This window comes from Gavia stellata, chromosome 3, assembly GCF_030936135.1.
Source record: "Gavia stellata isolate bGavSte3 chromosome 3, bGavSte3.hap2, whole genome shotgun sequence".
In the NCBI taxonomy this organism is placed as follows: Eukaryota; Metazoa; Chordata; class Aves; order Gaviiformes; family Gaviidae; genus Gavia; species Gavia stellata.
In genome coordinates, this window is record NC_082596.1 from 39,516,456 (window position 1) to 39,588,347 (window position 71,892).

At 43.5% G+C, this 71,892-nt stretch overlaps 2 protein-coding genes across 2 annotated transcripts; one reads left to right on the plus strand and one right to left on the minus strand.

Moving 5' to 3' along the window:
- Nucleotides 1-8,976: 8,976 nt before the first annotated feature.
- Nucleotides 8,977-32,351, plus strand: LOC104262962 (cytochrome P450 7B1). Its single transcript, XM_009819504.2, has 6 exons — nucleotides 8,977-9,008; nucleotides 14,122-14,258; nucleotides 20,530-21,126; nucleotides 21,574-21,780; nucleotides 27,859-28,037; nucleotides 32,055-32,351. Exons 1-6 carry the CDS (start codon nucleotides 8,995-8,997, stop codon nucleotides 32,349-32,351), a joined length of 1,431 nt encoding a protein of 476 aa, XP_009817806.2. The 5' UTR covers nucleotides 8,977-8,994.
- An 11,877-nt stretch (nucleotides 32,352-44,228) lies between these two features.
- On the minus strand, nucleotides 44,229-45,137 carry BHLHE22 (basic helix-loop-helix family member e22). The gene has a single exon (XM_059815783.1). The coding sequence runs from the start codon at nucleotides 45,135-45,137 to the stop codon at nucleotides 44,229-44,231; it is 909 nt and encodes a 302-aa protein (XP_059671766.1).
- Between the last annotated feature and the right edge of the window lie 26,755 nt (nucleotides 45,138-71,892).

Consider the following 71,892-nt stretch of genomic DNA (forward strand, 5'->3'; position numbering starts at 1 on the left):
AAAGGATATGATCCCTTGATCAGCAAATGGTAGAAGAATGGTAGTTTGTAACCACAGGTGCGGTGTGCATGTGAGGGAGCACAAATGCTGTAATCCATATTTAAATTTAATGCCGTTGAGACTGTAGCTTATAATGTCTTGTCTTTTTCCAATAATTTAGAACAGAAGTTTTTAAAGGAAAAAGGAAAGGTGTATGTGTTGGTTGGAGGTATGTCAACACTGGTTGACACAGCAGCCAAGGACTAGATCTTCAGGGTGTAGATTCATTTAGCTCAGTTGATGCCAGGAGAGCTGTGTCAGTCTGCAGTACTTTAAGCTCTGTCTTGAGGACACCCAGTACCATCAGCAGGAACCTCTTACACAGGATCAGTGGAGTTCCTTGGAAAGGATTCAGTGCTTTCCTGTCAGGAGCTTCAGCATGGACAGTGGTCCTGAAGATCTAGTCCTGCCAGAAGAGACACATAACCTCTGTCTGTTGCCTTTAATCACAACTGAGGGGAAAACTGTTTCATGTTAATCTTCAAGTCTGAAAACTGCTAACATCCCAAAATATTGGAGATCATCTGATTCTGTGGGATTTCCCTGCTGCCATCTTCTCCATGGCCTTTTTAGGTAACACAGATTGCAGCAATTAATGCTGGCATGTGGGAGATTGTTCCAGAGTCTTACCTGTGTCCATCCAAACACAAAGACCTTCCTACAATGGGGAGCATTTCATCCAGTCCATAGTACTGTCTTAAAAATACCTATCAGTTCACCAGGTTGAGCAGTGATTGCAGCTAGTTCTGGTTCACAAAACAGAGGAACATTTATGGTAGCTTGGGGGGAGTGGTGAAAACTGGATATTCACTGCGCTCCCGATTAATGCATAGGGCAATACTGGAGAATACTTCCAGATGTATTCCTTTGCATGGGAGAGCCCACTGAGCGGGTATCTTTGATTTAGCAGCAGGATGGAGCTGAAATCATGTCCTGACATGCAAGCATTTTGGATTATTTAATAGCTTAATTTTTCCTTGAGGATTGATGGCTTAGTCTGTCATTTATTTGTTTGAGATACTTTATGATCTGATGACTTCTCCTCACATATTTTAGTCAGGCATATTATGTATCATTGTTGCTTTATGTTTTCTATTGCTGGGAATTAATTTTTCACACAGTATCTTCATTTAATTATATAATACAACCACATGTGCATTTTGCATGAATAGGAAGAATCTGTTTTAATTTAGCCATTATATATTTTGCTATCTTGGGTTTTCCAGTCAAAATTCCCAAGTTTTTCGTTTTAACATAACAATAGTCATATTCGTTGCTTCTTGCGTTATAACAAAAGCACTCAGATGTCAGTTCATAGATTGACATAATCAGCTTTGTCTCTTAATTAGAAAAGAGAATAAAGCTATTTAGGGGTGTCAATAAAATGACAGATGTATCATTAACAGAAGGCTACATTGGATCAGAATGGTGCAAATGCTTGGAATTGAAATGTTAAAATTTTTTACTGATAACCTTTCATTTCTAATTTTCATTTTCTTAGGATTTTTTTCTAATTGAAAAATAATAAAGCCAAAGGTACATAATACAGCACATAAATGAAACAATTATTGGTGATGGAGAACCTAAATTCCTGCTGTAAAGACTCAAGTTTATAACCAAAGTAGAGCTATAGCTAGGAAAACCTGTTACTTAGGATTCCTGCCTACCCTCAAAACAAAATTCAGCATGGCCAGTGCACCCTTTGGCCATGCCTTTGATGCACTCCTCGTCATCCCTATGATGTCGACAATTGTTTAGGAACAATGGGACAGCGTGTAGATCAGGACACACCCCATATCTGACTTCTCGGTGCAGCACACAACATGAAATCTTTTCACAATTAGTCTGAATAGTCAGGCTAGTATTGACTTCAGTGAGTCCATATTTTGCACATTTCTCCATCAGTTTACGATGCTGTTGATATTGACCCTTTGGTATAATGGAAGTCCATTGTACTTGCAAGACACAGCGGCTTTCAGTTGGAACAGATAAAAATTGCAGAATCTGATTGAATTCCAAATATTCAGATACTGGGACAAAGGGAAGTACATGCTTCGGGATTCAGGCATACAGATGGAAATAAGATTGCAAGCTGCATCTATGATCTATCTGAGGTGGCTCATCCCAGCAGGGTTTGACGTCCAGGCCATTCACATCTTGTATCAACTTTACTGGCAACCTGGCAGCCTTCCTACAGATACAACTGTCTTCTGGCAAGCAATTATTAAGGTCCTTCTAGAAAGAAATCTGGGCTGTTTTGTCTATTCAGCATCAGTCATATGACAAAATTCAAGGTGCAAATGGGCTAGCTGCCGGGTCAACTAGGCAGCCGTATGAGACAGCACGCTTGAGTGTACTCTAAAACACCCACACCTACGGCTTTCTCTACCAGTTGAGCGGCTGTACAGCCAGTCTCGGAGGTGTTTCAGAAAGGGGAACAATGAATGGGTGAGCCACATGGCCATAGTCCCAAGTTTGCATCCATTTCTGCACAGTAATATTAACCAGAGAGCTTTGGCTGGAACTCAGGGGAAAAAGGAGAGTTTATGACCTTTGGAAGAAGGGGCAGGCAACTCAGGAGGACTACAGGGATGTTGTGAGGTTATGCAGGGAGAATATTAGAAGAGCCAAAGCCCAACTAGAACTTAACCTGGCTACTGCTGTAAAAGGCAATAAAAAATGTTTCCATAAATACATTAGCAACAAAAGGAGGGCTAGGGAGAATCTCCATCCTTTACTGGATGCGGGGGGAAATATAGTGACAAAGGATGAAGAAAAGGCTGAGGTGCTTAATGCTTTCTTTGCCTCAGTCTTTAATAGTAGAACCAGGTATCCAGCCCCCTGTGTTCAGTTTTGGGCCCCTCACTACCAGAAGGACATTGAGGTGCTGGAGCATGTCCAGAGAATGGCGACGGAGCTGGTGAGGGGTCTGGAGCACAAATCTTATAAGGAGCGGCTGAGGGCACTTAGGGACATGGTTTAGTGGTGGACTTGGCAGTGTTAGGTTAACAGTTGGACTTGATGATCATAAAGCTCTCTTCCAACCTAAACAATTCTATGATTCCATGAAATGATGCAATTGGATGATATCTGTTTTGGAAAAAAAAAAAAAAAAAAAGAAGGATAATATTTCAGTAAGTTTGGGACAGCCAAGTCTTGGCCTCTTCAGAAAGATGATCTTTTTATAACCCAAGTATTATTTTGTGCAAGAAACAACTTAGAAAAACAATGAAACAAGTATTCATTTGCAATTCTAATGTCTCTGATTACAGTCCCCAAGTTGACATTTACTCAATTTAATTTAAAAAATTGAGAATTTTATTTATATTTTCTACTCCATCTTTCACAGCAGAGGGATTTAAAACATGTTCAGACCTACAATGTCCCAGTTACTGTTCCATCTTATGATCTTCAATTAATAATATTTGACTTTCCGTGATTGCAGAATGAAAATGTTTTCTTGATTTACCCAAAACTGGAATTAGTTAGGTTACCTAAAACCAACAAGGATGTTATGCATTCCAGAGAACTCACACAATACAAGGCCAGGAGCTTCATTTAGGTTTAACCCTTATGCCCTTGAACACAGTAGAGTTTGCATAAATATTTAAGAAGGGCAGCCGCAGACCAATTAAAGGAATATATTTTCCAAGCATCAAACCATTGTTTTGAGGCAATACACTGAAGCTTTTAAATTAATACATATTAAATCTGTTATGGGCTCAGCAGAGTTTTAGGCTCAGGAGAGGGAAAAGCAGATGAGAGCACCCCAGGGGGAAGTCGGGCAGAGATTGCCTGTGAGACGCACGACCCAGCTCACAGGGTGGCTGCATGGGCTGCGGGTGGCTGCAGGCTGCTCCGCAAATCTGCTCGAGGAGAGGGCACAACCATCCCTCTCGATAGTCCTTTCAGCATCCTAGGAAAAGCTGAAGGCACACTGAGAAGGCTGCGACTGTCTTCGTTCTGATAGTTGCTAAATAAAATTGAGGAGCAGCTGTTTTTTGCTTTAAAAATGAAAATGTTTTAAGATACTTCAGAATTTGCCTCGTAATAAGAGGTCTAGTTTCAGGCTAATCCTACCCAGAAATGCTCAGTAAAAGTCTGCACTTCATACCTGCGCACTTCAGACTAAGATACTTGACGGGTTGCTGTTACATAGTGTGTAGCATGAATTACAGAAGGGTGCTGCTCACATGCATGGTAATACTACCCAGCCCTAGAAAAATAAATTTGCAGATAATGAGGTTTGTTGCTTCGTAATTTTGGCAGTGTGTTAAGGCAGGGACAGGACTTACCCAATTATGAACTATGGTAAAGTCTGGCTTGGAAAAGACCCGTATGTGCTACTGCAGGCAGGGGCAGAGCCCGAGCAGAGCACAGGGAAAGAGGTGAAGGAGGGAAAGGGTGCAAGTGAAATGGAAAACAGAGTGGTGAAGTTTTGGAAGAAAAGGAGGAAAGAGCGTAGAAGCACGTCTAGGAAGAGGGAAGAAAAGGAGAGTCTTGTTGCAACTAGCGAGGAGCAGACGAGGAAGAGTGCAGATTGCAACATGCTTTCTGCTGAAATAAATCACCTATAGTCTCTGCTGAGAGAAGTAAAATCAGTTCAAATGGAGAAACTGAGATGTTAATCTAGGCTGGTGGCAGAAAGGAGATGAAGCAGGAGAGAATGAACGTGTAGTGGAGAGTCCACTTACAAGACTGTTTCTCTTACCATGTGCAATAGATTTGCAGCACTGGAAGGAAAAGAGGGAAAACAAGGATCTGGGAAGCAAGTATGTATAATACTTTGAAAGGGGAGAAGACATACTAACACTATATTCATCTTGCAAACATTAAGGCTTTTGAAACATTCACCTGAGTACAGTATTCAGTTGCTGTTTTCCTGCAATAGATGCATTAGTGACAGGTTTAGTTACCTTCTCTCAGTATGTCATTTCAACTTTGAGTTGTATTTACAAATAAGTGAACTAAGTAAGGTACCTGGGGTTTTTTTGTATTTATTCAACTGTTCAGACTATACTTTGCAATTTTTCAATACATTTTTGAGCAAAACATGTATGTCTTGGCTGTTAATTCTGTAATACAATTCATAAAATGTCTGACATCTGAAGCTCAGGGGGGAGAGGAGGAAAATTGCTTGCAGATCACCATGCACTGCTGTGCTTCCACTTGGGGAATGCATGGCCATAACTGTGGGAGTCATGAAATCATTAATTAAAAGCTTCATAGCTGTGTTGCATCCTTTTTTAAAGATAAAATGCAAAATTTTTCATTAATCTAAGGCTATGCACATACAGATTTTAAGACAAAGTAAGTGGCCCCGTTTCTCTAGTTAATTACCTCAATAAATCAGGAGTGGGCTGCTGGTATTTGAAAATCATGTGCGTGGTAGACAGAACGAACGAGAGAACAGTTTTCTGCAGTGTTCTGTTGTTGGCCTATAATGGTATATAATGCACTCGGGTCAAAAGGGTGGTAATGATACTCACGATACTACCATGACTATAACATCAGAAGTTTACTGCAATAAAACTAAATATTGCAATAAAACTACATGTTTGCATTACCCTTAGAAAAAAATTGCAACACCACTCAATTTTTCCTATGGTGAAATTACTCTCTGTTTGCATATATGCGTATGTGTGTGCATATATAGAAATATGTATGCTTATATACACATAATCTGTGTTCATAAATACATATACACACACACATATGCATTCTGAATGAATTGTGCTGGCTTCTGAAAAATGGCTAATATTCCCTGGAAGGGGAAATAGAGAGAGGGAGTGATTTTATTGATACTAGTTGGTCTCACGAATGAAGATCAATTTTGCAATGAACAGCGTAGACATACACTGTAGAAAGGCTGTTCCTATCTCTGTCTAAGACAGGAGATAACAGATGGGTATAGGCAGACAGGAGAGCATGGTGGGGAAACTGGACACAACTCAGCAACAGCCTTACGCATTCTCCGTGCCAATGCAGTATGTATGTGGTCTGCAGTGGTGACAGTGGTGGTCAGGATTCAGGAAGGGATTTGACTGAGGATGAACGGGAAGTGAAAGCAGGTGGACAATATCTGGACTAAGAATATAGTGCAGGAGATGAGAGCAGAGGCTCCCCAGATCTGAACAGGAGCTTGGTTTGAGAAGGTTAACAGTGGGTGAGCGAAGGGGCTGAACAGTGGTGGCAGGTCCATAGGGGCACCCGGAGAGGATGGGCAGCCAGGGTGGAAGTGTGTGGAGGGATCATGGGGAGGAGAAGAAAGTTTGCAAATTAGTGGGCCAGGAAAACTGACATAAAAAAACAAATGTGGGAAGAGACATGACAGAACTAGGGAATTGCAGGGGATTCATCTTCTCTTTGCTACCTAAGTGAGTGACTCTAACCTATCTGTATTGTTAATAAAGAACAATATTTCCAAAAAACCTTTTCGCTCCTTTTCTCTCTAGTGATTATAGAGAACTTAAAAGATGCCTGGCTTAACCAAGATACCAAACTTTTGGACAGCTCAGTGACATGAAATGAAAGGTCTATTTTCAGTACCCTTTTTGTTCTAATGAACTTCCTGCATTAGTTAGCATTCATACAGTTTTATAGGAAATAATATTTGATTTGTACAAGTAATTTTCTTTTTTTACTTCTGAAATTATATATTACGTACTCAAAGAAAATACAGTTGCTGCACAGAGAAGCGGCTATATCTTTCCATCTAACATTCTCCTCTCCTTCCTTGTTACCAGGGTTTTTAAAATATGATAATGTCCCACCACTGTTTCTGAGATTTCCTGAATTTGTTTGTTTGCTCTTTATTACGTAAGGAATGATTTCTGCCTGTTTGAATATATTTCTGTGGGGAGTGCTGACATTCTTATCCACACTTCGCTTGTCATTTCTAGGCCAGACGGTTAATATGATTTCCTACTATGAGCTACTTACTGCATACAGTTTTAACATGTGTTGCAGTGAGGCAATATATTGAAGTGCAGAAGTGGCTTATGAAAGAGATGGATATTAGGCGAGAGTTGTTGGGTTCTCTTAGGTAAAGTCAGTTAGTGTGCAGCATAAATTTGTTCCTGATAGACAGTGGTAAAAGGAAATGCTGCTGGACTTCGTATTCTGATCCCATCCTTCTCACATGAACACAGGAAAAAAAGTGTTTATGTTTGCGGATAATACCAAAAGAGGAGCGGCTGCAAGCCTGCAAAGGGGGGATTAGCGTTCCAAATGGTTAACTGGAAAACACCGAGGACTAATCAACAGCATCTGGACAGGACCACGATCTTTTCTCTGGGAAAAGGCTGAGGGCTGTAATGGTTCCCAAGCTGGGTTTTTATCAACAGGGTGGTGATTTTGCACAGAAAGGCGAGGTTGTGCTGGGAGGCAAAGCCGGGTGTGTTGCTCTGGAGATGGAAGAGGTAATTGCTCTGCTGCGCCCAGTGCAGGACACTGCCATAGAGAAAGGTGTGGGTGAACTTCAGAAAATCAAGAGGGGAGTGACACAAGTACATAGAGGTCTATAAAACAGTTATGAGGAAATACTAGAAGAAATTGAGGTTGTTTTAACCTAAAGAAGACTAAGGGAGAACACGATAAGTACCTTTAAATACATTAAGTGCTTCTGCAGAAGTGAAGGGAATAATTTATTCTCTTATCTTTCACAGGCAGAATGAAAAGCAGTGGACTTGAGGTACAACATGAAGATAAAGGTTAGATGTGAGGAGAAACTTTCTGATAATAAGGACAGATTGCCTGGGGAGACTGTAGAGACTCTGTTACTGAGTATCTTCAAGAACAGCATACAAAACATGAGGGAAGGTATCGGTGCACAGAACCCTACCTGGGATACGAGGCATGGAATAAGTAACCTCTCCTTATCCCTTCCTAGCCTATTTTTCTTTGATTAAAACTGTATTAAGGAAGGAAAAGCCATGGTCTGGCCAAGTGATGTCAAATGTAAGAGGTAATAAAATAACCCTGAGCTTGGACAGGAAAAGTGTTGAGTAGTCGTGGCTGCTCTCACTGACCTCACCCAGAGCAGAAACAAAGTAGGATTTCAAGGATAGGGCTATAAGCACTGAATTTAGATTAACTTTTAATATTGCTGAATTACTGTTGCATTGGCAAGGTCTTGTCTTCACTGTGACTCCCATCCTGACTGTTACGAAACTTTACATTACATTTTGTGTAGGACCTTTCCGGGAATTTTCAGCCTCTGATAAAACCTGAGCCAAAAGGGCTTTTCAGTGGTTTTCCACTTTTAAGCTGTTCAGATAACTTTCCCACAGTGGTATTTACCCACCTTTTGGCTTTTTAGGCAATATCCCAACCAGTCAATACAAGTAGTGGTTGAATTTGTGGATGTGTCCTTCAACACACAGGTTTGAAGTGTAATAGAAGAGGTTATATGTACAATGTCAACCTACAGTTGTTGAGATAATGTAGCCTAAAAAATGGCCAAGGAATATGATTTCCTAGAGAGCGGTATTTCAGAGCTACTGAATGAGTTGTTGAGTACTGGTATTTTTTTTTACATTTGGGGATGACCCAAATGAAATTACTGGAAGAGAGGAAAGAAAAAGAGGCTCCTGTGATGAACCAATTGCAACACAAGTTAGAGTCCTTAGCAACAAAAAGCTTGTATGCTTTTACAGAAAAAAAATGTATTTTTATTAAAATCCCAGAAGTTCTTGATATGAAAATTTTTCAACAAAAGGATTGCAATTTTCTGTGGAGAAAAAAAAAAATCACTATAAATATTCACTGGTTGGTTGGTTTGTTTTCATCAGCATTTCTCCCAGTTTGTCTCGCATCACCACTAGAGTCTGTCTTTGCTGTACTGCTCTTTTTGGGAGCGCAGATAAACTCTTCTCTCTTTGGTGTGTTCAAAAGTGTATTTGCTACTTTTTCCTGAGTCTTTTTTGTTTTCTTTTACGAGTGATCTTTATACTAATGAAAAAGAGGAGGTTATCAGTACTGCAGCGTGAAATCACTTTACCTAGAAGAAAGTATGGGCGGTGGCAGCTTGAGGTTTTTTCCAGCCCAGGGCTCTTGTTTCTTCTTCTTCACTGAGTCAATCCGCATCTGCATCTCTCTGTGAAGACTTGGCCTGATGCATCTGTTTACTCTACATAAGCCTGCAAATAGTGATCAGATAGGAGCAGCGTTTGGTCCTTACCTCTGTAGGAGGTATGTAAGCTGAGAATTCAAAGGTAGAAGACTGTATATTGCTAAACCTTTCATCTGGGTTGTTCTGCAGCAAATACGTTTTCATACCTCAACCTGGAAAATTTAGAGTTCCAGGAGGTCACAGAGGCAGATTATCTAGACGGGGTATTTAAGGAATGCATAATTTTGTAAGTATCAAAAAATAGTGTTGTGGACAAATATTTGGAAGATTATTTTTTTTCTGTCCCCATAGATACAAAACACCTAATGCTATGAGCAGGTCTGAGGGGAAAACTGTAACTGCTAAATTAAAAAAAATAGGAAGATAGACTTGCTGGCTTTCTCCTGTCCTAAGTTTCTTGTGTTCTCTCTCTCATAATACAAGAAGACACTCCAGACACCACATTTCTGGGGATTACCTTTCTTGGGGTTGAAGCCTTTGGCCTCATTCTTTTCCTCACAGTTAGAGTGTTCATAAGCCCCTGGAAAGACACTGTCTGTCATGTCTTGTTGCTTAAATATTGTGATCGAGCCTGTGAATAATCTCAAACTGCCATGACATGTTCATAATAGCTTTTGTTCTACTTCTGTACCCATCCATTTCCATTCCTTAAAGTCCCCCGGCATGGTGTGTTCCAGTTTGGACGTGGTATGTGATGGTTTGACCAGAGATGCTATAGGAAAATCAGATGGATACCTTTAATTTTTGTGGATGGTGACCATGGCTTGGAAAGTGAAAATGACCCCTCAGTGGCAAATGATATTGTTAGACCTTTTTCTCCCCAGCTTGCTGGTTTTTTCACCCTTTGGTGAAAGTTGTTAAGAAGTGGTCAGCTGAACGGGCGGTAGCCTGCAGAGTGATGTGCTCATGTAGGGCTTTTTCAGCTGTGCTGTGTGCAGTGAAGGCTGCGTTAACACCAGATGCCAATCATACACCACCGGTGGATTTGCAAGATTATGGGACAGGAAAAGAGATGAAGGTTAAGCACAGGGCACAATAGAGATTACTTATGGTAATGAATTGTATAATTTTTCTAGACAGATCTGGATTAATGTTTATCCCAGGCAAGAGATTACTGTATGTCTGATTCTAGTTGTAAACAGACATTATTAAACAGAAGGTTTATGTTCATGAAATGCGACTATGGGTGTTAAAGCACTTATGATTTATTATGTGCAAAGAGAAAAATTAACCTGTTCATCTGCTATAGTACGAGATGCGCTGTGGATTTTTGCATAATTTGGAAGGCATCTGCTCCTTTGGAATACAAATAACCAGTGAAATGAGAAGGATTCTCCTCTCATTTACACAGATCCTATGCCCTATACTGCAGAGGAGCTGAAGTGGTGTAACCAGCAAAAGAATAGTCTTGCGTGCTTTTATAAAGCAACAATATTTCTATGAGAGATAACGTTGGCAAAGTCTATTTGCTTGTGAATCTTTAGGTTTTTTTCTTTACAATAAAAAAAAATATGTTAATTTTCACAGAGCTTAACAAATGACCTTGTTTGGGTTTCCCAAATAATTCCCTTCCACTATTTGAAAACAATGTTTAGAGACGTTGAATTAAAAAAAAAAAATTTAATCTATTTTTCACATAATTTATGTTGCAGCCCATTTTTCTTCTGCTTTATTGCATCACTGCTGCTTAGCATAAGTGAGACATAGGTACAACATCCACATTTTTTAATACTGCCTTACCTCAGTAGCTAAATAATCACACCTGAGTCAGTGACTTCTGTGGTTTGGGTGAGCTGAAGAACCTCCCTTAAGGAAACTGCAAACAAACTGCAAAACTTTCCTTCTTTGATTGAGTAGACATTGCAGCTTCATTACTTGTTAACAAGGAAGTATCTGTTCTCTGTGAAAGCAAAGGAAAATTACAGTTATCAAAATCTGTTAATTCTCTTTACAGGCTGTATTTGTAGCCAGCTGATTCTTGCATAATGCCATTTGAAATTATTCATTTAGCAACGATGGATGATAGAACAGCGTTGCTTTCCTCCACTTTGTAACTGATCCGTCTACTTATAGATTGCATTGGACATGTTGCTGATGCTCTATTTGCAAAATCCACTCACATATGTAAGGTCCGTTAAATCTTACTGAGTTCAGAGGCTTCTCAGATAAGTAAAGATATTCCTGTATATAAGCAAAACTAGCCCAATCTGTAAAAAACAGGAACGTCGCGTGAAAAGGCCTGGGAATATTACAAGGTGTGTTCAGTGAATTAGAATTTAAGCAGTTAAACTAGGTCTGATTAAAACGTAATCTGGTGTGATGTTCTGAATGCTTCAATTAAAATGTTGCAATCCTAAATTGCCATCAAAACACTTCATGTTGCTCTTTTATGTTTCTTAGCTATATTTTACGTTTGGTACAACAATATATATTATATCGTGAGAAAAATGTAACTTTAACATTTGTAATGGTTTGCCTAATTGTAAAATTTTACAATGGCTGTGAAGTGTGAGTCCAGAGTTAAAGTTCATAAACAAATTAATTGACTAATAAAAGTTTCTGTGGGCTTTTTTTACGGTTCAGTGTAGCATCTGAAGGCAACGGGAACTTCTGGAGGTACTTGGGATGGGGGTGAGAGTCTTCCAGGAAGCCGGCGTCAGCTGAACTGTGCTGCTTAAAAGTTTGTGCAGCGAAGCATTGTATTTTGGGAGGCACTAAAATATACGCGGCTCTCTTTTCTTTGCTGTGTGTTGGCAGACGTCTATAAGTCATGAGGTGACCTCCATCTTCCAAAGAGAAGGAAAGCTAGAAATGAAGACACATTTCTGTTATCAGTCTGCTGTGGGTCGTAAGTTGAACTGGTGTTATATTTTCCTCTGAAAGCCACGTAGCTTTGACATGGTGTTTAACAGTGTTAAGCTTATTGCTGCTGAGCTAAACATGTCTGAAGCGAACGATGACCCTCACGTCTTTGCGATAGCAAAATGTCTCCCTGATGTGATCCCGCAGACTTGGAGCATTAAGTTAATTTTCCCCTGGATTTCTGAGCTGCCTCCTTTTTACCCGGCGGAGAGCTTGTGAAGAATACAGCTTCTGACCGAATGACAGAACATGGAGGGTGAAATTAGATGCATTCAATTAGAAGATGACAAAAAGCCTATCTAAATATTTGTCAGGATGCTACTTACGGGATGTAGTGTCCAGCCCGGGAAGTGAAAGGAGGACGCTCTCAGGACTTAATAGTCTGGGGGGGGAAGAAAATGGGTAAATCATCCAGATTCTTCTGGGCTTGGAGAGGATAATTGAGGGTATCGAGTGGGCTGTTATGCTTCCAGGGCTGGTGATCCCTCTCGTGTAATCTCAGATTAGTTGTTTTCTTGCATTCACTTAATACAGAATTAACTGTTACAAAGTTTTCTGGACCACTTGAGTAAATAGTGTTGTTATTTGACCGCTAGCAGATGGATAATGCAGTGATTTATGGGAGGTATTGAAAAATGAGGCACTCCACCTTCTCCACAACAAAAAAAAAAAAACCACCACAGAACAAACAAAAGCCTAAAGCCACAAAACCCAAAGAAACAAAAAAGCCAGGGCAAATGTGTTGGCTGTGAGATTGTTGGATTTGGACAAGTAGGTTTACTGGTTTTCCAGAGGACAAAAGGATGTTCTTGAAAACTAACACTCAGAATTAGTAGTCAGTTAAACAGAAAGAGATTGTGATATGCAACTCATTTTGGCCACATCTGTTTATCTGTGAATTAAATTTATAGCAACTTTTTAAAATAAGAGCTCAAATCCCTTGTAATTTCCTGCTCAGAAAGTTTTAATTACAAAAATAAAAATTTTAAATGCAGCATATCATGTTGACATTTTTTTTTTCCATTTCTATTACAGCAGTTCAAGGGAGACTGTGACTATGATAGGGTTAATCCAGCTACATAAAAATCCATGCTGTGTATGATAGTAGTAAAGCTTGTGATCCCTTGATCTTTGATTAGATCCAAGCTAGTAAATATCTTGTGTTTAATCAGAATGAGTTGTTCTGCATGTAGTATAAGTCACCTTCACAGATGGGATGTAGCAGCAGAGTTGTTCGTGAATATTTGTTTTAATCCTTTCCAGAGCAAGCACGCTTTATGTTTCTTTGTTGTAAATCAGATTCAAGCAACTAAAGACCAGCACGAAGGAAAGACATTTACTTGCAGTCAGGAACAGGACAGTGTGGGAACCTTTTTTCCTTTTTAAAGAAAAATGTAACTTACTAGATTCTTAAAAGGTATTTTATACTATTCCAGAAACATAACTAACACACCGTGGCTGCTTTTTTAGACAGGGATGCAAATATCGTTCTCTATAATTTCATCTTAAACTGTTCATTCATGTTCCTATTTTAGGAGATTATACGGAGACTAAGATTTATTATGGTAAATGTTTGGCCTCTATTATTATTCTATATTTTAAAGATATTTAATTAGAATGGTAGCTGGTCTGTGTGCTGGTAAACTGAAATTCTTAAAACGTTATTGGTAAGGCTAGTTGTTTTGTGTGGTATGTCAGCATCCTATTTACCTAAATCTGTCATAATTGCCTTCTGATACATCCTCCTCTGACACACCAAATATTGAAAATGAGAGGACTCTTTCCTGGGAGATTTTCTACCGATTGTCATTTTTCTGTGTTCGTAACTTGCTGGTAATAACTGTAGTCCAATGCATCTCAATTTCACTCACTTATTTTTCCTAATCACCACACAGAGCCTTCTGTGCTCAGAGGTGTGATAAGATTTAACCTGCCATTATATCTGAAGAACTTTCTGTACAACTTACTACATTGCAAGAATTATATTTGTAGATGGTGGATCTAAGTGTAATAAATAAATAGAAAGATAAGTTGCTCTCATGCCAAAGTTAATTCCTGATTATTTGTTTTTTTTCTGTTTTTAACAGGAAGACTGGAGAGCCCCCGCTAATAAATGGCTGGATTCCTTACCTCGGGAAGGCTTTGATTTTTAGAAAAGATGCTTTCAAATTCTTACTGGATCAGCAAAAGAAACTTGGAGATATTTTCACTGTACATATTGCTGGTGAGAAATATTTTAGTATTTCTCTTGATATTTTCCATCAGTGAAGTTGAATACTAATTCAAATGTTTAGTTGAGAATCTTCCTGAACCAAAAACATTTTTGTGTAGCATAGGCCAATAAAGATTACTTAAATTCACATGTATCGTATGCATAAAAAGTATCCATAGGATATAATTATGAGCATGTGGATTTATATACAGCTATAGGTGTATATGCGTATTGACAGAATTTGTAGGCATGTAATGTATGAACATAGATTTTGCCAGCACATTTAATTGTGTATTTTTTTTTTTCCTAAAGAAGGGAGAACTAACATCATCTTGACACTGCACAGAAAAATATCAGATTAAATTTAGAAAACACTTAAGAAAAAAAGTGCAGAATATGTTCTCACACATTTTACAACTGGTTGACAGGAACACAAGGGAATGAATGACACATTGACTCAGTGATACAATCAGGACTGGAACACAGAAACTTGCCGTTGCCAGCCGCTTACTCTGATCATGCTTGCTGAAAATAACAATATAATAAAGTATGATATAACCTTGCTGCTTTCTGTATTTATAGCTGTATTACTACACTAACTCGAATACAAACATTTGGGTGAGTTCACGTAGACACTTAGCTGTAGAAGAAAAACATAGAATGAAACTGGAATCTTGAATGAAACTTAAATATATAAATTTACATATATACATATATATCCACAGATGTACTTTTTACTAAAGTCGATTTAAAATTCCATATTTTCCTCTGTTCAGAAAAAGGCAAACTCTTAATAGTGTAGGTGGATGTAGTGGATCTTTTGCCCCTTTACATGCTGATACCCTTGTTCAAATGATCAACTTCAGAATTAAGTCTATCTCGTTTTTAGCTATTCCTGTATTTTTAGGGAGTTTCAAATGAAAATGTAAAATATAAAGTTGGCTTTGTAATTTCATGGCAGTAGCATTAGATTATATTTCCATATAAGTAATACTTTGCAATAAAAACATTTTTTTTCTTCAAAAGTCAATTAATTAAATTGCAAGTCCTATGTTTAATTAATAAAATTTTTCTTCCTCTTACGAAATATGTTCTTTTTTTTTTCCTTTGGAAGAGCATTTCTACTGCCATTAAATGTGTGATTTTTTTATTCATTCAGGGTTTTTTCTTTGGAAACTTGTTGGGTCAGATTTTTTTCCATCTTGAAAGTTAGTTTGACGCATTAAAAGACCAACTTTTGTTGAAATACAGTCTTTTTTATTGTTAATGTACATTCATGCTATATCCAGTTGTGGCGTCTTACGAATACAGATTAAAAATTGTAATTCAGAGACTACCTTAGTACATTGATAAAACCAGATGCAGTCGTATTTCAGAATCCTTAATGTGTTTAATCAAATATTTATTTCTCTTTCACCCCTTTATTATTTTATGCAAGACTATGTTTAGAGATTTGTGTGTTTAAGCCATCTATGAGTGTAATATAGTTTCACAAATTTCTATTTGCATGGTAAACAAAATTCTGTTTCAACTTATCTCCCTGTGTTCAGGTGTTTTGAGGAAGCCTTCCTTGATAGAGACTGAGGTAAATGGAGTGAGTTGTGGATATCATTTTAGCCTTATGCAGGGAAATCTTTGATTTTGTGAATTTGTCATATCAGAGATACTACTTTTTCAGTATAAAAATACTGACCATCAGGACTTCACTAAGGAGAAACAGTTTGTCATCCACAAGTCAAGGAAGAAGCCAAAGCTAGTTAGTACCTCCTATCATGTCCTGATCCAAAGACGTGCAGGATTTCTATATGTCTTACTGATTTGACAAAGATGATGTTTGTATGTTTGGCAAACATAGTGTAGCCTGCTGTATATGGACTATCATTACTTTACCCCCCTGGTGGGTGTCTAAAGGTCCTGTCAAAAAATTCTATCAATATATATTGTTCTAATTATTGGTTCTCAAACTAGTTCATTTGGAAAATGCGGAGCGATGCTTGGAGTTTCTGGCGTTGCCCCGTACCGGTAATGCGATTTCGCTGATTGTACTTTCCCATGTGATGAGCAAGTGATTGTCATCCCCAAAAGTCGCAAGGGACATGGATGTCATTTTAATAAAGAAATTAAAAAGCACATCTTTCTATGAGAAACAATGTAAATTCCTGACCTGTCGCAGAAAATAGTTCTCTAATTGGTTTTGTGTGGTGGTGCAGCAGAATCGTTTTCCCCAAACGTCACGCCGGCGAAGCACCACTGTACATCATTGTCAGCAGTTCAGCAGAATCTCCCTAATAAGAGGACGATTACGTAAATGCGATAGTCTTCAAAAAAAAAAAAAAAAGATAAAAAAGAAAAGAATAAGGAGGGGAAGGAGAGAGAGAGTCTGTGTTGTTGAGATGATCATACTTCCCAAGCCAACCTCTCTGCTTGTTAAGGGTCAGCAGCATAGGCAGACGGCTAGGTAAGAACTTAAAGAGCTTGAAACAGTTTTGTCATTGCTTCTCGGGATTAAACTTTGTTTCCTTTTCCCGACAAGTTATTAGGAATGATACCAAACCTTACAACACTCTCTCTGAGACTAACTCAACTTTTAATAAAATAATCTTAGGGGTTTTTACCAAGCACAGTTGCCTTTTCGAAGACTGCTGTAAGTCATTCTTTTCTTTTAAATCACGATACACCTACAGTAACATATCACATTTTTCTGTCTTAGGCAAAAGGTAATTTACATTAACTCCTTATGAAGCTGAAGCCTGCTGCAAGCATTACCGAAATAACATCCATCATTAGATGCCATCTGAAATGCTTGTCTTTCATCATTAGCATTAAAAAGCTCCAGAATGCATTATTAGAGTAATTTCTTAACTATCATACAAATACTGGCTTCTGTGCTCGGATTTACCAAAGTTGACAATTTTCATATTTTCCACATCAATCTTCTATTTCTAGGAGACCGTATGAACTAAAGGGAGATAACCAGGCTAATTGTAGCATGGGTGTAATGCAGACTGAAGGACTGGATGAGGAAGTATGAATTCTCTATAGCCATATTTAAAAAAAAAATAAAGGGCTTTTTACAGAAACAAGGATACGTCTTTTGTTTTGACTTGTTTCTACGGTACTAAATAAAATAGCTCAGTGATTTAAACTATTGGGATTTGGAGTGTGACATTTCTGTATGGACATGTCTACTTAGTTTTTTGTGTTGAAAGATTTTTTTCCTGATTCGTGGAGCATGTGATATGCCTCCACTTTTGGATGATCTGGCATTTACCTTTACCGGTACTCTGATGGAAACTCATGAGCATCAAGATTTTGGATAGGTTTCAGAAAAGACTACTTTTAAGAGGTGGTTGTTGGCATTAGCTGCAGTGGAAAGGCATGGGGGGGGGTGGGGGTGGGGGGGAGAAAGCTACATTTTAAAATACCGAATAACTGGTAACTTTAGGAAAGAATTGCATTTGTTGGTCTCTGACACCACCAGGGACCATCGGTGGGAAGAGACCTCATCAGGGACAACGACAGGATTTAAAAAGCAAAATTAAGAACCATATTGACACTTATAAAATTGAAAATCATATCTTGAGGAGAGAAAGTTTGTTCCAGTTTGGATGTTTGCTGCTCAGGGTAGAGGAGATGTTGGGGCATGGTTTTATAATTAGCAATCTGTTCCTGTATGGAAGAGACTGGGGTAACCGGTGTAGCCGCGTAGTGCATCTGTGTGCGAGTATGATTGCAATTGCTGAAGGCTCCCATACCTACTCTCACAACAACTTACTAACTGCAGTTAATTAGCTCTAGATTTTAGTCTTTTTCTAATTAAGAGATCTAAGATTCTCGGGGAGGTATGTAAACACGCTGTCTTTGTTATAGAGGGATTCCACTTTTCTGACTATATAGACCTTTACTAAATACGGTAACAAAAGTATTTTGCTTTATGTGTATATATATATTGTTGACTTGCATTGATGTGGTCTGGAGCCTAAATTGATTCTACAAAATTAATTATATTTTGGTACATACTTACTTTTTGCTACCAGGAACCTGATGAGAATAATAAAAATCAGGATCCATGATATTCTGTTTCTCAGAGATTTTTTTTTTTTCAAAGTATGTGCTAGTGTTGCGTGAGTTTTGATTTTAAATTATTGCTAAAATAGTTTGTTTGTCTGAAAACTCATTTGCTGAAAATAATTTTCTTACTTGAAAATGATAAGAATTGATGTGCGTTTGCTAAGTGTCTGATTAAAGATCACAAAGAAACTCATATTTTGCATCAGAAATAAGCAGATGGTGGACAGATGGTTTAAATTAATATTAATTAAAAATCTTAACTTAAATTGTTTACCCTGTAAATGCAAAGTTAGGAAGCCAGCTTTCATCTTTAGGGTTAATAACACTCCAAATCTATTTATTAAAAATTGCTCCAATGGGCATTCTTTCTAAGCTTTGATCGCAAAGATGGTAGCCTCAATAAAGAGCATGACGGGTGGATGAAAGCTGGAAAGAGAGAGCAATTCTAGGACTTAACGAACATCCTGCAAAGGTCAAGACTAAAAATTCCTGTCAGCTTCTCTGGTCTGGGAAGGAAGAAATGGTCAGAAAAGAGGACTGGGTATTCAGGATCTCTTTTTCATGCTGGTTTCTTCAGATCTTTATTATTTTAAAATTAATTTACATCTATGATGCGTTATGTTACAGTAAAGCAAACTCTAAGAGTACCTTAAAAACCTTCACATGCTGTTGACATAGAAGGGGGTCAAATTCTGTCTTGATTTATCCCTTGTGTTTCCTTACTGGTTTGCTGGGATTGCAGTGGATGGAATTGGGGGGAAATTCTGGCAGCTGGTAATTGCAGAGGAAGTCCAGAGCGCACCCAGATTTACCATAGAGCACTGTGTGTATATACAAGTCAGAATACGGAATAACTATGATAATTCAAATATCACTATATGGTAACCATGGATACTTGTTGACATTTTTAGTGGTAGTGACTGCTTTATCTCAGGACATCTGTCACAGAGCCAAATTTGGTCCTCTGTTAAGCATGTAGTGTTCCCATTAAAATCAAAGGAGATTTGTCCCTTTAGTGAGACAGAATTAGACTGTAAGTGCTGGGAGCTTTGCTGTTTTCCTGAGTTCATAACTGGGATATTTCACAGAGGATGTGTACATTTTAATGGGTACCCTTTTTCCCTAATGCACCTCTCCATTCGAGTTAAGAATCAAGAACTCTAAATTTAGACTTAACATGGGAATCATCTATAAAGAGTTAAGATTTAACTGAGCTTTGGGAGCGTTAGCATTCTGATTCATGATAGTTCACCAAAATGCTCTTCTTCAGTCGTTGACTTAAAGTTTAGGGAGAAATTGCAGGACTTTTCTGGCATGGGCAATTTGAAAAAGCATCAAACTCAATGCAATCCTGTTCCCCTGTACAGGCAGCTGAAGGTACGGCTGTGTCACCTCACTGAGTACCTTGGGAAGGGTAGGAAGTTGTCGGTGCACTCTGGCACAATGGATGATAGCAGTAGGACAGAGTCTACCCCAAAATGGCACCCATGTTAAAAATGGTATCTTATTCCATTGTAACCTATGGCTTCAAAATCACATCTTGAGGTAGTCATTTTAGAAATACTAAGCACATTCTTAACAACAAGTTGGTAAAACTTCAAGAAAAAAACAGATGTGAGAGGGGCTTTAAATGTTGGGGGTTTGCAGCGTGCAGTTAACACTGTAACCGGCAGATTCTGAGTTTCTGTGTCATCTGCCTGAAGAAAAGCTGCCTAGGTGGCATGTTTTCCACCCCAGCCCCCGCTTTCACTTCCCTCCATGCAGGTGAAATGTGTGTGTTTCTCCCTTTCTGCTGGTAAAAACCTACAATTTTCAAATGCTGCTACGACTCCACGATGTATTTTCGTGAATTATACTAGAGTAGTAAATGATTTATTTCCGTGCCTCCATTGCAGAGATCACACCCTACTACTGGAAAAAACAGTAGATCAGTCTACATGGAAATGGTTTCACACTGATTTTAGAAGAGCCATAAAAGTGTACACAGGTGGAATCTGCATCCTGACAAGGAGAATCTAAATAAAACTTGTCACATCTTCCTTTTTTCTTTTTTTTTTTTGCCTTTTTTTTTTTTGCTTTGCAGATTTTTGCTTTGGGGATTTTCTGCATGCTTTTGTTCCAGATATTGGCTTATTTTCAGTTGTTACTTCTGAAAGTGTCACCAGATTATGAAAGTGCACGTGTGTCTATTTTTTTCTTTTCTTCTATTCAGGTAGATATATTACCTTTATCATGGACCCATTTCAGTATGTCTATGTCATCCGAAATAGCAAGCAACTTGAATTTCATGAATTCGCTGATAAAATGGCTTCCAAAACTTTTGACTACCCATCCTTGTCGAAAGGAAAGTTCCCCGATCTCAAGGAAAACCTGCACAGAATCTACCAGTATCTACAAGGCAAGCCTTTGGATATCATTTCTGACCACATGATGAAAAATCTCCAGGATATATTTGAATGGAAATGCTCACAAGCAACAGATTGGGAAACAGAAAAAATGTACAAATTCTGCTGCTCTGTAATGTTTGAAGCCAGTTTTGTAACACTGTATGGAAGAGTTCCTGCTGCAGATGGCCACAAAGTTATTAGTGAAATCAGAGACAAATTTATCAAGTTTGATGCCAGCTTTCCCTATTTAGCTGCAAACATACCAATTGAGTTGCTAGGAGCTACCAAGAAGGTTCGGAAGGAGCTTATACATCATTTTTTACTTCAGAACATGACAAAATGGCTGGGAGGGTCAAAAGTGGTCCAAGCCAGACAAGATATATTTGAGAAATATGAGCTGCTTGGAGATTATGACAAAGCAGGTAGGAAACTTATGAATGATTGCTTGTCTAAAATAAAATAATTTACTATAGACCTTTGAAATAAAAAGGCAAAATGGCGACCTTGAAATTTTTTTATGTTCTTTCTAATTGGCTAATGATAAAATGTTTTACTCTGAAACAACCCTCTATGATAATTGATTTTTTTTTTTTTTGTGCTGAGGTGGTAAAACAAGATACTTAATGGTGATAATGAGAAAGATTATAACTGAGCTGCATTTCCTCCCCTTATTCCCCCCACCCCCCCGACATTACATTTCAAACTATTCTCATTAAGCAGAAAATTAGACTTCAGAAGCCTATTGGTCCTCATTAGCATTCACTGATCCTTGGCTGGGTCTGTGTCCTAACATCTTTTAATTAGCACACTGCAAATCTAATCAGTGTAATAAACGCTATTAATCTTCCTTTTCACTTATTTTCTCTCAGCACATCATTTTGCCTTCCTGTGGGCCTCTGTGGGAAACACGATTCCAGCTACATTCTGGGCCATGTATTATCTTCTGCGGCACCCAGAAGCTCTTGCAGCGGTGCGTGACGAGATTGACCATTTGCTGCAGTCAACAGGTCAAAAGAGAGGGCCCACGTATAACATCCACCTCACCAGAGAACAATTGGACAACCTGGTCTACCTAGGTAATTTATTTTTATCTGTTAGGAAGAAAAGAGGGGCTCTCCCGGCAAACTCAGTTTATCACTCATTTCTGTTTACTGAGAAGGTGGAGGACACAGCTGCCTAATTGACATAATAACACCCATTTACATCAATTATAAATTATGTAGTTTATAGCTGTAGATACTCTCATTGCATGTAAACATTAAAGCCTAGGTAATTAACTATGCAAGGTATGCAAAAGGCTAAATCGAAGCTTTGCAATTATTTGAAAAAAAGTTGATGCCTATTAAGTTGTTTGATTCTGAGCATCTGCCGAAGTGTTAATGCATTTCAAATACTTCTGTATGGTACTGCCAAGAAAGACCCTTTTCTGAAATTAAAGTGGGATAATGCATTTAAACTGCAACTGTATTTTTTTTCACAAGCAGTTTCTTTTTCTCTTTAACAAAACAAAAGGCTTCTAAAGCGGGCTTCAGTTGAGCAATGCCTCTGAATAAAATATAAAAAGGTAAAATTTTATAGAATAGAAATGGTGTTTCCAGTATTGAAAAAAGTACCTTGATTCAAAATAAAGGAGCTTTAAGTGAGATACAGATCTTCCAATTCTAGATCAGTGTTTCAGAAAGAGAACTGTGCCACTTGCCTTTAGAAGCAGTTTGATCCAGGAGCTGGATAGGCCTTCAGAGCATCAGCCGAGGGTTTCGCTTTGTTTGCTACTGCACAGGCGCTGGCAAGATAAATGCTAAAATTAGCCCAAGGAAGGAGAGAGGGTGTAGAGGCTAGGAACCTAACCTTTAAGCATCTGAAAGTCTCCATAGGTAGCATTAGCAGGATAGACAACAGCTGAATAAAAGCACAAAGGCTCAATATTCCTTTTATTTTTAAATATTGAAACCAGTCCCCTGTTAAAACTGAGCTCATGTCTATATGTTTTGGTAGCTCATGGTCTGAACTGATTTTCCACTCTTAAAAGAAGCTGTGTCAAGACAGGGTGGTGGAGCAGTACAGTCTCTAAGCTTGATTTGGATATAATGGCTGCCATTCTCCAGGACCATCCAACGTGGCATGTATCAAGAACCTGTGTTCAGACTTGAATTGTTTCTCATAGTACAACTACAAAATCGAGATTGATCCGGTTGCTTTTTGTTAGAGCGTTGATGTTTATCTTCTGTAGCATGAGTCTAGTAAGCTGGTTTCATCTGGAGTCACGGCTGTTTTGGTGCAGATTTATCGCTAACTGATGGAGATGCTTTTGAAGTAGGGGAGATATCTGATGACAAGAACACTTCTGAAGAATAACATGACATTCTAAGCATTTGATGTACTTTTAAGGAACACAAGTAAAATTGCTTTGCATCAGTTAGCATCCACCAAAAAATAATAGGAAAGGAAAGTTACTGAGCATCAAAAGGATCAAGAGATAATTTATTTTGTATTTGGAGACCAAGATGGGAATGGAAAGGGAAAAAAAAAAAGAAAAAGCCCACAAAGCACCCCAGAAGTGTAGGAATAAGGAAAATAAAAGCATGTACTTCACTAAAACCATCTGGTGCAAAAATGGTATGAACAGTTTAAAACATTAACTGTGTCATTCCTCCGCTGCTCCTTGAAATCTTGAAGTACCTTGGTAACATTTGATTTATGTGTTGAGAGAAAAGTGCCACATCCTACTTTGTAGTATTCTTGTAACACTTTTGTTAAATTTTATAATCGCATTAAATGTAATGTGGTATGAACAGAAGCTAGATTTCAATTCTTCCGGCACTTAAGTCATAAAGGGCTGGATACTGTCCCATAAAATAATAATATAGAAAAAAAATCTGTACCATAAGAGAATTAAATTCATGCTTCAGTGGAAAGGGGAAAGGGATGTTTTGTTAATAAATGTGTAGGAGGTACAGAGGTCCCAATTTGCATTGCTTGCGCACCAAAAATCCCCACGTCACAGGAAGATTGTGGGCCAGCACCGCCTTTGCCCTTGCAGCTCACTGACCCCAGCCTCCGAGACTGAGCTTTGCCTCTTCCCTCTCACCCCTCCGTGCCAGCCCAGAGCACAGAAAACCGGTATTTGTGTCCCTGCTCTCGAGTAAGGCAGACCAGGTGGGATTCTTGTACCTTCATCACCTTGTCATCTCATTCTCCTGTTTTAAATGCTCTGATTCTCCGTCCTCTTTTTGGCCTACTATAACAAGAGCCTTTTTTTTGATTCTTCATGCTATGAAGAACAAGCAAGTATGGCTAAAAAGCGTTTCTCAGGAAGCAATGTTGTTGTTATGGGTCTTTGGGTCTAGAGAACAACGTGGCCTGATTTACTTCTAAATTCAAAGCACAGGTATGTGATTTTTTTTAATAATAATAAAAAAAAGCTTTCAACCCACAGCAAAACTAGCACATTTTGGCCCTGATTATTTTTTTTCCAATGGCATTTCTGGGACAGCACACTTTGTTTTGTCTACATAACACTTTTTTCCGAAACCCAAACGCGCATATTTGTGTGCGCAGAGTAACATACATTATTAGTCATTATGGCTCACAACGGAGCTCTAATATGGTAAACGACACATGAGAATGGTCTGTCGGTTTTTATGGTTATAATGGAAATGCAAAGGGTAAAGCAGAGATATACTTAGTGCATGTTTAATGCTAGGCATGTTTAGTCAGTTCGTTTGTTTAATATTAGTCCATTCATTTATACGGTGAAGTATTCTTGCCCCAGGTCATTGCTGAATCCCAGATATTTCCTGCAAAAAGAGCACAGCTTGAAAAATTGTTTCGTACACATGAAAGAGTAGGAACCAAAGAACAGCTAATACAGGGTGCGTAGTCATAACACAAATGCTAAGCATTGAAATTGTTGGTTGGATTGAGAGAAATGAATACATTTTCCTGGAATGGGCTGGGCAGCACCATTCAGTTCTTAGAAAGGTGCAAATGTATTTGTTTCAGATCATCGTTTGTGTTGGCACACCGTGATGCCTGTGGGTAGATGACCCCCCCAAAATATTTGCATACTCGATAGCTATTTTCCTACAATACACTCTAATAATTATAGTACCCTATTACCTGCTATGTGTTAGTGTAAAATTAACAATCCATTATGCACAATAAGTTTTATAAAACATTTACAGACAGAGATCATGTTTAATTAAAATTAACTTGCCTACGAAAGCCAAATGCACTTATGATTCGCAATGACCTTTTATTACCTGCAGTCCCTTGTTTTGGCTGGATGATTGACAGCTTGCTGTTTGGCTACCATGTTGTATTTCAGCTGACAAGACTTTTCATTTTAACTCAATTTGCCTGCCTATCACAAGCTGGTGGCAGGCCAGGCTCAAGTCACCCAGCTTTGCCTCAGCAGCTTGCTCTATTTCTCATTAGTACGCATTTATTCAGTGGAAATTGGAAGACAAATGCTTGAAGGCATGTGAACTAAGTATAGCAAATTAGGGTTTAAAGACTGAATATTTATAAGTATATTGAAACAGTTTTTTAAAAAAAAATCTAGAATGAATTGGAAGCTGAGTCCTAGCTTTAGTATAAGAGAAACGAAGAGAGAAGTGGGAGGATTCTAAGAATAACAATACTATGAGAGAGATATCTCTCTTTTTTTTTCCTCTCTCTCTCTAGAAAATATGTAAAATCTCTCTGACAACACCTTATCAAACAACAGCCTGGCTTCTTTATGTAGCGCTCGCACAGTGAAGTTTAGCATCTCATGTGTGTAAGAAGGGGGGGGAAAATGAGGGTCATGTTCATTTGCTGCTTGGTTATCCCTTGGTATGCTTTAAATTGCCTTGTTTGTTCGGCACAAGCACAGAAACAGATGTTGCTCTACCGTGCTGGATAATTTACTGTACCTCACGGTGCAGAATGGAAGGCCTCCCAAGCTACCCAGCTGGTCTGTCAGCGGCGATGGCTGGTGTCTGCTGAACTATGACAACTGCAAGTAAAGGCTGCAGTTTTATTGTGCAGTTGTCATTCCTCTCAATGTATAGCTCTGGCATTTGTGGAAAGCTGACTGTCTATTTTTTTAATGTGAGCCTGCAAAGCCATATAAGCTCCATTCTCTTTTGTTGATCATAATGTGACTCATTACTTTTGTCATCTAATGATTATCGGCATGATCGCTCAGAGCAAGAGCCAAGCTCGCCTTCCACACGTAACTGGTACTGGAAGGTAAAACAGATTTGTCATTTACGATCTGACCGCTAAGCCACACTTTGTGCTCCATTATTGTGATTAACTTCTGCATAAGAGATGCTGCCCAATTGTCATTTGGGATCCGGCAGCGGGCAGGGACTGCCGCGCTTTCTGGCAGGATGTCCGCCGATAGGATGTGACCGCATCGCTTGGGCGGTTAAACATAAACCTGCTATTTCGCAGCAGTGCTTTAATAATTATTTTTCTTTTGTTTTTTTTCCCCTCCTTCCCCCTTCCTCACTTGATTTCTGGTGTCGCTACTTATGTCGCCACCATTTCCAAGTGGTGGACCAGCGCGGGGTTACCAGCTTCATTTTCTGCAGGTTGAAGACAGTCTGGGAGCGGAGGCTGGACCCTTTCTTTGTACTGCGTAAAGTTTTGTAGCCAGAGCACTGCCAGTTGAAATCTATCGTGTCAGGTGCCTTGTGGCTATCCGCAGTAGAGGCCATCTTCTGGAACCAGGGTTCTTTTCTGGCTTCGTCACCAACAAGCCGATTTGACTCTGCCTGATTATAGTAACGAAGGCAGTCCAAAAGAATATGCACAGACTCACTGTACGTCACATTGAATCACGGCGCTGGCCACACAAAGCTGACCGCAGCCTCATTTCTTTAGACAAATGCATGCTTAAGGAAAAACCTCCTGCAAGAAAGCATCCAGGGCCACTTTATTTGCTATGCATGCTGCACCAGATTTAATTTTTAGTGAAAGAACATTTGTTATTATTTTTTTTCAGAGGCATCTACACTGGATAGCTACCGTCTCTAATAAACTAACCTTTTGGGTGCAGTGGTTACAGTGCCTTGGTGAACACTTAGAGAAGGCTTATTTGATATCACAGAACATAAATGTAGACACAAATGGATTATTATGTGCAAATGAAACCCTATTTTAGGCTATTTTTCACACTGATGATTAGAACGAATCAAGTCACATATAACAGCGCCCATACACGCTGGTGGAAAAATAGTCAGTTTTGATTACAAAGTGAGAGATGCAGACCTAGACAGGAGCTACATGCTGATATACATGCTATCAGAATGATTTATGCAAATTATGCATATTATTCCCAAAGGAATTCTTCCTCAAACTGCCAGGATAAATTGCCGGAAATTAGCCATAAAATCTGTCGTGCTAGGAGCAAAAGGTGAAGGCCACTGGGAAAGCAAGGACATTCAGCTTCTGGAGCCTTCCAGGATGTGATGGTGGAGATGGAAATCTTGCTTTCCCTAAGCCTGAAAGGACTATGTTTTGTTTTCTCTTGGACAATTAAAAGTGTCTTTCTCTCTTAAAATTACCAGGCAAATAATGAATTGCTTTCATTCACTCTGACCATAACAGACATTATCATTTGGCAGTGTAGCGCACTGAAAAGAAAATAAATAAATTTTTAAATCCTCAGAATGACTATGGACTTAAGAATTGAAATTATTTTTTCTAACATATAGTCCTGCCATTACATCCAACAGCTTTCGAAAGGCAAGCTAGATAGCTCCGTGGATGCTTTCGCTGGTATTTGCCCTCAACCTCCAAAATACATGTAAATGCATAAAGTGTTCGTGTCTTTTGATTGCGTTGTTTTCAACGTGATGCCTGAATAATGACTTTCCACCCAAAACTCGGTGCTGCCTACAGCCAACAAGATTTCTCAGCACCATCAGTGAGAATCACATCGGGAGGTTCAGTGTCGTGGCTCCCCGCCCCAGCCCTGCAGGGTTGTTTATTGCCTCCTCCTGGTCTCTGCTTTATGTTTGGTTTGTGTTTTTTTTTTCCTTTTTTTTCCTTTAGCCTGCCCTACTAAACCTGTCGAGATTCAGCAGCTGTAGCCATGTATAACTTCCAATCATCTCCCATATTTCTGACGCTTCCCCCCCTCCGGTTTTCTTTAATCGCAGAGAGTGCCTTAAACGAGAGTTTACGCATGTGCTCGTCCTCCATGAACATTCGCATCAGCCAGGAGGATTTTGTTCTCAAGCTTGAAGGGAATCAAGAAGTCGGTTTGAGGAAAGGAGACTGGATAGCTCTTTACCCGCAGATTTTGCACATGGACCCTGAGGTCTATGAAGATCCTAAGGTAAACAATCAGCTGGTGCTACTCTTCCTACTCCAGGCACATCGCAGCAGCCAAGCCTTTTGTGATCTGTGGGTTTGGGGTTTTTTTACTGCTGTTCCTTCTTGTGGAACAAATCTTCCTACTTTCAGATGTATTTTCTAGGGCCTTATAGGTCAAAGGATTCATGGCCTGAAGAGAGAAATATGGTGATGAGACTGACTGCGACTGTTTTCAAAGGAATTGACAATCGCACACTGACTACCATAAACTTTAGGCTAAATGTGGGTTTTGTTTGTCAGTGGATCATTTGATACCCAAAGAGGGCTGGATAATAGAAGGTGGTTTAAATACCAAATAATGTGGGCCATTTAGCTAAGTGCCCCCAAAGCATCATTGACTCTCTGAAGCCTTATAATAGCAGTGTTTTACTTGAGCCTTATGCTTTTTCGCCTCCCTTCATAGGGGTTCACCCCTTCTTGATCAATTAGTAGAGTGTTGTGAACTTGAGACTGTAAAGCTGTTGCTCTGCAGCGAAGCTCGGAGGGTAATTGTGTCATCTCCTTGTATTTTTCTCTGACGCTTGAGTTAATGAGTATCAAAGACTCGAAATTAATCCACCCTGCCTCAGCCTTAAGACGCCTTTAGAAGTTCACCACCTGCATGCAAATTGAATAGTCCTTGTCTCGGCTAGGTTGCTCCCCTGGATTGCTGTCCCCAGCCCACGGCACCATGGAGGAAGAGTGAGGGTGCACCCTGAGGCTGTTAAATGCCTTCTCTGCCTGAGAGGCAAGAGCCCATACCTGATCCATTCCCTGTTTTCCTAAGCGAACGGCTGTCTCCCAGCCATGCTGATTTCCATCCTTGGCATTTGAGCCGAAGAAGAAGGGAGCTGGAATTTTTTACACGTTTATAGAAAACCCACGTTAGAGGCATTGCTTCTGAGGCTCTCCCTTTCAGGAATTTAAGGATAAAGATATTCATATGGGGTTGCAGAGGGAAGATGAGATTCAAGTGCCTTGTTGGTGCAGGACAGCATGTCACTGTGCAGGAACTCCAACAGAGTCAGTGAGAGGAGGTGTGGAGCGTGTTGGAATTAGCAGGAGTAAGGTATGGTCACAGGGATGAACACTGGAGCCAAGGAAATGGAAGTGATGTCCAGGAGGGCCCTGCTGGCTGTCCACACCCAAAAATGAAGACAAAGCCCACTGACAAAAATGAGGGTTTTAAAAAATAATCTGTATATTGGCAAATAGTTGATTAATATTTCTATCCTTAAAAAGTAACAACTAACAAATAAGCTTTTTCTCATTTTATTCTTAGCACTTTATTTTGGAGAACGTTATTGATTTGTCAAAAGTCCATCTGTTTGTTTAGGTCCTAGACCAAAAGCATGAGTGTGGAAACTGATCCCCTCCCTTATCCAATAATTGCCAGAATATATTACCATATTTCCATTTCTTGAATATATCTGCTTAGTATCAGCTCTGCTCAGCTTTCACAGTACAGCTTTAGTTCATATATTTTATCTTTTTGATAGTGAATGAGCAATCCACACATTGCAGTACATTGATTTCAGCACATGGGCCTTCTCGAAAAGTGGGGAAATCACTGCTCTGTTTGGTTCTTAAAATATGCAGTGTGCTTTCAACAATAACTACTGAGGATCAGATAGAGATGGAGAATGAATTTTCTGAAAGGTGCAGTCTTGAGCTTGTCATGTATTTAGGGAAAACTTTCCTGGGAAAACAGGCAGCTTGATGAGATAATTTTGTAGCAATGCTTTTCTCCTGGATACATAAATTTAAGTTCAAGCTCTCTTCTGCTTTGGCACCATGTTGTGTAAGTGTAAGCATATATTGCTGACCTCTTTCTCCACTCACCAGAGACTAAATAAATGAGTCAGTTTTTTACAAAGTGGGTAACTGAACCCCTAAATCCTAACTCAGCTGAGTCATAGAGCTCAGTAAATGAACTCTGCGAATCCCATAGAGTGAAATATCAGGAAACCCTGCAGGAAACTCTGCATGGTGGCTTCCCAAGCAAAGCTAAATACGAGATGTGACAGAGAGATACTTATATCAATCGTAGGAGATTGCTCAGTTTTCATAATACTCTTAGCAGGCTGTCCACACAGAACTTCGTCTCCTGTTCTTGCTCAGTGTCTTCACCTTTTTCTTGCCATCATCCACCCTGTCACTTCCAAAGAGGCCTCATGCATGGCTAAAAGTTCCTTCATGATCAAAAATCAGTCTTTATTTAGCTAGCAAACTAGCTTTAAAAAAAAAGCTATCCAATCCTAGGGGCTTCAACAACACAAGCATGAGTTTGATGTCACTGTCATTGCCTGCATTCCTGTCTCACACTTGTTTTCTGCTTTTCCAATTCCTTAGACAGCAATTTATTTTTTGTTAAAAGCAATTACAACTCTCAGATGGCTCTTAAGATGACAAAGAAGGCATAAGGTTTGGCCCAGTATGTCTATATGTATTCAATACCACAGCTCTTAATTGCTCCAGACGCCAGGAATACACCTTGTGGAAATGTTCCAACAAAGTGAAGAGCTCTGGTTGGGTTGGGTTGGGTTGGTTTTTTAAGCTAGTGCAGTTCATATTTAGCAGTGCTTTTTTAGACCAGCAGGATTTACATTTCAGGAAGTGAATCTTTTTTAAGGAAGAAGTGGTATTCTGGGCTTTCATTTGTTACTGTGCTTCTTTAAACAAAGCAATAGCTTAGCAGGAAAAAAAATAATGGCATGCTTCCTTTTGGCTGGGGTGTTCAAAGAGACTGAAAAGAATTACTTCTCCGTGGAAACACACAAATAATCACCCTTAACTTTGAGGAAAATCCAGGCCTCTGCCATTTAGAGAAACAAGCTCCTGTTCTTCAACACCCGAAGTTACATCCCCTCCAGTGCACCTTGTACTTGTTCCCTTTCTCATAGACCACCTCCCCTGCCACTGTTTGTTCTCGACCTGCAGTGCATGGTTTTCAGAGCCTTTAATCTAATGGGTAGATCAATATCAGTGTCTTTTTCATTGTGGTGTATTTTTTTTAATCAGTTGTGGTTGGTTTCTGTGTGACTGACTTGTTCCCAGCCAGCTCCAAATGGCTGCTGCTATAGCAGATGTATGCAAAGCAGGACAAATGCTAATGAGTGACCATAAGCAAGAAGTGTCTGTCATTTTTATTCAAAGCATGCAGGAGAATGTTGTAAGTGGTTAATTTGCCGTTGACTGAGTGAGGATGCCAGATCTCCTTCATTCAAAACCATGAATTGTCTCTAAACAGGGATACTGCTACTGGAAAACAGTCAGAAATATGTTCAGTTTATGGAATATAGGTTACAAGCACAACCTCAAGCCTTACTTGAAAGCACTGTCGTTATAATGGTCAGTCACTGGCGGTTGTCCTGCTTTGCACGCAGCTTCCGGAGGAAACCGTTTGAAGGTCAGATGTGGCAAATTAAGCAGCAACCATCTCCAACTGAAGGGAAAATTGACTGCAAAGCATCGGGTCTGGTTTTCGAATAATCTGCACCACTGGGTGCAAAAGAAGGATGGATTTTGCTCTTGCTTGCAAGAACAAGATCAGTGCAATGCATTAATTTATTCATAGGCATTTGCAGAATTTGGCAGATTATCCGTATTCATGATGTATGTACCATACTGAGCGCGTATGATGCTTTACGAGAAAATTGTCCTTCCACTAAGGTTCATTGTCCCTGCTACAAAGCGGTCAAAATCTAATTACAATCAATATAGGCCAGACACTCAGTGGATGAGACGTGGAAGTTGAAGGAGCTTGATGTAAAAGGGCTAAGCTAAGTAAGTGGATTTAAGGAATGTTCTTTGCAGGGAAGATAATGTGAGTTAATGAAACTTGAGGGAACCAGCTTAAAAGGAGAAGCTGTCAGCTCCTTGTCTTCCTCTTTATCTTATTTTCTGGGTTTCAGAAGCGTTACCGTTGTGCAAACAAAGCAACTCATGTAACTGCCTTGTTAGATATTGCACTTTCTCTCTCTTTCTCTTTTATTTTCAGGAGTATAAGTTCGATCGATACATAGAGAATGGCAAGAAGAAAACCACGTTCTACAAGGCAGGAAGAAAACTAAAGTATTTCCTAATGCCCTTTGGCTCTGGGATCAGCATGTGTCCAGGGAGGTTCCTTGCAATGAATGAGATGAAGATGTTTCTTTTCTTACTATTGGCTCATTTCGATGTAGAACTAGTGGAAAACAAAGCTGTCAGACTTGATAACAGTCGTATGGGCCTTGGTATCCTCCTGCCAGACGTTGATATTGACTTTCGTTACAAGCTAAGGTCCTTAAGAAAGTGAGCAGCTGCCTATATGCCTTCTACTCATCTCCATGTTTGCTCTGTTTCCTCGCTCAGCTTTGTATTTTTGGAAATGTTTGCTTTTCCCTCTCTGCTTTTACCTCCTTTCTATTTGTTTCTAAGGAGAAAAGCCCTTGGGCTGGAGGTAGATGTCAGATGCAGGGACATACAACCTCAATTTGTCCTGCCTGAGTGGTGAGTAGTGAGGTGAGGTGACAAGAGTTTGGCCAAGTAAATAGCCCAACGTCCCTACAAGACAGACCCCCATAGTATTGGCCGTGAGTTAAGTAGGATTTACAGGGAGTATGACATCAAGCTGGATCCAGGCCATTTATATGGGAAACGGGCTCGGCACAGGGGTTCCTCCTTGTTAGATTGGGATGTCCCATACACCTACCATCTGGGGGCATCTCTGTATCTGCTTATAGAAGCATAATAGCAAGAAAGGGAGAAATTAATTCTAGGGGGTGAAAGAATTTTTAGTGATTATTATTCTAACTTCTTATTTACTCTGCTGCCTTCATGGCCTTGAGTGTCTTAGCCCTTATTTGGGAGATGTGATGGAAGCTGTGTGGGGTGGTAGGGGATGATTTGCAAGAATGTCTTAGGGGCAACACATTTCTGACTTCAGTTTTATGTACTGAGGGTGAATGCTTTGCTTCTCTTTTTTTTTGGGGGGGGGTGCAATGCAAAGAAATTAAAACCCATGATTTTTTCTTTCAGTCATTTAAAGTCAGAAGGGAGGTTCTGTTGATTTTAATAGGCTCAGGATCAAGCCTAAATTATCTATTTTGCCTTTTGAGCCAAAAAAGCATATTCTTCAGGGAGAAAATACATGAGTCTGTTTGAAACGATTCTATCATCTCAAAAATTACCTTCTGTTTGTCTGACCGTTTTCCTAGTAACACATCCGTGTGTTTATTTTGGCCATTTCTTGTATTTGTTCATTTCTCCAAAAAGGCAAAAGAAGAAGAAGGCTTCAAGGGCAAGTGTGGTATCTAAAACTACTTTTTAACAGTGTTTTACTGTACCTAAGTTATGCATAGGCAGAGCAGTGTGACCTGTGTTTGGAAACAGACTTGTCCATTTACAAATTGGAAAATAGGCTCTTCCCTGGGGCCAAAATTTGAGCAAGTGAAAACCATGGGCAGCCACAGAAGTTATCTGTATACTGGCTGCCCAACCTGCTTCACTGCGTGACCAGCTCTTGTTTCAAAACTGGATTTCCTAGTGCACGGGATCTGAGATTTTTAGACCCTGTCTCTCTTCCCAGCCATCACTTCAGAGACTGGTGAGGATTCTCATGGCTGTCCAGGCTCAATTTGCCAAGATGATAATTGTGATGGGACAGTAGCCATGTCTGTGGGCCTTGCCTTGTGTTCCCAAACAACATCTCTCTCTGGACTGTGCCAGCAGAAGTCTTTTAAAATCAAAAATTTTACTCATCTCTAAAGCACTGGATGGCCTATGGACGGGAACTGCTACTACGTACATACTAAGGATGAGAATTATTTATTGTTTTTTGTGTAGAAACCTGTTTAGTTATTCATGTAAAGCACATACCCTAAATAAGCATCAGCATCAGTAGAAAGGCTTTCAGAGATTGGCACAGCCACATTCCCAATCCTTCAAGGAGAAAATTGTGGTTTTGTGAGATATATTGGATAAACATTTTCTCTTCATATATAATATCAATAATGTCTACAGTGTTGGAGTACGCTTACATTAAATGGGCTTTGCAGTTGATTAAATGCTTTAACTTTGCTTCAACAGTTAATCAACAGCAAAAGCTGATTATTGCTTTGTGCCACAGAATAAAATTTGTTTTTATGGAGAGATTCTTGTACCCAAGTTACTTACTGCTGTAGTTACTCTGTAGGAGCTATTCTGTACTCAGCCATAGCTCACAATCCAGTTTGGACATTAAAACCTGGTTTATTGAGAGAGGAAATGTTGATATCATTACACTGTTGACTGTATTCCATTATTGCTTAAATGTAAGCTGTAAAATGTCTCATGCCACAGTTATGATAAATCTTTCTTTGGCATCCAGCTTTGAAACAAACCTGAAGCAACTGTGAAAATAACAGTAGGTATTTGTTTTAAACAGAAGACTTTTTTTTATAATTGTATTCTATTTTTAGGATTTTGAATTAGAATATCACAGGCTGCTGCGTAATTTTGTAGGACATAATAGGACTGTGCCAGAAGTACATGCAAATCATTAGTAATTTCAGATTAATTGCTGATCAGTTTGTATAGTATCTATTTTGAAATTAAAAGAAGAGCTAGATTGTCTCCAAAATAGCAAATTAAATCTGTAGGGCATGCTGCCATTTAAAAAAGAAACAAAGGGTCAGAATCTTTCCCAGGAGTTGCAGGAAACCTCCATGAAAGCACTTGGAGGCCTTGTGTCGGGGTTGGAGAGCGCTCTTTGCACCACACAAGAGCCCAGTGTTGTGCTGGGGTAAGAGTTAGTTGCTCTTTTTGCTCAGGGACCAAAATAATCAAGCGTAAAGCAAGGCCTGCCCACCTTGTCCTGGAACTGTGACCCTGGTAACTCATGCTCCGGGTAGGTTAGTTTTGCCAGTAAGCAATGCATCGCTACCTTAGCATACCGCAGCTGCAGAGGAGGTAAGCCTTACCCCCCTGTAAAATCACGAGTGCTGGAGCAGGACGGAGGAAATGTTAAGCCCTTCTGGTCCGTGTACGCAGCAGCTGAGGAGATGACTTACTGCGAGCCAGCAGCTGGTCTGACCAGGAATGACTTAGTCTCCATGGAGCAGGGAGTGAAAGGCCCACGGCGTTGGTGTTCCTGGTCAATAAGCCGTAGCAGCACGATGGGATGAGCGTGCACCATCCCTGGAGGTCCCAGCTGGAACCAAGCTGGCCGCAACGTGCTGTGCCGAGGAGAGCATGTTTCGTAACATAAGGCACAATACGGTTTTGATGACCTCCTCTGCCGCAGAACCCAGGAGCGACCGGCTCTCAGTGTCTGTCACTGGGGCACTAAGATGGCACAATCATCTAAGCAGAAACAACAGTGGTGTTTGCAAGCCTTCAGGTGCCGGTGGTGCTGCAGGGATGAGTGGTGGGAGGCAGTCAGACCTTGTGCTTCCTTGTCCCTCCTCTCCACTTCAGCGGGGGGGTCTGCCCTGCAAGCCCAGCAATGCCTGCTTGTCTCATCTGCTGACCCAGCAGGCGCAGGGTCAGCCAGGAGGAGTGTGCAGGTGCCCCTGAAATTTCTCTGCTGTTCTTCTAGTGAAATGGTGCACTCACTGATCAGTTTGAGATGTGACTCGGCTGGTCAGTACCGGCCTCTGACTTTATGTTGTTGCTGCCTATGGCTATACTGATAATATTTTCTGCTATTAAAAAAAAAAATCACCTTTCTTTCCTCATATAAAATAGGTTTACTAAGGCAGTGTGGCCCTTTATAGCACCAGAGAAGAAAAGTGAATTCGTCATCAACTAATGTGAATACTAAAATGTGATTCTTTTATTATTATTCTTATTTTAATTTACTGATTGTATGTTCTCCATTTTTATGTTGGCACTCAGTACTGCTATAAGCTATTGTAAACTTTTTAAACTACTACATTACTTAAAAGACCATGCTAGTCTATGTGTACCTGTTTGCAAATTAGACTTTCACATCTCTACCAATATATCCTAATGTGCTAATATAAAACCATGTAAGAGTTGTTCCTTAGTTTATGCTTTTAAGCCAGTTGCATGTCACTATTTTTGGCGTTGCTATTTTTATGAATAATTACTGATCTGTGAATTTCTCCTGTAGAATTATAAATTATCTTCTGTTTCATTACTATTGAACTTTCTGACATTCAAAAGATTGTGAATTGCCCTCAATTGTGCAAACTGACGTTTTGTATATAGACGAACAACGGTTAGGTTCTACTTTAATAGTTAATATCCATCATTAAGGCTCTTAGATCGAATAAGGTATATTGTGAATTTCTGAGCAAGAAATTTGAAACTTCATTATTTTAGTAATCTAACATCTTAAGTGAATTTTGTATTTCAAGGACACAATAAAAATGAATATATCTATTTTAATATTGAATGACTGTCCATGGTATTTTTTTCCAGCTTATATTTACACTTTTCTCACAGATTCACAACTATTGCTTTCATTTTTTGAATCATTTCTTCATCATAACGCATTTTTCTGTTACTTGATCTTGAAAGGTATTTCTTTAAGGGAAAAAAAGCCTTTAATTCAGCGCTGGCATGGAGCAACTCCTTTGACTTTAGGAAATTACCAAGTCTGTTTTACCCCCATCAAACTTAAGCCAGTTCTTATCAGATGAGAAAAAAGTAAGTGGTACTTCTGACATTCTTAGGACATTATTCAAAATTAGTATAAAGATCTGCGCTAGTGATTCCCAAGTACAGCTCCTAGGCTTTTCCTTTTGCAAACCTCTGTGTAGTACAAGATGTACTACCTAGTGTAAAATATTCTGTCCTCTTTGATCATTCATTTTAAAAGGGGAAATGAATGAAAATCGTTACAATATACAGCACTGCGCCAGCAAAGCACAACTTGGCTTTTCTAGGTATCACTGTAGCTACTGAGTTCTACAAGTAGCTCTTTAATATGAAGGTTGTACCCTAAAGACATCTGCGTTTCTTCATTTCTTCATGCAGAAATGCTTGTCAGGTATGTCTGTGAGGGTTGTTGAAGATATATCGTAGAGAAGATAGACTCGCAGCGTTTTTCTGGGTTTGTTAAATGTGTTTGTAACTGTGCAATTGCTTTAACTCCAGATAATATTAGAAGTTACTGAAGTTTATAAAAAAAAAGTGGCATTGTTTGAGTTTTCTTGAAGGGCACATTTCTGAGTGAGTTTTCCATGATGGTCTGAAAGATAGCTTTGAGGGAAAATTAGTAAGACCTCTTAACACTGTATTTTATCTCATATTTTTCTGACACTAGGTGTTTTCTTGATGTTACTTATATTGCACTGTATTTTAAAATTATTCGAGACATCAAATTATGCATGACATATGCTTAATTCATATGAATAGAGCTATTTTAACTGTCAGACCATACAAAGCAAAGTATTTTCCTGCCCATTGCCTAAACCAGCCTATGTACCCTGGCTAGTCATGTCCCGATGCCCACAACATAGCAGAAAAATGATCTCATTACAGAAACACCATTTAAAACTACACTTGTGAAAGTACTGTGAGCCTTAAGTTATTCTCTATGTTTATAAATAGTAATGGGTATGAAGAAGTGGTTGCTGCATACCAAGCAGCATGTAAAAGATAGAAAATGTTCCATTTTCATTTGAAAACAAAGAACTGAACTGTAGTGAGATCTTTATCCTCATGTAGACCGGTACTGTGCCTACACAGCCTTTGCTATGCATCAGGCTTCCCTGGGATCTCAAGTACTGCGGTTGTGTGAATACATCATTTGTAATAGCAGAAATGTGTTTGTCTTCAAAACTATTTACACTAAATAAATAGTCAAAAGAAGCCTAAGCTTCAGCTCTTCCTGCCAGGAGCCTTGCAGGATTCTATCTTGCAAGATTTTGTTAAACCGATTTTGACACTGATGTGTTGGTTTGGGGTTTTCTTTCCCCCAAACAGCAGCTATGAGCACAGCAAAGTTGTATAAAAGTCTGGGTTCTGGCTACAGGGAGGGTAAAAGGAGGTAAGTAAACACCCTGTGATGACTTTTGAGAGTGACTTCTTCCCTCTCAGCTCATCTTTCCAACTACCCCTTTCTTCCAAATAGTTTAGTCGCTAACCTCTTGCAGGCAGCAAGTCCTTCCCTGCCTGATTTCCGTCTTGCGAGCCAGTGAATCGGCTATCCTCTCACCGTATTTTTCAGTTGCCTTCTAAAAAAGAAGTCTTTACAGCAGCCTCTTGCGAAACCGGCATCGCAGGTAGCTGCGGCTGGGGAAGTGCCGCGTCGCTAAAGCTTTGAACCTGAAAAGTGGATGGGCATTAGTTGAGCTCGGGATTGCTGAAGGGATTGCAGCACGGGGGGATGGCTCCGCTCCGGGATGCCGCCTCGGTGTGCCTCCGGCCCGCGGCGGCGGCGGGGGGACACGCACACCCGCCCGCCCGCCGCCCGGCGCGCTCCCCGCCGCCCGCCGGGCTCCCGGCGCCGGCTTGCGCTCGCTGCTCGCCCAGCTCCCCCGACCCCCTAAAACATCAGGCGGAAAGGGACGGGGAGGGGGGGTGAGGAGAGACTCCTGCCGCCCCTTCCTGAGAGCAACCCGTGCTTCCCGGGATGCTGGAGGGGGAGAAGGGGACAGGACCCCCGAGGAGGTTCCTAGGGAACCGGTCTGGGTGATAGGTGAGTTCGGAGGGCTTCGGCTGGTGGAGAGGGGGTTTACTCTGGAGCGGCGATTGTTTGCCCCTAATCCTCAATTATGAGGATTTAAAAACAGTATTAGAGGGGCAATCTGTTCTGCAACTTCTCGGAAGAAATAATTGTTGATTTAGATAAGCACTGATCCCTTCAGAGTTTGATGAAGACGTTAATTTATGGCTGTCTAGCAGTTTATGGCTGTCATTAGATTTTCAGCTTTGTCTCTGTTCGAAATGTATCTTTCTTTTTATTTTAACCCGAGACAATTATGTAAGAAAACGGTTATGTTTGATCTAAAATGCATCATTTTCCTATAGCATTTCAAATTATTCACAGATCATAGTTCTTATATGCGCATATATGAATTTAAAAATACAGCAGTAAAGTGCTTGAAACAGACCATAAATTTGCTTCGTATTTTATTACACGTCTCTGAATCAGGTTGAGAGGACAAGGGCAACTAGGGGCTTGGGGAAGGATTTAACCCTTCCCGAGGCTGGAGCACCAGCCAAACCAGAGCAAATCCCCCTTCCGTGCGCTTCGGGGCGGGGGGGAAGGCTGGGTGACACCGAGCTGATGAGTGACCACGGGGAAATGGGGCTGGCTGCAGCTCCTTGCTCATTTAGCAGATGTCCCTTCTGCGGCGTGGCCGGCTGCTGGGAGCCCCCGAGTCAGGCTCGGGGCCGGGGCCGGGGCCGGGGCCGGGGCCGGGGCAGCCACGCTGGCTCCCGCTCCCGCCAGCGGCTCCTGCCCTCGCTCTGCCCGGGCCGGGATGGCACCGGGGCGGCGGGCAGGGGGGTCTTAACCCCTGCGGCGCCTGCCTAAGCCAAGCGCAGTGCTTCACAGGGAGCCAGCATCGAGCCTCCGATGGGCTCCGCAAGCGCCAGAGCCCCCGGGGGGGGGCCCTGCCCCGCCGAGCGGTAGCGGCGGGCGGGCGGCGGGGGCCGGGGCCGGCGCGGAGCCCAGCGCGACTTCCCCAAAGTTTTGTCCCGCTGCGGCAAGGAGCTGTTCCGCCATCTGATTAAAGCCTCAGGATCCCTCCGGCCTGTTGGCAGCGGGTGCAATCAAAGTTACAAACGATCCTGGCGAGAGTCGCGGGGTCCTGGCTCGTTTATTTTACCCCCCAACAACCCCCCTCCGCCACCACCACCAAAAAAAAAAAAAAAAAGTGTTAATTGCTGTAAAGTTTCCGAGCACGTGGATAATTTACTTTGACTGCTGCGTTTTAATTAAAAGCAAACTTATTTATGCTTCTGATGTTTATATTACACGATTTAATTACGTTTAGAGGCAGCGACGCACTTTTTTTTCCCCTTCCACCCTAAATCACATTTTCATTAAAGGTTTTAATAAGAAAACTCACTTGACCACTATTCATTATCTAGTCCCCTCCATGCACACAAGTTCACTTACCCATTCATTTATTCACTTACTCATTCCAGCAGATCCGCTGCAACTGCTGCTAGCAGGGATGTGAACACTCATAATTATTTGTCAAAGTCTGGAAAGTGTATTATCCCTTCTTCTAGTGGTAATTAGTTACCATAGCATCTAATACGTAAATGTGCCCAGAGCACACCATTAACAGTTAAGCGGAGGATTCAATTTAACACATGATTATATCTTTCATAAGTCATTACATTAGGAAAGCCAATGTCACTCATGCTGGGACAATTTCAGGCTCAGGGCCGGGGTAAGGGGCCGGGGGAAGGGAGCCGGGCTGAGCGGCGGGGGGGGCAGAGGGAGCCTTCGGAGGAGGCTGGGGGAGATCCCGGTTCGGTGGGGCGGTTGGAAACGGGGAAGAAGCTCTTTTGGAGGGGGACATGTTCATTTCTGGTGAAGTGATCTATCAAGCGTTAAGCGGGGCGGGGGAGCCTCTCTCCTCCCCCCGCCCCCGACACACACGGCGAGAGGCGCGTACACATACACACACGCGTCGGCACGACCTGCCCAGGGACCGGCCCCGCGGCTTCGTGTCGCTTCCCTGCGAGACGGCTCGGTGCAGCGGGACAGGGGTGAGGGGCCGGGAGTGGCAGCACCCCTACCCGGCAGAGACCCCGCCAAAGCGAGCAAGGAGGGAGCAAGCGAGCCCGAAGTCGGGCGGCAGCGGTGGCCGGGAAAGGAAAGCGTTTCCCGTCCACCTTCCCTTCGCTCCGAAGCGGAGGCAAACGAGAGGCGAACGGAGAAACCGCCCCCTGTGCCGCAGACGGCAGCGGCCGCCCTCGCGCCCCGGAGTCGGCGGGGAGCAGCCCCGGCCGGGCCCGCACACGCCGCCCGCGCCTGGGCCCCTTCCCACGGGAGCCGGGAGGCAGAGCGTGGGCCTCCCACAGCCCTCGGCCTTCCCCCCAGCCCAGCTCCCAGCCGCTCGAGGAGTTTGCTGGGACCTCGCCGGCCTCCCCCGTCCCCCGTCCCACGCCCGGGCCCAGCCGAGCAGCGCCCGCGCCTTCCAGGAGCCGCTCTCCGGGAAGCCTGCTCGGTAGCCAGAGATATTAAGCGGTAAATCTTGCAGCAAATGCGTCCCGCGTTGTTATATGCACGAACACACGCTCACACACACACAGACACAGGCACGCACAACGCCAAGCTGGTGGCGGTGGTTAATTCCTAATCAGAATGATGGACAGCAGAGACAGAACAATACAAACTAATGGCTGTGTTGCTGATCACTTTACCCCTTGATTAAAGACACCCAATTATGGCGCAGAACAGTGTCGTAATTATGTTCCTTAATCACATCCAGGAGGTTTAATTGCCTTAACGATGTGTTTCATTAAATGAATTTAGGTATTATAGTCGACAGTTTTCATACACAGTTGTTTTCAAATTAACATAATATTAGACATCGTCATGGAAATTGTTTTAATAATCATAATTAGACGCACCCAGCCTTTGTCTAGTAAATGCTGAGAGACGCTTCTCCTTGCGCCTGGGGGCTGATCTGCCCACCCTCTCCGGGCTGCCTTCCCACAGCTCCGTGGCACTTTACAGTTATGTTTCCTGAAAAGTTACAGGTTCTGATTAATCTTCTTTGATGGGAAGTGGAGCAGAAAATATTTATCCCCTTCCCCCGCGCGTGCTGCTGCCGTTCGGAGAGGCGGCTCCGCGGACACCCGACGCCGGCCCGGGCTGTCCGGGGCTGGGGGGGGGACCCGACGGGGCCCCGGCTCTCGGCTCTGCCGGGACCCCCGGCCCGGGCCCAGCGCAGGGCGGGCACCTTTGGGGAGCTGCCTGCTCCCTCTGCCCTCGGGTTTGGGGCAGGGCGGAGGGGCCACGAGGGGAGGGGCGGCTCCAAAACTTGGGGGGGTAGGGGGGAGGACGAGGGGGGCGGTCCTGCAGCTCACCCCGGGGCGCACCCAGCCCCACGGGTCGGGCGACGAGGGGCGTGCGTGGAGCCGCGGGACGGGCGGGCAGGGCCCGGCGCTGCCCGACGGCTGCCCCCCACCGCCGGGGTCCGCCCGCCACGGGCGCGGGAGAAACGCTGGGAGGGGAAGAACTTCTCGCCCCCCATCACTGGGACAGCCTGAGCCGGGAGTGGGGTGCCGGGGGGGTGCTGAGGAGCATTCAGAGCAAGGCAAAGGAAAGGAAACTACCCGCCCCCCTCCTCCTTAAATCTGGAGATACATGCTTAACAAAGCACAGCATAATACAAGCGTTTGTTCAAAATATTTTAATAAAGATTCTTTCCGACATAGATACACATACAAACGATCGTACATTGCTGTCATAATCTGATTGACCTATTTAATATATATCACTCTTTACACATCCGTGACCTGCCAACAGATCCATCATGGCTCCTATTTTGCCATCCAACCTGACAGTCCGAATTTGTATTATCTGCAAGTAGTGGAAAATAGCAGGACTCGTTTTTGAAAAGAAAAAAAAAAAAGAAAGAAAGAGAAAAAAAAAATCTTGATTTACAAATGGCAGAGAGACAGCCACCCAGCCATGCAAACTCAAACTGAAGGCTCACTTTGGGTAAATAGCTACTTCTTGCTTTTCATCTCTCATTTTTCTTCCAAAAAAACCCACCCTCCCACCCACCCCCACCAGAAAAAAAGAGAAGAATTCCACATATTCTGTAAATCAGCCTAAAGTATTTTAAAGTATTTCAACTTAAATAATCGTCCACAGTCAGAATAATTTACATACACATTAAAAGCGGCTTAAATTATACCTTTGAAAACACAGCGCCTGGGAAAACATTGGCTTGGCAAGTGTTCTTGTAGCAGCTATTGCTCTGATGCCTTGCAAAAGTAAATAGCTATTACCTGTTATAATGCAAAGAATACCCTTTCAAAAATCAGTTGGTTGAGCAATTAAGAATACACCTTTCCTGTAATTTTTGGACTGAAGCAATTTATTAAAGCTCAATTTAAATACAGGGATGATGCAACTTAAAATCCAGATGACCTTTCATAAACCTAAGCAGCTCGGATACATCAACATTTCTGGTTATACGTTGTTGGCAAATAAAACGTTTTAAACACTTGGCACACAGTTTAAGTTAATCCATAAACAGAATTTTAGAAGCATTTAAAGTAACTGCACATAAGACCCGTGACCTTAACACATGATAAATACTGTTGGCGTGGAAGGGTCATTTAAAGAATAACAAATAAATAGCATGTCTTGTTTATACATCATTGCAAAGTGGAAAGAAACAAGGTGCACATAAATATTTCTTTTAAAAATGCGGTACTTTCAGCCACACGGAGTAGGGGGGTTGATCGGTTATTTTTTGTCTTTTTTTTTTTAACTCTCGATTTTTTTTAAATCACTCTCACCAAACTTTGCGCATTTTCACAGGATCAAAGTTTAGAGACGATAAAAAATACAAAGTCTTCCATAGCAATGGTCCAGTCTTTGTTTCTGCGAGTCGCTTAAATAATAAGTTTACATTTCAAGTTTGTTTGTTTCCTGGCTCAGAATAATAATAATACTGCTAATAATAATTTAAAAAAAAAAAATCTATGTTCAAGTGCCCTCTCTGATTTGTCCCATCCACCTCCGCGCCCGGGTCGCTGCAGCCCCTTCCCCCTCCGTCCCCTCGCCGGGGCCGGGGCCGGGGCCCCCCGCGCGGCCGCCGGGGCCGGGAGAGCGGGGTGGGGGCCGCCCTCCGTCCCTCTCCCCGGCGCTAGCCCCCGCTCCCAGCCCGGCCTGCTACTGCTCGGCCTCTCCTTTGTCCGGAGGCGCAGCGGGCGCCCGGCGAGAGCGAGCCCCCCCAGCACTCCCCGGGCCGGGGCTTCCTCCCCATGGCACCCCCGGCGCCGCGCCCCCTCCCCGGCGCCGCAGGGGCGCTGGCTCCCGTCGCGGTCCCGCCTCGGCAAAACCCGAGGAGCGAAGGGCGGCGAGCCGGGGCCGGGCGGAGGGAGGCGGGGGCCGGGCAGCGGTCAGTCCCTCCGCCGCCCCCGCACCCCCCGGCCCGGGACCGGCACCGGGTCCGGGTCCGGGTCCGGCACCGGGTCCGGGCCGCCGGCGGGCGCCGCTCCCCGGGGCCGCGGCGGGGGGCGGCAGCGGCGGTGGCGCTTAAGGCTTCTCCGTGCACTGTTTGCAGAGGCTGGACGAGACGCTGTTGAAAATGGCACATTTCTCCGGGCAGGAGGTGGCGGGGGGCAGCCCGGCGCTGAAGGGGTAGCCGGCCGCCTGCTCGTAGGCGCCGAGGGCGGGGTGCAGCGCCGCCGCCGCCGCCGCCGCCGCCGCGGCGGAGCTGGGCAGGGAGGCGGCCGAGATGGCCTGGCCCTGGTTGAGATAAGCCACCAGGCGCCGCATCTCCTCCAGGGCCTGCGCCTGCATCAGGATGTAGTTCTTGGCCAGGAGGAGCGTGGCGATCTTGGAGAGCTTCCGCACCGAGGGGCTGTGCGCGTAGGGGATGACCGCCCGCAGCTCGTCCAGCGCGTCGTTCAGGTCGTGCATCCGCCGCCGCTCCCGCGCGTTGATGTTGAGGCGCAGCGCCTTCTGCTCCTTGGACTTCTTGCTGCCGCCGTGCCCGTGGCTGTTGGAGCAGCCGCCCTCGGCCGCCTTCAGCCCCCCGCCCCCCCCGCCGCCGCCGCCGCCGCCGCCCGCCGCCGGCGAGGCGACGCGCGGGTCCCCCCCGGCGCCGCGCAGCACCAGCTCGCAGCGGCCGTCGCTGTCGTCGTCGGGGCTCTGCTCGCCGCCGCTGCTCTCGGCCACCGAGCTGCGGCTGGCGCTCTCGCCGTACTTGACGCAGACGGAGCCCGGCGGCAGCGCCAGCGGGTCGCCGCCGACGCCGGGCTGCAGCAGCGCCTCGGGCTCCGCCGCCTCGTAGCAGGCGAGCGGCGAGGGCTGGCGGTCGCGGGGGTGGGAGAGGTCGAGCCCCGGGGGCGAGCGGAAGGCGGACTCCATGCGCTTGGCCGAGGCGGCGAGGCTCTTGTGGAAGAGGTCCTCTTCTGCGGGCAGCCCCAGCGCCCGCTCCATCGGCGCCCCGCTCGCCTCCGCCTCCGCCTCCTCCGCCCCCCTCAGCTCCCGGCCCGCTCCTCCAAGGCTCCGCGCCGCGGCGGGCGGCTCCCCGGCGTCCCGCTGGCAGAAATCGCCTCCCGGCTCCCGCCGGGGCTGCGCCGTGCCCGGCGCCGCGGCTGCCCCTGCTCCGGCTCCGGCTGCGGCTCCGGCGGCGGCTCCGGCGGCGGCTTGGGCTGCGGCTCCGGCGGCGGCGGCTCCGGCTGGGGCTGCGGCTCCGGTTGTGGCTGTGGCTCGGGCTGTGGCTCCGGCGGCGGCTGCGGCTCCGGCTCCGGCTCGCCCTCAGCAGGCGCCGCGCTGGGGCATTGTGCGCTGCCAGCGGAGCCGCTTCCACCGTTTATCTTGCTTGGATTCACCTTCAAGAGATTTCCGGACCCATCAACCAGCAGCCGCCGCAGACGGGGGAGTCTTTTACATCATTATCTCTGAGAGTAGGTTATTATGAAGAAGACTCGCCTGTTGGGACAGAGCTTTCTACCCAATCAGGTTAACGTTTTAATTAATAGGATTAAAACGGTAACAAACAATCCCAGGCGCTATCTGGCCCTGAGTCTGAATAGTTTCATTTCCCAGGTCTGAAGACAGGCAGCAGCTAGAGCTTTATAAGAGGCGCCTGCTCCATTATTCTCCCTGCCATCTGTATACACAGCTTAACGCATATGTTTGCAAGACGTTGTGTCCTGTTAGTAACCCAACAACTGCCTTTAGCTTGACATGTGTGGCGACTTTCACTCATCAATGAGCACACTAAAAGCCCTACTTAGATCGAAGGATGTTCTTTGCCTCCTTCAGCAAATTACAGCCCTGCACTGCAGAAAAGCCCGCTTCAACACTTCCCCTTCCGAGTGCTGCCAGCAGACTTCTGCTAACTTAGCCGTGGAGTCAGGAGTGACACCCTCTCCCCCCACCCCAGCCCACCCACCCCCTGCATTTACATTAACTTATAGCCCCCTCCCACCCCCACCCGTCTTCGCCTGGGAAAGAAAAAAAAAAAAAAAAGTATTAAAAAGCCCGGACCAACCCGAACCGCCGTGCCCGCTCCTGCCCACCGCCAAAGTCCACCTTGCTTCCCTGGGAGGCGGATGGTCCCCAGCCCCCTCTCCCCCCCTCCAGCAAACGGAGACCAAACTAGCGGGAGGTTCCCCTCCTCCCCCCCTTAGCCGTTTTCAAGTAGCAGATTGCCGCTTTCGAGTGATTATCCCCCGTGTCCCTATAAAAATATAAAGCCCCATCCGTTACCTTGAGAAAGAACCGATCTGGGGAGAAGGGAGGGCGGGGTGAGAAAGGGCAAAACCCACCAAACTTTTTTTTATTGCGAGTGACCAACTCTTTGCAGCTCCCTCCCTGCCTCCCTCCGGCGAGCCCGGCTGGCCGGCAGCACCCCGCGCCGCTCCCCAACGCCGGGATGCCGCCGCCGGGGCAAGGGCGAGAGCGGCCCCAGCGGCCCGGTTACCCCGGGCGTGCCGGCCCCCTGCTCTCCTCCCGGGGCTTCTCCTCGGAGCCGGGTACACGCTCTTCTGCGCTCTCCCAGAAGCTGAAGTGGCAAGGCGAGGGTTGGTCTGAATTTTGTCCCACTGCTCCTCTAATGCTCGAGGCGAGCAGCTCGCTCCCGCTTTACTGTTAGCGCTCAGAGCATTTAGTGGCAGGTTTTCATTCTTACGACATCAGTAAAAACAATATTTCCCAGCACTTCCAGTAAATCATTCTTATGTGGCAGAATTACTGAAGGCTATGAAATTTTTTGGTTTCTCTGGTTTCATTAAAAACCTTTTAATTGTGTCTTTCAGAGTTGGCCCCAGGTGTTGGACTCTTTTCATTACATTTTGCTCTAATGTGATGAAATTCTAATTCTCTCCTTACCATATGGTTAAATTTCCCCACTGAGAATTAGTTGAAAAAGGAGAAATAATCTATTAATCTCTGTAATAGATTCACAAATGAGGTTTGCCACAGAACCTGTTTTTGAATGGCAATATCAGAACAGTTGGGTGCCTTGTTTCAGGAAAGAAAGGACCAGGCGACAACAGAAAACGTTTGAATTTTCACCTGGAAAGAATGAAAAGAAGCCAAGCTGCAGATTTCAGAGTAATTGACTGAGATTTCATCTAGCGAGGACATGACTACAATACAGACCTTCCTCACCTCGTGTCTCCGGATCAGAAGCGAACATACAAGCCGAGCCCTCCTAAGAGAGGGGGGGTCTCACCCCCCGCCCCCCCAGCCCCGTTTGGCTGCTGCGCTTGTCCCTGGTCGCCGTCCAAGCGCACAGTCACCGAGCGCCTCGCTCCCCTCCCCCTTTCCAAGGGATGCCACCGTTAACCTCTATCATTAGTAATCCAAAGGCATTTTAGCTTTATTGTTTTCCAATTAGCAACTTCATTTTCCCTGGGACGATAAACAAAGGGCTTTATAATCGCAATAGGGGTTTGGGGGGTTTCATTGTTATTATTATTTAATCTGTTTAGTATCCAACTTGTAAAACTCATGTGGTCACTTATGGATGACGGATGCTGTTGTTTGATGGTTTGCAGGAACATTTAATTCCTCGCAGCTTATTTCTTCGAAGACAGAGGTCTGCGGCTCGATCTCTCCCGCTGATCTGTGGGTTCACTAGTGCTATGCCCCCTCTTTTTGCCTGCGACTTTGGGGACGGCGTACGCTCCCGCTCCGCCGGCGACGGGGCCGCTTGCCCCCAGGCTGCAGCCGCCGCTCTTGCCCCGAGGGGCGGCGGGCGCTGCCGGGCCACGCCGTCGGGGCGGGGGGACGGGGGCATCGCGGCGACCTCCAGGAGGTCCCGGGCGCCTCCTCTTGTCCTCGGCTGCGTTCGCTCAGATTTGCGCTCTGAAATTTCTCTCTTCGTCTAAGCTTTCTGCTCATCCCTGTCCACCCGTCAGCCTGCCTGCTGCTGATCTGTTCATGTGCTTGTCCCTGCTTCTGCCCGTCCATTCATCCACCTCGCTTTTCCTTTTGTTTCTCTTCATCCTTTCCTTTCCCTTTCTTTCTGGGCCTGGCCCCCTGTTCTTGAAACATTGATGTATCCCAGTCATGTTGCCGATGCGTCCATCTGTGACTTGGCGTGCTTTAATTGTGCCAACTTTCTACCAAACTTTAGCTTGGTGGGGTAGCAAGAGGAAAGTGGGGGAAACAAAAGGAAAGCCCCTCTCGCCTCTGCCGGACCCGCCTGTTGTGATCTGTCTCTCCCCACTCCTCCGGGCTCCCTCCCGAAGAAGTGGCTGTTTAACAGTCTCCGAGAACTTGAGTTCGGAAGCAGGCAGAAGAATTTATAGAAGCTTTAAATGCGGGGCTTATAAAAATACCGAGGAATGGTCTTTGAGGTTTATGCACTCGTAAACTTTTGCTGATTGCTTCTGGGAAGTTGTCAGGCATTTAACACTGCGTTTATCTTACAGCGCAATGAAAACACATCTGCCCGGCGTCTCGTTACCTGGTTTAATTGCACCGCAACCCTCTGCCACCGGCTCCACTCTGCTTGGGTCATTGTTTCGGGAAACGAGCAGCCCGGAGCCGAGCTGCAGAAGGGACTGCGCCGGCCGCTCTGGAGCATCACCCCGCCTCCACCGAGAGCGGCCGGGCTCGGGCCGTCCCGGGAGGGGCGGGAGGCAGGGGCAGGGGGGGCGAGGAGGCTGGAGGGTCCCAGAATACAGGTGAGAGCGAGCAACACAGCGATTGCTAGTTTTCCGTGGCGTCTTTTGCAGGATCTGCTCGAGACTCACTTTGCTCTGCTCCCCACCCGGCAGAGAAGTTAAAAACCCCTTCCCTCTCCCCAGGGCTGGGCTTCCCGTTTGCTGAAAAGCCTCCAGGAGGAAGGATGCCTTCCAAATTCTCCCTAAAGGCGCCCAGGAGCTGAGCCTGGCGAGGCAGATTTTAGACGGATGAAGGCAGACTCTGCCTGCGCTGGGCAGAGGCGCGGCGTGCCCGCTGCGGCAGGACGGTCCCCGCAGCAAGCTGAGGGCTTGGGATCACCTGCGCGTTCCCGGTCCTCCTTCCAGCGGCTCAGCCCCGTGTCCCTCCTGCCTCCGGTACGCCGAGCCTGGGAGAGGGCAGAGCCGGGCGCCGAGCTCCCCATGCAGGGGGGGCAGCCCCAGCTGCAGGGTCTGCCCGGCTTTTCCAGCGCTAAGTCAGGTGGCGGAGAGCCCTTTCGTTGGCCGCAGCTGCCTGTGTGTTGTATTCACTCTTAGGCAAACTTTAAGTTCAGGGTGAAGAAAAGACAGTAAAAAGAAAGGATATGACACCCGCATTGCATTTGCTCCTAGTGCAAACCTCCTCAGAGGTCTCTCTTCAGAGGCAGCCCCGGGATGCCGGTGAATTCCCAGCCTGGGAAGTGTTTCCCAGCAGCAGGCAGGAGGCCCGTCAGCCCACTGGGGTCTCGGGAGCCGCGTGTGGGGGAGGAGAAGGGGCGATGCTCTCAGTCCCCCGGGATGCCCGGCGCAGCATCCTGCTTCCTGGGGCTCGGGGAGCGGGCAGGGTGGTGGGACGTGGCGGGTGCGTGTTGTTCCGCCGGGCTTGGAGGATATTTGTGTGGCGAGGGGCTGCGAAACGGAGGAAAGCATTCCCCCGCATTCCGGTCATTTGCAGGAAAACTGCATGGATGGACTTGACCCGACAGCGCAGCAGAGATGAGGCACCGTGGGGTGAGGGATGCCACCCACAGACGGGCGGACCTGCACCTCGGAAGGGGACCGCTGAAGATGGAAGGTCTGGAGGGGCTGCAGAGGGATCAACGGCACCTGAGGGTCCCCGCTGACACCCGCCGGGTGGCCGGTAGGTCCCCGTCGGGCTCCGCGGGCAAGCGCGGCGACGGCCGCGCTTGCCCGCGGAGCCCGACGGGGGACCTACCGGCCACCCGGTCTCAGCCCCGGTCCCCGTGGCTGTGCTCCCGATCCAAATCCACAGCACCATCTCCTGGGCAGGGGAGAAATGCATGGCCCGCCTCGGAGGCGGCGGGGTTTTGATGGCGGTGGTGGAAGGACGGACCGACGTGGGGCTGGAGGTATAGAAAATTACATGGAAATGTAAAAAAAAAACCAAACATGGAAATGTAAAATAACTCTGCAGTGTGTTTTGGCATGGGGAACGAAGTCATTATTCTTTTAGTCTCCCTTTTGAAGCTGAAGCCTATGGGCTGAGGGCTGTGCTTGGACAGGAGTCAAGAGTCTCTCAGGAGGTATTATGTATTCATTTACAGACACACACACACCAGGAAATATATGTACTTGAAATAGATCATGGCAGGAAGAGCCTGATGTTATCCCAGTTTCAGGGACGACACTGGGTGGATATGCAGTGACAAACCCACCAAGGTGTTACACTGAGGTTCGTGGAGGAAAGGCTGGAAGATCCTACCACAATTCAGTGTGCTCTGTTTTGTTTTGGGAAGTTTGAGATCTTTCTTTCTTCTTTCTTCTTCTTTCTTTCTTTCTTTCTTTCTTTCTTTCTTTCTTTCTTTCTTTCTTTCTTTCTTTCTTTCTTTCTTTCTTTCTTTCTTTCTTTTTCTTTCTTTCTTTCTTTCTTTCTTTCTTTCTTTCTTTCTTTCTCTTTCTTTCTCTCTTTCTCTCTTTCTCTCTTTCTCTCTTTCTTTTCTTTCTTTCTTTCTTTTCTTTCTCTCTTTCTCTCTTTCTCTCTTTCTCTCTCTCCTCTTTCTCTCTTTCTCTCTTTCTTTCTCTCTTTCTCTCTTTCTCTCTTTCTCTCTCTCTTTCTCTCTCTCTTTCTCTCTTTCTTTCTCTCTTTCTCTCTCTTTCTTTCTCTCTTTCTCTCTTTCTCTCTCTTCTCTCTTTCTCTCTTTCTCTCTCTCTTTCTCTCTCTTTCTCTCTTTCTCTCTCTCTCTTTCTCTCTTTCTCTCTTTCCCTCTTTCTCTCTCTCTTGCTCTCTTTCCCACACTCTTGCTCTCTTTCGTGCGTTCTTTCACTGTCTCTTCCTCCCTCCCTCCCTTCCTTCCTTCTTTCCTTCCTTCCTTCTTTCTCTCTGCCCCCCCGCCCTTTTTTTTTCTTCCCTTCTCCCTCTTTTCTCTCTTTCCTTGCTTCCCTTTCCCCAGAGAAGCCCCTTTAGGCCCTCCAAGCCATTCCCCTCCTCAAGCACATGGTTCCCCATGCGTGTGCACTTCTGCTTTGGCCAAACCAAGATTACTGGTGTAGCTCCCTTTAGCAAACCATTCCCTGGATCAACAGAGCTACCTGTTACGCCGATTTATCTACTTCAGCCTGAATTCTGCCTCACGCAGCTCTATCTAACTAAGTGCCCCCCCTCTTGTTTCCAGCTCTCAGAGCAAGTCCTTGTTATCTCTGCTCCTTTCAAACATCCCCCAACAAATGTCTGGGTGGATCTCAGCAGTAGCAGAGGCCAGAGTTCTGGCCATGTACAGTTAATATTTACTCCCTGCCCAGCTTTCACTCTCACACCTAACCCTATTTTGTTTATACTGGAAAATTTTCACTGTAAGGGATGTGGCACCGAACTTACTCTTCCCACCCTTGTCTGGCCAGGCTATAGATGTTTATTTTCAGTTAATATTTCATTGCCAAACAGTTTCTATAGGCCTTTCCTTTTCCTTCCATGCTTCTTGAACTCCTTCCAGTTCACCTTTATTGGTACTGAAAGTACTTAAATCTGAAAGCAGTAGTCGAGGTGCTATGTCATCAGTATTGTATACTGAGAGAGACATCTATCACTTCTTGGGTACATGACATGATGCCTCTGTGTTAGAAGCCCAAAAATTACATTGGATTCTTTTTTTTGGTCACACTGCTAGATCCTATTTAATTTACTGAAGCCCATACATCCAAATCTGTATGTTAGTAGGCACGTATATTACACCTACTGTATTCCCTTCAGTCACCACTTTGCAATTATAGGAAGAAAAAAATGCTTGTGTGTGCTTTTCTTCCATTCTTTATAAATCCATGCTGTTTATTGGTTGTGGAACCATTCTCCCCTAAGTACTTAGGATTTCTACCTTTTAATATTTTTTCCACTATATTACTGCAGACTGAAGTTAGGCTTACCAGATGGTAGATGACAGGTTCACTCTTTCTCTTCCTCTTCCCCTGCCATTTTTAAAGACCAGTAGCATGCTCCCCTTTCTTTTCAGACATCTTAGAGCTCACTAATGCTCCAGGAACACTTTAAAATAATTGTCAGTAGTTTGGATAAGTTCATTAGTTAATTCCCTTTCCTCCCCATGCTGCACATCACAGGGATATGCTCAGTTTCACATCCTTAGTTTTCTCCCCCTCAACCTTCCTTACGACCTTCTCTCAACAATCCTAACTACAAGGCTGTTTTTCCTAATTGTACTTTATTTTTCATAAAAAATGCGATTCAATACTTTTGCTAATTTAGAATAATCGCTCCTTTTGTTCCCTTATTTGTAGAATAGCAAATCTTTTTTATTCCTAGCAATTCCCTTCTTCCCCTTGTAATTAAAAGATCTTCTAGAATCTATACACATCTATGTAGCTGCTACATTAAAAAATGGAGACACTATCACTAGCAATGCTGTTATGCTCTATAAATAAAGTAATTTTTTATATTTAATAACTTATCATGGGCATAAAATACAAAAATGTGTTGAAATACAGTTCAGTAAGAGTGAAAATCCATATATTTAACAGTGAAGAATAATTTTGTTCTCAAACTCTTCCTATATTTCAACTATTTTTGAATTAAAGTGTAGGCTCATTTCCCATTACATCCCTTCAGTTGCCACGATAAGTAACAAGAAAGAACAAAGAATTTCCTTCCTGGATTACTTTGGTAAAGTCATACTTTAATCTTTTGGTAGACGATGTTTTTCAAACACACTCAGATGTCTGATTGTCAGCTTTATGTCTCAGGAAGTATTCCCAGCAATTCAGGTACAGTAAAGTATCTACCTCTAGCAAGTCTCTGTGTACTATATAACTTTTATAGTCATTATAAAAAGTAATTTATTGAAAAAACTTAAACCTTTTCCAACTCAACTGACTTTTGATTTAAAGGTGTGTGCTCCTGGTTATGGTAATCAGGTGTGGTAGGTGCTTTTTTCAGAATTAGGTTTGCTGTTTATGTCACAAAGTTTAGAAGCTCTAAGGGTAACATCCTCTAAAACATAGCATGTTTGCAGAAACAGAGATATCAGCTCATGTTTCACTGTTACAGTGCCTGGAATTGCACGTAATACAAAGTAGGAGAACTTTTCCCTTTTTTAGATCACATTTTTTCTCCTGGGTATTATTTCTGTTTGCCTTCAGTGGGGTATAATACAGTGACTCTGGCTACAGGCTGGGTCTGGGGAAATGGCATTTAACAAAAAAGGGGAAGCAACACAGTTCATTGGTATTTGACTGTACCTACCTTTCTTTCTTTCTTTCTTTCTTTCTTTCTTTCTTTCTTTCTTTCTGTCTTTCTTTCTTTCTTTCTCTCTCTCTCTTTCTCTCTTTCTCTCTCTCTCTTTCTCTCTTTCTCTCTCTCTTTCTTTCTCTCTTTCTCTCTTTCTCTCTTTCTCTCTTTCTTTCTCTCTTTCTTTCTCTCTCTCTTTCTTTCTCTCTCCCTCTATCTCTTTCCCACTCTCTTGCTCTCTTTCATGCTCTTTTTCACTCTTTCACTCTTTCTCCCTCCCTCCTTTCCTCCTTTCCTAACTTCCATCTTTCTTTCCATGTCTTTCTCTCTCTTTCTCTCTTTTTCTTTTTTACTTCTCTCCCTTTCTTTCTCTCGCTTGCTTACTTTTGCTTTCTTGCTTGCTTGCTTGCTTGATTCATATACCATATGGCCTTGCTTCATTTTAAGAGTGACAGAACCCTTTAATGACAGCAGAGATCATGACCAAGAGGAAAGCTCCTTGTAACAGCGCCTAGCTCTGATTAGTGCTGTGACACTCACTCACAGTATTTTTGAGCCAAATCATTGCAATAGGATTTGATCTTGCTTTTCGATCCAGAGAGGAGGATGCTGCCAGCTATGGTCCCAGCCCTGTCATTGATTCTGCGTGGGCAGAGGCTTGCTGGTGCAAACTAAAGGACTCCACCTCACTGCAGCCACAAGGGCAAGGGAAGGAAAAGCAGGGAGGCATGAGCAGGTGAGGCAGGGACCCTGCTGTGCTCCTGAGAGGTCCAGCTGCTGAGGTCTGACATCCAGAGGTGCTTACAGCAGCCTTGGTGTTGCTCTGCATTGTGCTGGTAGCTCAGTTAGTTAGTCCTTCATTCAAACCCAGGATTAGCACACCCACTGCCAGAGCTCAGCCAGAAACCAAGGTGGGGTAAGGACAGAGGCCAAATGCTATCCATGGAGAAAAAAACCGTACAGTTCGGTTTTGTGAGGAACTTGGGCTTTCAGAGTATTTTGCAACACAGCCTTGATTACCGAGAACAGTCCAGGTACCACAAAGCTTACGCACAGCTTCCTTTCTGAGGGTAAGACTGAGTGACCAGAGAATGCTTGAGGGCTGACAAAAGCTCTTAGCGTCCTTAGTCCCATTTTAGGCTGTCACAGAGACTTACCGATGTTTCCTTTGCAGAGTTATTTGATTATTCCAGGAGAGGACTGCTGGAGGCAAGGGGCTCCAGGCACCTGCAGGCTGAATCCAGCAAGGTGACAATCATCTTTGAAGAGGCAAATTTGCCCGGAGATCTGAACATATTTCAAACTGATTTACTTCATTATTGTCCCATTTCTCTCACTGGCCATCCACCTGGACAACGGTTTGATTTATTTGAGTTTGAACGGGCATGAAAACAAATGGTGTGGCTTGAGGCAAGGCTAGGTGCATCTGATCTACAAAACATGTAGGATTGCATCTGGGCACTTGTGAGCTGAGGCACTGTCCGGGAAAGGGCATAGGCAGCCTTTTCACATCCCTGGCCCTATACACACCTATGTAAAGCATCAGACCAGGTTAATACAGGAAAGAAGCCCTGTTTAATGTACTGGTTGCTTACCTACTTCTTGTCAACAATCCTGAATTAAGAGTTTAGTGAAGAATGACATGCTCTTTTCCTGAGAGGTGAGTTCACTGAGGTCAACTTTATACTAGTCTGACCCGCCATTGGACTTGGAGGAATGCTTGCTTGAACTGCCAAAGATTCCCTGAGACACCTTTTTTAGGCTTCCTGAACAGGGCATGGGATTTTCCCTGCCTCCCTCTCTTAACTGTGGCCATAGGAAATTATGGAATTTCCCACTGTAATGGCAGAAGGATGGGAGATGGAAGTTCCAACACTGACGTTGGCTCTGATAAACCCAAGTCACCCTGGGGACACCTGTTCTATGTCCCATGATACACATCAAATTTGACCTTTGGGCATCTGGGCATCTAGCCGCTTGGTCCATCCGCTTTTCTAAATTTGGCATCTCTTCTTTGTACTATACCATATGATTTCCTTCAGGATTCCTCCACTTCTTAGAGTAGGTTCTCTGTAGTGCTCACCTGAAGTGAAAAAACCTCAAAACAAATCAACTCCACCCAAAGATAAATCAAAGACTCAAATGCTTTCAGCAGTGATAATTATTCCTGAGTATCAGATGAAGCCCACAGTGCAGAGCAGTGCAGTTTCAGTGTGCTGGCTAACCTTCTGTTCATGCATGGGATGAATCTGGACCCCCGTGCTTACATATCACAAGATTTGGGCACCATTTTTAGCGATAACTTCAGCCGGCAGTGTGAGACTAGGCACAGTGAGAAGCATGGAGCCTGCAACACATTGTTATCATATTCACGCTGTTGATTCTGATTCTCTGATAAAGTTAATTGACTGAGTCAGGGCAAATTTGCTCCACACCTGCTCTGGACAGAGCAAGCTCAACCAGCTCTAATCAATCACTCCCACCAGGAAACTGGCACAAATGGTTCTCGTTCAGCTGGTGCCAGCGGCTGATCTGGGTGGCACTGGTGCAATCCCAGGATAAGACTGTGGGATGTGCAAATTGCCCTGGGGGAACCACATCAGAATCTGTCCCTAAGCCACTTTATTTTTTACCCTTAAAATAGTACATTCCCTGAGCCTTTCTAATAAGCTTTGCTGGTCTCAATGCCATTCAGTTAATGCTCTGGCAGCATTTCCTTCAGAAAAAGGTACTTTACTGCATTTGCGACCTGTCCGTTATCAAATTGGTTCTAGGATGGAACAAGGGAGGATCTTTCCCTCTGGTGACCACACTCAAACTTCTCATCCAAAGGCCTTCAGCAAGGAGGAATGGCTGCGCTTTGCTCTGTGAGTAGGGCACATGGGCCAGGAGTCTGAGAAACTGTGCCCTGCATTTCCTGGATTTACTCATCAAGAGAGTCACCCCAGCTAGGACATGTTTAGAAATGGCTATTAGACACACCCAGAACCTGCCTCATCCTTTGTTTCTGAATATTTCTGAGCCCTTTTACCTGTTTTGCTCTGCCCTGCTGCCCGCACACAAAGCAGTTGGCCCCAAGCCCCCAGAGGAGCAGGGCTCTGCCAGGCCCCTACAGCAGGTTACAACACAGAATACAGCAGCTACGGCAAAACAAGGACCTTGAGTCTGGCAGAAGACTGGTTAAAACCCCCAGTGGAGCTGAAACTCTTCCCAAGGCAGTTGCAGAAGGTTAAACTCTGTGTTTTCAGACAGTGGGTAGCTGAAAAAAAGACAGCAGCAAGCCTTGTGAATGACAGTGCTTGCTCTTGAAGCACTTCAATGTTTTAGTGGTTTTTAGTTAGCAGAGAGGAGCCTGACTAGGACCCTTCCTTCGGGGTTAAGTCAGACCACACCACAAATAAGGCAGAAGAGAGATGGACATGATGCTTGAAGATATTTTGACAAAGAGAACGGCAGCAGCAATAGCAGCTGCAGAAATCCCTGTGGGGTAATGGGCAACTCCTTAGCAGGAGACAAATGGACTGCAAAGGTAGCAACATACGGATAAATTGTAGGGAAAGATCAGGTACGCATTTGGATCCTGTCAGCTCTGCGTTGGCATGCTGTGGCTACAGACCCTCATCCTATGCTAAATGTGTGTTTGGGTAAATTACTCCCTATGCACTGTGGGATCAGGAGCTTTAAGCAGGGGCAAGTGGGCACTCAAGGAGTTATTGTGGTTTGTGCTCTGCCTCATGATAACTTGCTTATGTGTCCAGAAGCTCAATCAGAAGGCAAGGGGAACATTTAAGACTTTAAACTGGACACTAACAAACAAACCAGGGCATGGGCAGAGACAGTGCTATCAGCCCTACTGTCCTCACCCCAGCTTTGATAGGCACAGTAGTAGTATGCCGGGCTCTGAAGGCATGAGAAGGAGTTCAGCTGTCCCAGTGAATTTAATTCCTTGAACATCTGTTTTCCGTCTGCTACAGAAAAGATGGCAGGCCAGATGGGAACATCCTCGTGGCTGCAGTCAGCCTGGGGGGCACCTACTGCATCGTGCTCGAAGATATTTTGAAAACAATAGATCACAGGGCCTGAAAAGCTTTCATATGAAAGACCTACTGTAAAGTTAAATAAGGTGCAATTTTTTTTTTCTTTTGTAAGGGAAAGATGTTGATAGAGTAAGACAGAAAAGATATATTCACTATAGATTCAGTAGGTAGACCATGCTTCTAAGTAAAGGAAAACAAAAGGCAGAGTGTGAGCCAGAGTATGGGCTGTGCACACTGCTAGTACACACTCTGCCTCTGCTTTCCACCATTCCAGCTGGTTACTTCCAAAATAGAGTTTGGGAAGAGACAGGCTGGATTAGTGAGCCCTTATAAACCTCATGAATTTCAACAAGGCCAATTGCGCCTGGGTCAGGGCAATCCCCAACACCAGTACAGACTGGGGATGGATGGATTGAGAGCAGCCCTGCAGAGAAGGACTTGGGGATATTGGTAGATGAAAAATTGGACATCAAGTAGCAATATACACTTGCAGCCCAGAAAGCCAACTGTACCCTGAGCTGCATCAAAAGAAGTGTGGCCAGCAGGCCAAGGGAGGTGGTTCTGCCCCTCTCTGCTCTCATGAGACCCAACCTGGAGTACTGCGTCCAGCTCTGGGGTCCCCAGCACAAGAAAGACATGGATCTGTTGGAGTGGGTCCAGAAGACGGCCACAAAAATGATCAGAGGGATGGAAGACCTCTCCTATGAAGAAAGGCTGAGAGAGTTGGTGTTGTTCAGCCTGGAGAAGAGAAGGCTCCAGGGAGACCTTATTGCAGCCTTTCAGTACTTAATGGGGGCTTACAAGAAAGATGGGGACGGACTTTTTACCGAGGCTTGTAGTGACAGGACATGGGGCAACAGTTTTAAACCGACAGAGGGTAGATTTAGATTGGACTTAAGGAAGAAAATTTTTACATGAGGGTGGTGAGACACTGGAACTCGTTGCCCAGAGAAGATGTAGGTGCCCCATCATTGGACGTGTTCAAGGTCAGGTTGGACGGGGCTTTGAGCAACCTGATCTAATGAAAGATGTCCCTGTCCATGGCAGGGAGGGTTCAACTAGATGATCTTTAAAGGTCCCTTCTGACCCAAACCAGTCTGTGATTCTAAGAATCTGAAAGAAGTTCATGCCAGTTCATACCCAAAGGGCAATACAGACTGCACCAGCTTTGGCTCCTTCCATGCAACATAGTCCTCTCAGACCATCCTGGAAGGCTTTGTGTTTCCAGATCTCCAGTCTGTTGGCATGCTCTGTTTTTTCTGAGTTTGATGGTGCACATGCTGTGTGGGCTGCCTATATCACATCTCTCGTATTCTTTTAGGTATTGTAAACTGACAAAAGAAACACAAACTAATTATGACATCTTAGGGCCACCAGTCTACCGAAGAGAGGTCTGACCTTAGTGATGTGGGTATCCATCAGTCTGTGCCACTTTGCCTTGGGGACTAGGCACTGCTCCCCATATCCTTTACTTAGGAGTGCAGATATAGCCTAAAAGCTGGAACCTTCGTCACTGCGACCATTTCAGCTGACGGGTGAAGGATGCGCAATTTCCCTTGCATGTCAAATGATGAAGGAAAGTTTGTCCTACTGAACTGGTCGAACCAGGCAGTACAGAGGGTCAGCAAATCTTAGGGACAAACAGAAACTCAATGTCGTTGGTTTCAGCCTTTGGATTTAAATCTTTTTACCTTACCAATCGATGGCTAAGATATTTACGGTCAGAGACTGACCATACATCACTTCCTGCCATCACTAAGGAGGGCCTGGCAGCTTCTACCTTGGGATTATAGAAATTTTTCTTTCCGCTCCAAATCAGTGATGCTGCAGGTTGAATACAAACCTGACTGAGGTTTGGTAGTTGATAGAAATGCAGTGTAACAAAGTCTAGTGCTAGATCATGTTTATGCTACGTTGTGAGGAAAACAGAAATCCATCCAATTTCAAATTAAAGGTGGACGACTGCTGCCAGAACTGCCGCTGGAATGAAACCCTGGAAGAAAAAAAGAAGGATATTAGCATAGGGTAGACAGAACATCTTATTTCAAAAAATTATTGTCAGTTGAAGGAAGGGACCAGAACAGGCAGGATTTTATTTCACAATATTCACAATATTTTTTTCACAATTTTACAGGATTTTATTTCAGCCTCTATTGTGATTCTTAAACAGTTACAGAAAAAGGTTTACCAAAAAAACCAAAAAATTTCACAAAGAAGTCATCTAGGAACTGGAAAATCCAAGAGAAATGTGAAAGGGATGTTATAATGGCTGCAAAGAAACTGTGAGTGTTCAAACACTGTTAAGGATTATCATTTATGCAAAACGTACAGACCAATTAAAACAAAAGGACATAAAGACTAACTATCCCCATAGGTGACACAGCTGGTGCAGGGAAGATGTATCCTTTTAGATCAAACTTGACATAGATTATTCACTGAAGTGTTTGAGAAACCTCACTGCCTTCCCTGTTCTCACTTCCCTGAGACAGCCTTGCTACAAGTAAACAGGAGATTTTTGTATTTCAGGTAATTTCTGCTAGTCTGTCTGAAACAGTGGGCACAGTTTAGATTCACACAGTCTCAGCTAAGTGGACATGGGTTTAGCAGTTCGCAGTAAAGTGCAGGCTTAGGTAAGCACTCTTTAGTTCCCATTTTCTTCAGTCTCTTTGGTGGAAACTGTCACTGAAATAATAAAGTACCTATTGAAAAATAAAAAGGGGTACAGAGTCAACTTCTGACTATGGTTAGTACTTCTATTACAGAACAGTGCTGATGAAACAGGGTTAACACAATCTTAGATTTTGCTTGTGAGAACAACACAAGAAATCTGTTATAAACCCAGAGAGACGGAATACTTGCAAAAATAAAAGAGGGAGATAAGGCAGGACCAGAAGGTCCTAGGAGCTGCCACCACTTGATAGAAACAGTCTGCCTATCTGTGAGGATATTGGTTGTGTCATGAGAGGTAGCCTGGTGGTCATAGGAGGTTGTAACTCCAGATGGACACATGCTCTGCCAAGAGGAGAGCAGACAAGAGGCATTAAGTCAATTGTTTTGCACAAGACATTTTCAGGCAACAACCAGCAGGTAGAGTTGACTGAGTCCCAAAATACAGCACAGTCAGGAAAAGGCTGCGTCAAGGTAGACCCAGAGGTCCAAATGACAAATACGCGACTCTAATTCAGCATCATTTCTGTTAATTAAGTTAATAGTTCATTTATAAGTATTTGAAGGTCTTTGCTGTGTTAATCCTAGGAAACTGATGAAGATGTTGATGGTGTGTGCCTGCTAAGGGAAGGTGTGGGGAAGTGTGTTGTGAGATGGCGCTGGCACATGCCTTTTGGAAAGGACTGTTGGGTTGTGCTCCTGTAGTGTCATACCGATCTGCTCACACACAGGCAATGCGTGGAGCAGACCTCTGTCGTGCTCCTTGGCTCTTAATGAGTCTAAACAACAGCTGTTGTCTCTTTCTTTGGGCCAAAGTCAAATGCTGCAGCATAAAACATGTGGGTTACAGTGCCATGGAGGGAGTGTGCAATTCATCCTCCTGTAACTGTTGCAGGCATATGCACTTGTGTGAGCAGCATTTACATGCACGTGACAGACTAGAGGAGGGCAGGAGAGTCATAAAGTACAGATTACAGTTAAAAGGCCCAAAGGAACCACCGTGAGCATCTGATCGAACCTCCTGTGCAATGCAGAAGACTGCACTGAATTAATTTGCTTAAACTAGATCATGTCTATAGAGAAGAAAATAATGTTTCCGTTTCTTATGTAAATGCACCATGACCTTAGAGAAATTGTTCCAATGATAGCTGTTCTCACTGTTTAAAACATGCAACTTTCTCCTGATTTGAATGTGGCTAGTTACAGCTTTTGCGTTGCATTGTTATACCTTCCTTGGCTAGACTGAAGATCACTTTTACTAACGTAACTGAGCCGTCAGCTTCACACTTGTTGAAGTAGGTTCCTTAAGTTTATCGTGACAAAACACCCCTCAGTGACTCTTTCTGGTTCATTGCTGAACCCTGCCTAATATTGTTAGCTGCATTCCAGAGGGTTGGGCAGCAGAACTGGACACCATGCTCCAGCTGCACTCATTCAGGAGGTCAGTGGCTGACTGGCCGCTTGAATGTCAACCCTGAGTATCAGGCTCTTTTCCCCTACTTGATATTCCCTGTTTATGTATCCAAAGAATTCACTAGCCTCAGAACTGCACTTGGAACTGGCGTTCAGCTCTTTGGCAATTTTTTCCCTTAATAAAAACCGCTTTAATTCTTTTTCAAGTTAACAGATTTAAAATCAACTAAGTCATTTTGTTTAAGATGTGGGCATGGTATTACCTTACTTCTAGTTGTTTCAAACTTTTCCAGCTTTTCCAGTATTTCACAGATAACAGAGGATAGTGAGTTTCTTTATCAACTATTCTGAAATCCTTGTATACAAAATTTCTTACAACACAACCCTCATCTACATTTTGAAAGGGAATTCACATTCATTTAAATGCTCCTTCTATATCTACAAGAATTTGCATATGGACTTCAAATATGCTAAACCTTATGTTTAAATAGCCATTGCAGACCAGAGAACTGGTGTTCAGCTACTCACAGCTTTTAAAATCAGGAAACACCATTATAATAATTTAAACTAGGTCTGTCTGTGGAGCAGGTTCAGTGCAAGAAGCAAAGAGAAGCAGCCGGACATTGATAACCAAAGTTGTACATTTTGATCTAATTTTTGCCTGACTGCAGAATTTTTTTTCTATGCTTGTTAGAAATAACGTCTAATTCCTGCATGAGCTGGAGCAGCTTTTTCAAGCAGACATTTTCTCTTGATTCAGAGGCTTCAGCTGATGAGAAGCTATCAGAGTGACTGAAAAATTTCATCAAAGTCTAATTACCCTCACCATTAATGTTTTACAAAAGTTCTAAATGCAATGTATAGTGTCAGCTGCCAGTTATTAGAACTTCACAGCATCACAGAATGGTTGAGGTTGGAAGGGACCTCTGGAGGTCATTGGGTCCAAACCCCCTGCTCAAGCAGGGTCTGTTATAGCAGGTTGTGCAAGGCCATTTCCAGTTGCCTTTTAAGTAGCTCCACAGATGGAACCTCCACAACCTCTCTGGGCAAGCTATTTCAATATTTGACCAGCCTCACAGTAAAAAATCATTTTTTTGTATTCAGATGGAATTTCCTGTTTTTAGTTTATGACTGTTGCCTCTTGTCCTGTCTGTGGACACTGATGAGAAGAGTCTGGCTCCCTCTTCTTCATTTCTTTCCATCAGATACTTACACATGTTGATAAGATCCCCCCTGAGCCTTCTCTTCTCCAGGCTGAGCAGTCCTAGCTCTTTCAGCCTCTCCTCACACAAGAGATGCTTTAGTCCCTTAATCATCTTCATGGTCCTGCACTTGACTCACCCCAGTAAGTCCATCTCTCTCTTATATTGGGGAACACAGAACTGGACACATTACCACACATGTGCCTCACCTGTGTTGAGTAGAGGGAAAAGATAATCTCCCTCAACCCACGGGCAACCCTCTTCCTAATGCAGCCCAGGATACTGTTGACTTTTTTTTGCTGCATTGGTGGCTCATAGTCAGCTTGTTGTCCACCAGGACCCCACGGTCATTCTCTATTGAGCTGCTTTCCTGCTGATTGCCCCTCAGCATGTACTGGTGCCAGGGGTTATTACTCCCTAGGTGCAAGCCTTGGCATTTCTCTTTGTTGAACTTCAAAAACTTCCTCTCTGCCCAGTTCTCCAGCCTGCCCAGGTCCCTCTGAATGGTAGTACTCTGATGTATCAGACAACCCTCCCAGTTCTGTATCATTTGTGAACTTGCTGAGGTGCACTCTATCCCAGTGTCCGGGTCATTAATGAAGAGCTTAAACAATATTGGCACCAGTGTTGAACCCTGTATGCCACTAATTGTTTGACTCCAAATTAACTTTGTGCTGCTGATCACAGGTCTCTGGGCCCAGTTGCTCACTCGGTTTTCAATCCCTCTCACTGTCCACTTACCTAACTTGTGCTTTGTCAGCTTGTCTATGATGATGTTATGGGAGACAGTGTCAAAAGCCTTACTGAAGTCAAGGCAAATGACATCAACTGCTCTCCCCTCATCCACTAACCCTCATCCACCAACCCAGTCATCTCATTGTAAAAGGCTATCAGGCTGGTTAAACATGATTTCCCCTTCATAAATCCATGCTCACTACTCCCAAATACTTTCTTATTTGGAAATGGTTTCCAGGTAAATTTTCATTATCATCTTCCCAGTGACTGAGGTGAGGTAGACCGGCCTGTAGCTCCCCAGCACTTCCTTTTTGCCCTTCTTGAAGATAGGAGTGACATTTGCTTGCTTTCATTCTTCAGGAACTTCCCTCAGTCACCAAGACCTTGCAAAGATAATCAAGAGTGACCTCATGATGAAATCAGCCAGTTCCCCAGGACTCACTGTGTATGTTTGATTTAAGTGCTCCTGAACCTGATCCTCTTCCACCGAGAGTAAGTCTTCCTTGCTCAGGATTTTCATTCTTGCAACAGGGGCCTGGGTTTCCTGAAGACGGGTCTTAAAGATAAAGACTGAGCCAAAGACAGCATTGAGTACCTCGGCTTTTTTCATCACCTCTATCACCTCTGCCCCCTGCCCTGTAGCAGATACCAACGGCACCCATGTTGGTCTGCCTGCTAATCTTGACGCATAAGCTCTGAGCTGGCTCTGACCTCTCCCAAGGCTGAGCTCCATGCACTCCAGCTGCTCTTTCACATAAAGGGCAACTCCCCCTCCCTGTCTTTCTGGCCTGTCCCATCTGAAGAGCCTCTATCACTCCTATGCAGCACTCTGGCCATGTAAACCATCCCGCAATGTCTTTGTGATCCCAGAAGTCATAGTCCTGTAACTGCACACAGACTTCTAACTCCTCCTGTTTGTTATGCCTTTGTCTACTCAACAGAACAGATTTCTTACTAACGTAAATCTTTCCTAGGCTCTTAGAGCTCTGGTATCTTCTTCTTAGGGAAACCATATTAAGCTGTGTTATTTTCTTATTGTAAGGCAGGTTTTCCAGACCATGAATTATGACTATTTTCTGAACCTTTTTCAGTCTGTGTCCTAATCAGCATCCTTTTCCAAGTATAGATCTCAGTGCTGGGTGCAGCCTTCCAGATGTGGTCTACCTAATCCTGTGTACTGTGTGAATAATACAATATCCTTACTATTCCATACTTCTTTTTTTATTATTCCAAGGACTTAAACTTTATCAGTCAGGAAGGTGGAAAACAATGCACAACAGAGAAAAAAAAATGCTTTGAGTTTGTTCAGTGATCCGTCTCCGTCTCTAAACCTCCAAAGCTTTAAAAGATTGAGAGTGCTTCCTTTGGGTGCTAGGACAATGCCCCATTTGCTCAGTGCAATCTGAAGATACATCAGCCAACCAGGAATGACAGTGCAGAAAAAACACACCTGTGTATAAAATTCCGAAGTCTATGAAGACTGTTGTGAAAAAGGGGTGGAGAAGCTGGGAAATGCTTCTAGCCAAGAAGTGAGAGGGAAGCCCGTTGTATTCTGTGAGGGTAAGTCCTTCTGTGGAAAGAAATTATAAGATATATATTGAAAGGATTGCCAAGTTTTCTGTCCACCCTGCAGGAATAATTTTGCCCTACACATACATAGGTTAACATTAAATACTAATGGCTAGATCTTTAATATTGATGGCAAAACAGAATAATTCAGATTTGCAGTCCAAACTCCTACTCAACCTCTGAAGTCACATACGCATGTAAAGGCCTGGATCCCTCTTCTTGAGAACATCCTTGTAGACACTGGAAGGTGCTGTTATGAAATGCTCTCTTCTCCAGACCAAAGAAGCACAGGTCCCTTGGCTTCTCTTCACAGGACAATTGCTCCAGCTGCTAATCATGTTTCTGTCCTTCTGCTGAACTCGTCCCATTTGATCAATGTTTTCTTTGTACTAGAAGGGGCAAAACTGGGGACAGTACTCTGCATGCCATCTAAGGAGTGCTGAGCAAAGGGCGATAATCACTTCCCTTGATGTATTAGCCTTGCTGCTGTTGATACAGTCCTGGATGCCGTTGGCCTTTTTGTCTGCCAGGGCACACTGCAGGCTCACGTTCAGCTTGCTATCTACCAAAACCCCAGTGTCCTTTCCAGCAGAGCTGCTCTACAGCCAGTGCATTTCTAGCCTGTATCACTGCAATGAGTTCTTCTTTCCCAGGTGCAGGACTTGGCATTAGTCCTTATTAAATTTCCTGAAGTTCTTGTTGGCCTATTCCTCCAGCCTGTCTAGGTCCCTTTGGATGCTGGCCTTGCTCTCGGGCATATGGACAGGAACCAGTTTAGTATCATCTGCAAACAAGATGTGAGTGCCTTACGTTGTCCGCTCCAGGCCATTGATAAAGTTGTTAAACAGGACAGGTCTTGGTACAGATCCTGCAGTATTCAATTTGTAACTGGCCTCCAGGTGGAGTTCAACCCATTAACCAGCCCAACCACTGACCAGCTTTTCACGCATCTACTTGTCTGCTAACATCCTAACTTGGATATAAGAATATTGCAGGAGGCAGTTTAAAAAGCCTTGCTAAAATAGAGGTAAACGACATCCACTGCTCTCACATTGATCACCACACCAGTCATTTCATCGTAAAAGACGGTCAGGTCTGTTGGGTATAAGGACTTTAGTAAATCCATGCTGACTGTTCCCAGTCATCTTCTTTGTCATGTGCCCAGAAATGTCTTCCAAGATGACTTGCTCCACGATTTTCCCAGGGACCAAAGTGCAGCTGACTGGCCTGTAGTTTCCTGGATGGCCATTTTGGCCTTTTCTGAAGATGGGTGCAACACTTGCCTTTCTCCAGAAGTCATGGATCTCTTCCAGTCTCCACAACTTTAGAAAAAATGATAGAGTCACCTTTCAAGGACATTGACCAGGTGTCTCAGCACGCTTGGATGCACCTTGATCAGTCCCATGGGCTTGTATGGGTCAAGTAGTTTTAAATAATCCCTGACTGGATCCTCAACCACTGCTGGTAGTTCTCCTTCTCAAACTTTCTAAGCAAAGAGGCTTGGAAGACTTTGTTGGGAAAGGCTGAAACAGAAGAAGCATTGAGTACCGCAGTCTTCTGTGTGTCCACTGTCACTAGATCACCTGCTCCATTCAGAAATGGACTTACATTGTCTTTGTTCAGCTTTTTACTACTACTAACACAGTCGTAGGAGCTCTTCTTGTTGCCCTTAACAACCCTTGCAAAGGTCACCTTTAGGTGAACTTTGGCTTTCCTAACATCATCACTACATGCCCAGGCAACATTTATATATTTGTCCTTTGTAGCCTGTCCCAGGTTCCACCTCTCATATACCGCCTTTCTGCATTGGAGCTCTGTTGTATGTTGCTCGTTTAGCGAAGCCCATATCCTAACACATCTTTTTTCCCTGAGTATTGGGATAGACCATTCTTGTGCTTGGAGGATGCTGTCCTTAAAGACCTGCCAGCTTTCCCAAGCTCCTTTATCCTTCAGAGCTGCCTCCCATAGGATCCTACCTATAAGATCCCTGAGTAAGCTGAAGTCTGCTCTCCTGAAGACCAGTTTTTACTCTGCTACCCATCTTCCCCAATGAGTGTGAATTCCTATGGAGATTTACGAAATTCATGTACGTTTCTTAGGGGGAAAAGAAAGGCCAAGATTCAATAATTGCTTAAGGAGGTAATTTCAGTTTCTGGGGTACAAATGCGTGTTTTATTTGTGGTTAGGCCAAAGTAGAAATTCCTTAAAATCAACTTAAGATATTTTTCCTTTCCAGATCATAAAATGCTTTTTGCAAATGAGGGACAAAAAGACCCATTTTGCCAGCTAGGCTCTTTTAGACATACAATGGATTGTTTTAGACTTATCTTCAGAGTAGAACAGGACTGTTTGACAACTAAAGTGTAGCTGAGCCCCTTGTTATTCCAGCTTCAATTAGTCCCATACCTTTTTTACTTTATTAGATATCTGCTGTCAGTGGTGGTGGAAAGGATGCTCACTTCCTTGAATATCATGGGACACTGGCGGTATCAGATTGCTTCAGAGATCCTTCTCACCTTGAGGTCACTACATGGGACACATGATTTCTTGCAGAGAATGTCTAGCATCACTTGGCAGGTGGCAAGAACTCTCAACAGGCAGTGTGGATGGGCCACCTCATTTTGGATGGAGAAGAGTTTGGGCACATAGATGCAAACTGTACTATTCCATTTGCTCTCAGTGTCATCAAATGGCCATGATTTATTTTATTTATTGGCTCAAATGTAGCACATCTGACACTAGTAAAGTTTATTATTGCATAGCTCTGTATTATTATCAAGCTCTGTATGGGTACCGGAGATAATCCAATATCTTTTAGGTTAAACAGAGGACTTTCCATATATTTTTGTTACTACCCATTTCACTACTTTCAGTAGTGGTGACCCTGGTATTGGCTCTGCATAGGGCTAAATTTCATTCATACTTCTAGAGAAGGTAAAAGGGAAAGAGACTGGAGGAAGGAGAAGTTTGGGGTTTATTTTTATCTTTTTTTGAAAGTCAAAGTGAATTGCATGAGTTCTTCCTAGGTCATTCTGAGTTAGCTTGTAAAACAGTGTGGTGCAGTTTTTTGTGGTGTTAATTGAGGTCAAATGAAGTCAAGCTGGCAAGTCTGCAACCAGAAGTCCTGTATTTTGCTTATTTATTAGGACAGTGTCAGGATACTTGCTCTGCAAAGGCTTGTACTGTATATGTTGTATGAATGAACAACATTTCTCTCTTAAAAATCCAGCAATCTCACACTTTTTAAAAGCACTGAAATGATTTAAGATATCAATCATTTGTATTAAAAGGTTAGAAGCTGAAAAATTCCAAAGAATATATATTCACTAAGCAGGGGTCATTCCTGTGCCTCAGAGAGATATGAATTTTTTAACTACACATAAACAGTTACAAACTGCACTATGTTTTAGAGAAATGCACCAAATGAGTGAAACATTCTTTAAGCTGACAAAAGCCTATGAAATTGAAAGCAGATATAAACCTTATTCTGACCATTGTTCATGTTTTGAAAACTTGAGGTTCCTAGGGTTTGTAGGTTTAATTTTTGTATCTTTTATTTCCTTTTTTGGAAGTGAACAGTAGACAGTCTGCTTTATATGCAGCATGCATAGCACATAAATAGCATTCAAATTAAATTCTACACCAGCTGTACATACCCCATACATGTGGTTCGCGAATGTTGCTGACTGCAAATGGTGCATATTTTGATTTTCAGTTGATATCTAAAACTGTGAATTATCTTCTGAATATGTAGTGTTTTGTTTTCAATCCCTAGATTGCATTGATATAAAGCAAAATAAATACAACTGTCTGATAATCACAACCTGGCTTTCTTCAACTTAGGTAAAGATTAGTTTCTGGCAAAGTGACCCCAAATCTTGTCTTCCTCAAGGCAACAGTCCCATTTCAGATCTGAAAGGGAAGTTTGAAATGAAAAGTAGCCACAGGGGAAAACCCGGTGTGTTTCTATGTGCTGCACCCTGTTAACCTGAATTGTCTTGAATGTGAGGCTGCTTTTACTTCTATAAAGTCCCAGTGTGTCTTTAAGATAGTAAGATTTGGTATTCAGCTATTAGCCTTTTCAGGCATGTTCATGCTGCATGACATTTATAAAACATTGACTCCCAGCAACCTGTTCCAGCATCCACTGGGCCCAGTATAAAACCTGTGAGGATTTTTTTGGATGTGGCCTGTATCTGGTTCTTCCAATATCCTGGTCAGGAATATGGCAGGGAACCATCGGAGGGAGGAGAAGTAGCCAGATGGCACCAGCACACTGTTGCTTTGGCATTTTTTTCTGGCCAGCTGACTGGTGCTATCCCTAAGGAGGATTTTTGTTTGTTTGTTCATTTGTTTTGTATCTTTTCTTTGAGGTAGTCTGTGGACCTGAGTTAAGCTCACGGGTAGCTTGATCACCTTACAGATTTTTCACCTTTTCTTTCCTCTTTTTATTTGTTGTACATAGTCTTGGAGGGAATTTACTTTGGTATACTAAAATCTTGTTCTGATTCCATATTCATTTTTCATACAAAAGTCTTGTTGGCTCTAAGGAGAGCCATATGCTTGAAAGACATGCAACACTGATAATTTTTTTTTCTACCAGCATAGCTATGAACATTGTAAAAATTCAGAAGAAACCTCAAAGGGATATGACCCATGTGGATATTTATATCCACAACCTCAAAGGGAGATAAGACCTGTATAGGTATTTATGTCCACAAACCTCAGAGGGAGATAAGACCTATACAGATATTTATTCCCACAGCAAAGACTTTATTTTAAATTCTGTCTGAGTTTGAAAATGCCCCCTCTCACTGGCTGTATTGCACATGTTGGCATCTTCCTTAATGAGTTGGGGGAATTCAGGGGAATCTATGGGTGCACCCTCCTGAGGGCAGACGTAACTGTGAGATTTGTCTCCCCATCCTCTGAGCTGGCCAGACATGAGCCATTTCTGGTCTATATAACTGTGTTAACATTGCAGTGTGCTCAAGTCAGTAAGGCCTGGTGGCAGGCTGTGTATATTACCGGTTTTTGTCTAAACAGCTTCTAGACTAGAGCTGGCTTGTATCCAGCCATCTGAGAGCACCAACCAAGCAGCCTGCATGTATCTGCACCTGTCCACGTGGATGTATTATAAATGTGTATGATGCAATATAATTCACTGTTTATAAATGACATATTGTGACACCTCCTCCTTGAAACACATTTTTTCCTCCCAAAGCCTTTCAGCAATAATCCAGCACAGAAACAACACGGCTAAGAGAGTAAGAGCATCACTGGGAGTTACCACTTCTCCTTTGTGTTTGAACCCTAAGATCTGCCTAATTGAGAGATTGATCTTGATTGGTTGTGAGCACCCACGGTTCCTTCTGATGGGAGCATATGGTATTGCACTGTATGTGCTTTGAGCCAGGGAACAGATCTCTCACTACCTGCTTTACACATAGGACTGACATTATTACAAAGACAGGCAGCAGTAATATAATGCTCTCCAGCAACTGTGAAAAATGTCTGCGTGATTCAGATGCTGTTCTACTTATTGATAATTTAGTTCCAATAGCGCCTTAAAAAGTGGTTCGTTGGCCTCCCAAAAGCACAACACTCCTGGGTCATCTGTCTGCTTGCACCTTTACAGGTGATGATGTTCCTTCTGGTTTAGTATATCAATGGTGAACGAGTGACTTCAATATAAAATGTAAGTGTCAAAACATTCCATTTAAAAGCTGTCTTTGGCAAATATGTTTTCAACACACAGGCTACTGGTTCTTAAAAACTCTGTTCAGACTACGGTGGTTAATGCCATACCCATTTTGATGACCGATTTTTGTCTGAGACGGCAGCAGCAGCTCGGTTGTTCTAAGGGAAGGAGAAGATAGGAAGCAGCTGCATTTGTGGTCTGCAAATGTTCAAGACAACACCAGTCAGGAAACTGCTAACTACCTTTAATTGATCAGCACACCAAAGTGGGGGAGTGAGCGTTCACATCTGTGGCCCATTCTTATAACATGTTTCCTCCTCACTAATTCTTGCTACTGTCTGGAACCTTTCCAGGCTGCTGCTAGTGATCAGAGGACAATTCTTCCATAAAGAAGCAGGCATTTCCAGCTCTCGGAGGGCTTTAAGTAACTAAGCAGAGGTCTTTTCTTTTACAATAATTAGTTAAACTAAATAAACTCTACTTGGAGAGGATTTTAGCTTGGTTTTAAGGTTTGCTACTCCTGTAGGATCGCTCGGCTTTGGTGCTTTGCTAGTTACGCTGAAAATCAAGCGGGGTTAAAAGGTTTGCAAAAACTGAAATAAAATTCTGTAACAGAGCATTGTAAAGTCACAAGCCAGAAGAAGCAAAGCAAGTCATGTTTAGTCTGCAGGGTCAGATACAAGAGATCTTTCCCCATATCTCTATTCAGCATTAAACCTGTGGATGCTTTCCTAAACCTGTGTGTGGTATTGTGCCTACCTCTGCCTCCAGGTAGCATATAGAGAAGAAGCCTGACTTGGGAAAGTAAGCCTGGTTTCAGATGCTAACGCCTCCTTCGGGCTTCCACGGGGACCCATTCAGATTCAAATCTTCTCTCTTGTCTTCCCCGAGGGTTTCCTAATCCTTAGCTCTACCAGGGAGGAGTGCTGAGCTTCCTCCCAGGAGGCCAGGGCTGCCTCTGCCTTGGAAATGCTGATGTCCCCTGGGCATGGCTGGTGGTGATTAGGACTAGCCCAGCCGCTAAACTGGAAATTGGCTAATCCCTAAACAGATTGTCA

Coding starts and splice junctions, on each gene's coding strand:
- LOC104262962 (XM_009819504.2), top strand. Junction 14,259..20,529: donor TTTCACTGTACATATTGCTG/GTGAGAAATATT, acceptor TCTTCTATTCAG/GTAGATATATTACCTTTATC. Junction 21,781..27,858: donor GGACAACCTGGTCTACCTAG/GTAATTTATTTT, acceptor CTTTAATCGCAG/AGAGTGCCTTAAACGAGAGT.
- BHLHE22 (XM_059815783.1), bottom strand. CDS start 45,137: ATGGAGCGGGCGCTGGGGCTGCCCGCAGAAGAGGACCTCTTCCACAAG.